Here is a 72089-nt window from a genome sequence, read left to right on the forward strand (position 1 = left end):
TTTTGTATTGACACCTAGACAGGTAATATTTTGTCAAAAAAAAAAGTATTTTGAATATATAGTTTTGTTAGCACAAAAAAAATATTTGAATCATTGTAAAAAAATTAATTAATAAAATTTTTATTTTATGACAATCGTACAATGTAGACAATCACTTGGAGTTGGGATATATAATTGTGTTATAGTACTAACTTGACATAACGTGTTAAAAGATAGAACTAGAAGTTAAAAATAGTCTACATAAAATATTTTATAAAAATTAAAAAGTACATATCACAAAATTCATATATCCAAGACAACAGTATCCGTGTAAAAAAAAAAACCGAATATTCACCTTCAGTAGTCAGTACCTCAGTCTAAGAAGTAACTTTTCATGAGAAAAAAATAGAATAAACAAAAACATTTTGTCAAAAAAGGATAATGTTAAAAAGACATAACAAAAAACAAAAAAAATACACAAGCAGCAGTAGAGCAATGTTAGGTAGAGTTGGCAGCCAACCCATCAAGCAGCATCTTCCTCATTGAGTGTACAAAAGCATGAAAAACAAACCCTCCAATGTCCTTCCAAACAACATAAAACCAACCAAACCTATAGTGAGTTTCCAATCATCTTTCTAAAATTAAATGCTTAGACAATTTTGTACCTCAAACTTAACTAAACTTCAACTTCAACATAATTGAGATAAATAATAATTTTCTATCACATTACTCTCCCTAAAAATTACTAGCGATTCGTTATTGACTCAAGAATTAGTCTCATAGTGGATTACAAAATTACCAGAACATTAAAATATCTTTGTACCATAAGCAGGGGCGGATCCACTTAGGAGATCTTTGTCCCACATGTGGAGCTAAAGCTACACATGTTTTTTCCTTATTATTATTTTTTTTGTTTGTCATAATTGATAAAACAAAAAAGAAGTGACTCGGTAAATAAATCTCCCTTTTCCCCTTCCCTCTTAGTCCCGCAAAGTCATTTGCAACTTTTGATGTGAACAAATTATTGAGGATGACTGAGTTTATCCAAATAATTTTATAGATGTGCCGAAATTGGCATTACACACTCAACTTAAGAATTATGTTTCAAATGTTCTATCTGACCCAAAATTTGTTAAGTTGAAAGGGCTTTCAGATCTTTGTGCATAACTTGTGGAAACAAATAAGTGCAACAATGAGGTATGTTAGCACACTATTGTATATTAGACTATTTGATCTGCGAGTTTTTGTGTTTCTTACACAATCTTGACGAGAATAATATTTGTCGATTAGAAAAAATACATTTAGTTTGCAGTATTATTTATTTGAAATTTTAGCTCCACATATACCTAAAGCCTGGATCCGCCCCTAACCATAAAACACACGATAACATATATTCGCAAATAAACACGCATACAATACACACAGAGATATTTAGATTGTCTACATGTAAAAATGACAACTTGACGTAGTCATTCAACATTATCTGTCTAATTAGGACCCCACAAGATCAAAACTTTAACATTCCGGTCATTGGAATCAATTCCAAGGTACGATCTCGGAAACGTAAGCTTTTAGATTACGCACAACTAATACATTGTGATTAACGTCAATCCATATACAAACATGGGCACAATACGCACAACGTATACAAACATGCGCACAATACGCACAACATATACAAATATGCGCACAATACACACACCATATACAAACAAGCGCACAATAGGAACAAAAAGAGATATTTGAATTGTTTGCATAAAAAAAATCCCCAAAATTAAAACAATCATACAATCTTAGCCGTCGGATTAAAATCAAACAACCCATTTCCATTTATCATAATCAATTTCATTGCTAGGTACTCCCTCCGTTTCAAAATGAGTGTCGCTTTAGCCAAAAAAATTTGTTTCAAAATGAGTGTCGCTTTCAGTTTCCAATGCAATAATAACTTTTTCTTTTCAATTGTACCCTCCAATTAATACTCTGCACACTACTTCCAAAGTATTACTTTTAAAACTAACCAATAATTAATAAGGATAATTTGGTAAAATAACCATTCTCTTTCTTTTAATCATTACATTTCTTAATATGTGTGTAAACACCTAAAACGACACTCATTTTGAAACGGAGGGAGTATAATTCAAGTTTACACGGTCATTCAATTTCAACTATCTAATCAAGATCAAACAACTCACACAAGCAGTACAACCTCGAAAATGTAAGTCGTTTAATTGAGACCACACAACTAATACATCGTGATTAACGTCAATCCACACCCAAACATGCGCAAAAGATAGACTTGATCTATCTGCATCCGATAACGGCCAAGATCAAAACACTTATACAATCATAACCATCAAATCAAAATCAAACAACTATACTTTAATTTACCATAATCAATTTCACAATTCTACCTCATAAAGTTTAACCGTTGGATTAAGATTGGACGATGATTAACAAAGTTATCCATTTTTTTTTTCCTTCACTTGTGAGTTGTGACAGTAGCAACTATGGTTAAAAACCCATATGCGTAAACCCTAGAAGTTTAAATAGCCTCCAACTATTACACCTTCATTCTCTCTCTCTCACTCTCTCTCACTCACTTCCTTCGAATTTCTCTCCTCAAAATCACAATAATTTCCCTGTTCGATTCATCTTTACGGTGTTCTAAACCCTAGAAGAATCTCTTCCTAGGGTTTAGATTCATCATCATCATCGGATTCATCAATTCACGTTTTCCGCGTTGATCGAAGTTTTCTGATCGAGTTGGTGCTATGGATCTTCCTAGTCTCGCTGTTGTACTCCAAGCTGCTCTCAGTCCCAATCCTGATGAAAGAAAAGCAGCTGAACAGAACTTGAATCAGGTGAAAATCGCTTGTTTTTACTGGAAATTCGATTATTCATTGATTATTCATTTGTGTTGACTTGGATTTAGGTTTGGATAAGTGATTATGAAGCTTGGATAATTGTTACACGTGTTGATTTTGGTTTGTTTGTGAAATTTTGTGTGTTATTAGTTTTAATTGAATGTATTAGTGGTTTAATTTGATTGTTTTGATTATTGAATTTCGAAATTTATTGGATTAGTGTTATTTATGATTTTACTGATTGTTAAATAAATCACTTTTAGCATAAGTGTTTGATTGAAGCTTGGAAATGTTGAAAAGTTTAAATTGATTTTTAATCCTTGTTCGTATTTCTGTCTGATCGAAGCCGTGTCCTACGTCTGTGCGATTAGACACCGATGCGTGATTACATTCAGTTGATTGAAGGGTGTCTGTCACGCCTGCGACACCCTGATTACATTCACTTATGTCAGTTTATTAAATTACTGCTGGTGTCAATGTGTCAATGTACTGTCCGGTGTGTTGTGTGGTGTCTAGGTTAGTCTGGGTGTCCATTATTTCTCAATATTAAGTGGATTTTGGTACTTGTGTGTTACTTGATTGTAGAAGCAATTTAATAGAATGAAATGAAATGTAACTGATGTATGAGTTAGATAGAGATATGGTAATGATAGAAAATTATGGGATTGTTTTGATTTTGGATTTTGTTGTCTGCAAATTAGTTTGATTTTGGATTTTTTTGTCTGCATATTTATGGTTTTATTGAAAGTTAAATAATCCATTTTAACATGAATGTGTGGCTGAGGCTTTGAAACTTACAAAAATAACATTTATTTTTATCGTCTGTTAGTATGGGTGTCCATTTTGTCTCTGGTACTTGTGTGTTAATTGAATGCAGTAATGAAATGAAATGAAATATAGATTTATGATTAGATAGAAATATGACGTGACAGAACATTATGGCGTTGTTTGATTCATGTAGATGACCCCACTTAGTGGGATAAGATTTGGTTGTTGTTGTTGCTGTTTTGAAATATAACTGATTTATATTTATACCAAGTATTTTTTTAAGTGAAGTGCTTTTATATATGTACAGTTCCAGTTTGCACCCCAGCATCTGGTGAGGTTGTTGCAAATCATTGTGGACAACAACTGTGACATGGGTGTAAGACAAGTGGCTAGTATTCATTTCAAGAACTTTGTTGCAAAGAATTGGTCTCCTGATTCTGGTATGCTTTTTAATATGGATGGAATTTAGATAATGAAATAATGAACACTCTCTTTTGCTGATCGTTTGCTTTCCTATTGGTTAATGTAGAAGCCCAACAACAGATATTGCAGAGTGACAAAGACTTGGTGAGGGATCACATTCTCATGTTTGTTACTCAAGTTCCTCCTTTGTTGAGGTACAGTTGTTTATCTGTGGCTGTATAGTGTTCGATAGCACCTTCCCGGGTGTTCCGACGTCTTGTTTTTATGACTCTATTTACCTTTTTTTTTTCTCAATGAAGTTGATGTTTATGACTCCGTTTACCTAGTGATTAATCAATGATAGTTTAAACATTGCAGCAGATTTATTTTTCCTTTGTATAAGGTTTGTTTCTATCAACTGTATTCTTCTTTTCTGACATGTTGTGTTTATAGGGTACAACTTGGTGAATGCCTGAAAACAATTATACATGCTGATTACCCCGAACAGTGGCCCCGTCTTCTTGATTGGGTGAAGCATAACCTACAGGATCAACAAGTCTATGGTGCCTTATTTGTGTTACGGATTCTGTCTAGAAAATATGAGTAAGTTTCCATCTATTTTGTTTTAACTGAAAAATCGTGCTGCTGCCCTTGCTCATGTCTTGTGGTTAGTAATTATTCTACATTAGGCCCACATGAACTATGACTTACCTTTTCCCCTCTTTTGGACAGATTTTCTACTAGATGTTAATGTTGTCTAATAATTATTGATAGTCTTTTCCTTTCTGTACCACATCAATCTTTGCAGTTGTTTGTGTGTTTGTTTATGGTTAAATATAACTACAATTTCCACGAATCTGTACCACATCAATCTTTGCAGTTGTTTGTGTGTTTGTTTATGGTTAAATATAACTACAATTTCCACGAATATGGTTGTACTATTTAAGTAACCGTTGAAGTATACTTTGTTATATATGTCCTCCTGCTTTTCCAGTAAAAAAGGAAGTACAATGGACAAATAATTAAACCGTGAAAATGTTCTGAATGATAAACTCAAGTGTATTATGAGAGAATAATTAAAGATTACGATATGACCAAAAAAGATGTTCCCAATCTAAAAGTATGTAAAGGAAAAAAGGAGGGACAAGAGGTGACATAGTTTCAGAAGGAAGGTCCAATCTCCATTCGAGACCCCTCTCAACTATTGATTATATTGTTATCTCAACCAAAATATTGGAACATTTCTACTCACACATTTTAATGTCTTGTTTGACAAGAGCCTGTACCCACTTGATTGATGAAGTATCCTGTAAATATTCCATACCTCTTGGTCATTGAATATATTGTTATCACCAACAATAAGATTCAAAATGGTGGACGGTTTCTATTCCCACATATTTTGATGCCTTGTTTGGCTAGGGCTTGTACATACTTGATTGTCAAAATATCCCGTGAATCTTCAATAGTAGTTATGTTAACAATCACATTTTATCTTTGCAGGTTCAAGTCAGATGAAGAGAGGACACCAGTTTATCGCATTGTCGATGAAACATTTCCTCATCTACTTAATATATTTAGCAGGCTTGTCCAGATTGTTAATCCATCACTGGAAATAGCAGATTTAATCAAGCTCATCTGTAAAATATTCTGGTCCTCCATCTATGTATGTTTTCTCTCCTCACGTGTATTTCTTAAATGAAGGAACTTATTCTCTCAGTGTTATGTTGTAGATCAAACCTTGTTGAAAATTTCATGTTGCTTTTATTGACAGTCATATTGTAGAACTTGTGATTATTATTATTTATTGTGTAGAATGTGTTCCTTTTTTGCTGAAGTTGAATTGTGATCCATTTCTCCCCTTATTAAATTTTAATAAACAAAGAATAGAGGGTCTTAGAGCATCCGCAATAGTAGTAAACTAAAGAGTACTTAAATGGGTCCCACGTGTACATATCACTTATGTACAATTTGTTAATGCAAGTACCTATTAAGGACTCAATGACTCCACCCCAGCACCTCTAAAAAACCCCACTAATAATTTAACATTACATTTCAAATAAACACCATGAATTTTAGATGGTGGGACCAACTTTTACCTATTTTATTTCTTATTATAATTGTGGAACCCGTTGTTATTGAAGAGAGTCCTGTAAAGGTAATGGTAACTAATAGGTACCCATTATTTTCTTCCTCCAACGGGGGTCTTTAATATGTTGGAGTTCTATTAGGTAAAGGACTCCCCATTGGAGATGCTCTTGAAATTTGGGTGGGCTTAACTCAAGCTCACAAAATCGGCTTGTGAGGTGAAAGATGTCTCTAATCGGTAACATGTTCTTCGGAGTGTGATTTGTATAGCAGTGAATGTTCCTTTCCATGTCAAATATAAAGCAAAGTTTATATAGTTAGAGACACCAAAAGTCATAGTTTATATAGTCTATGTATGTATATCCTTATCTTGATTAATGTGCTGTTTATTCAGATATTATTTTACAAGCAACATAAAATTGTGCTATTGTCTGTTGCCTCATTATTTTGATTCTTTACTTCCCTTAAGTTCACATGATTAACATGTGCTATTGTGGGTTTCTTTGTGAATTTATTCAGTTGGAGATTCCAAAACTGTTGTTTGATCAAAATATCTTCAATGCTTGGATGATACTTTTTCTGAATGTATTGGAGAGACCTGTACCCTCGGAAGGTGAGCCTGTTGATCCGGATCTTAGAAAATCATGGGGTTGGTGGAAGGTCAAGAAGTGGACAGTTCATATTTTAAATAGGCTCTACACTCGGTATGGTTGTGATGTGGTTGATTAATTTAATGGTAGTGTTTCTGTTGTATGATTGATTGATTCTGAATTTCTATGGCTGTTTAAATTACCGTGTTACAGTTTTGGAGACTTGAAGCTACAAAATCCTGAAACCAGAGCTTTTGCTCAAATGTTCCAGAAGCACTATGCAGGAAAGATTTTGGAGTGCCACTTGAACTTGTTAAATGTCATTCGTGTAGGGGGCTATTTACCTGACAGAGTTATCAACTTGATTCTTCAATATCTAAGTAACAGGTAGCTGATTAATTCACACTGTCATTCTATTTCATTAATTGCATCTCTGGTTTCCTTTCATTGACTACATACGTGCTGTTCCAATTAATGTAGGACTATACATATTTAAACAGAAAATTTTGAGCATGTTAGGGTGCTTTATAAATGCTTAATTGTAATGGAATGTCTTGGTGTTCTTAATTTTAGGTTCCACAACAGATATATAACATTGTCAATAGTTTTTTTAGGATAGGAATACTTGCTGGATAATTTTGAATTTCCCCTCCTGATATTGATGTCTCATTCACAATACTTATATATTTATATGTTGATCGATATATTGATGCACCATGGAAAAGCCATGTAAGGTACTACAAACAAAGCTATATTTGATTTACTTCACCTAATGGCAAAAATACTTCATTCCATTTTTAGTCACTCTGCAAAGTCTATGGAAATAACTTGTTGCTCAGTGCATCGATGATCTGGGCAATGAAAACTTGTTCTTGTCTGTTAAGGATTTAACAAAAAAATTCAAAATACCTAGAACACGAGCCTGGTAACTGACAAGTTCTGATATTCAAGCTGATGCTTTCAGCACCAAACTTGGTCTTGAGTATATAAATGAGGTTTTAATCTGGGGTACGGGTCACATAAGTCCACTGGTGTGCTTTGGTAGGTTCTCATGTAGAATAAGGTGATTGGCATTGTTCTTATGGTCATCTACACTGATACTAGGAAAATGAAAACCCCATGCTTGATGCTAATACACTTTTGCTGTAGTTGTTATCATCGCCGTATATATTTCATTTCTAAATTTCCAATCAGACACAGACAAGTTTTTGTATTCAGGAGAAAAAGGGTATTTTAATTTGAGAATATTAGTTGTTATGTTGAATGCTTTTATTTGCTACTGCTGAGTTGCAACACATTAATTCTTCCTCCCTGAAATTTTTAATATATGCAGTATTTCAAGGACTAGCATGTATGCTCTGCTGCAACCTCGCCTTGATGTCCTTCTATTTGAAATAGTATTCCCCCTTATGTGCTTTAGCGACAATGATCAAAAGCTTTGGGAAGAAGATCCACACGAATATGTAAGGAAAGGCTATGGTAAGTCCTGTTGGCGTATAAACGTGGAAACATTTTTACACAAATTGCATTGCGATTGCTTATTGTTTCTCATTTTTTATCACAGACATAATTGAAGATTTGTATAGTCCTAGGACGGCTTCCATGGATTTTGTGAGTGAGTTGGTTCGGAAACGTGGAAAAGAAAATCTTCATAAGTTTATTCAATTCATAGTTGAGGTTTTCAGAAGGTAATATCTTGCTTAATGTTAGAATAAATTATGTATACTTTGGACGAATATTTAGGTTTTTGCTGTTCTAGGTATGATGAAGCTTCTATAGAATACAAGCCCTACAGACAGAAAGACGGTGCACTTCTTGCTATTGGGGCACTTTGTGACAAATTGAAGCAGACCGAGCCATACAAATCTGAACTTGAGCGCATGTTAGTGCAACATGTCTTTCCTGAGTTCAACAGTCCTGTTGGCCACCTCAGAGCCAAGGTATATAAAAAAACAATAAAATCCTAAATGATGTTTTTCCAATTGCCAAAGCAGGAAAAAAAAAAGAAGGAAAAACCTTATACTTGATAACCTGAATTTGTACCGCAATTTTGATTGGTATATTTGATTAAATGTCCTTGATGGAAAAAACCTCCAAAACTTGAACTGTAGTATCTGAGACTGAAAGAATACTTGGCTGTAATTAATTGGGTACAAACTACAAAGTAATATTTATACTTAATTTTAGGAAGGCATTGCAGTGTGTAGTATTTGAGAATGTGATTGACACATCCTTTCTCTGTCATTCACTTTAAATAAGTTTTCCAATTGAATATTTTGATTTAATTTCATTGAAGTTAATTTGGATTTTATTCAAAGATTAGGAGAATTTCATTTTTTTATTCTTATATATTTATGACATTTTTTCATTTTCATTTGAAATATAGGCAGCATGGGTTGCAGGTCAGTATGCCCATATTAGCTTCTCGGATCAGAACAATTTCAGGAAGGCATTGCAGTGTGTTGTATCTAGAATGCAAGATCCTGAACTTCCTGTGCGTGTTGATTCTGTTTTTGCCCTGCGATCTTTCATTGAAGCATGCAAAGGTGGTTTTTTCTGGCTGTATTGAGTTGCTTTTTTTCTTTTCTTTTTTCTGTACAGTTTAATATTTATACTTAATTTTGTATTTCTCAATGATGCAGATTTGAATGAAATACGTCCTATTCTTCCTCAACTTCTTGATGGTATGTAGGCATGGAAATTTTATCATCACTCCTCTTCCAGTATTATTATTTATGACTTCCTGACTAAATTTAATCAAATGGAATTTTATCAGAGTTTTTTAAACTTATGAATGAGGTTGAGAATGAAGACCTTGTATTTACTTTGGAGACTATTGTGGACAAATTTGGAGAAGAGATGGCGCCTTATGCACTAGGACTGTGTCAAAATTTGGTAGTAATTTTTGCCCTTTCTATATGTCAAGAAAGTTTTACTTGAGTACTAGTACGGTTCTGTAGAGTAACATTTTGTTGTTCATTTTCCAACAACAGGCTGCTGCATTCTGGAGGTGTATGAACTCCGCTGAAGCTGATGATGAAGCTGATGATCCAGGTGCTCTTGCCGCAGTTGGTTGTTTACGTGCTATTAGCACAATCCTTGAATCAGTGAGCAGGCTTCCTCACCTTTTTGTGCAAGTTGAACCAACTTTGCTTCCTATAATGCAAAGAATGTTAACAACAGATGGTCAAGGTATTCTCCTAGCTACTTCTTGTTTTGCACGATCCATATCCCCCATTTTCCTTGTATATTTATTATCCATCTGAACAAAAAAATCTTTAATAAAATAGGGGCTTGACTTTTCTCATTGGTAAATGTTGATTTTGATTGTAAGAAATTACAACAGTTCTTATACTTTTAGCTTTAGTATGTCTATATTATGTAAAAAAGTGTGATGAATACTCAAGAGTTTTAAGTATGATGTATTTTTGTTACTAAGATTCTTGTATAAAAATTGTGATCCGTGAATTTTTATTTTGCTTGGATTTTTTGGCTTATTTTCATTACCTCTATGCATGCTTGCAGAGGTTTTCGAAGAAGTTTTGGAGATTGTATCATATATGACATTTTTCTCACCATCAATATCTCTGGATATGTGGAGTCTTTGGCCAGTGATGATGGAAGCATTGGCGGATTGGGCAATCGATTTTTTTCCAAGTATGGTTTTTAACTACATATTGACTCTTTTTTATTGCTTTGTTCATGATGAAGGGCCTAGTTAAGATGATTTATGGGTGACCTGTCGATTTATTGATATTGAATTGAAGTAGAGACGAGTTGGTGTCACACACTTGAAGAGTGATCCAGCTTTAAGCAATTTAGAAACAACTTTAAATAAAGATACAATCTAAAAATAACATGGAACGGTATATGGTAAACGAGATATTTTCTGTCCCATAGTTTCTAATCAGTAAACTGAAGTATGCCTAGCTTGGTTATTTCTACAGTTTTGCAGCGTCCTTTCCTTTTTAACGATTCCCTTTTCAAGCTCTAAAAACATATGCTGTCACCCTCTTGTTTGTGAGTGGTTGGTTCAGGTTTTATTCTCGAGCCAGTTGTTTCTGGGATTCTGTCATCCACATTATACCAAATTGCCAGGGTTATTAGAATTTGCCTCTGGGTTGTGTTACTCTTGTTAAATTTTATTTGCCCACCTGAACTTGGATCTCTACTGTAGTATTGACGGAGAACCAATCACTTACAGTTTCACCTACTTTTATTTGATTTATCCTATTTTTCTGGCATCGTAATACGAAAGTCCATACGTGCAAATATTGAAATTTTTATTTATGTTAACATAGTTAGAGATTTTCCATCCTATTTCACTTCAGTATATACTTAGTTGTTAAGTTCTGAACTTCTGCAGATATTTTAGTTCCTTTGGACAACTATATTTCAAGAGGAACTGCTCATTTCCTTACTTGCAAAGATCCTGACTATCAACAAAGTCTATGGAACATGGTTTCATCTGTGAGTTACTCTTACACTTTCACCTACCTCCACATGTTTGTTTGGACTTGGAGTTTAGCATTCATAATAATACTAAATACTACTCCCTCCGTTTCAAAATACATGTCCAATTTTTGCAATGTGCACTATTCACTTGACTTACTTTGACCATACTTTTTAACTAATGTATGAATACAAATATTAGCATGTAAGATGTTGTTTGATTTGTCTCGACAAATATTTTCAAAACATTAAATTTTTATAATTTTTTACTTTAGATAATTAAAGATATTAACGGTCAAAATTGTGCATTGGCATATGTTAAGTGGTTGACTTGGACATGTATTTTGAAATGGAGGGAGTAATAGTAATAATAATATCAATACAATTTTCTATTACTAATGTTCATTTGTATATCGTGTTGTAGATTCTGGCGGATAAGAATATGGAGGATAATGATATTGTGCCAGCTCCAAAGCTTATTGAAGTTGTCTTCCAGAATTGTAGAGGACAAGTGGATCACTGGGTTGAACCATATCTTAGAATTACCGTTGAACGCTTGAATCGGACTGAAAAGACATATTTGAAGTGTCTTTTCATGCAATTGGTAAGGGGCCCTTACTATAAAAAATCACATCAATGTATTATATTATCAGGAAGTCTTTTTTGTTGCTTGTCCATTTTCACTATTGTCTATTGAAAACTGAAACCCATCATGTTCTGGAGCTTTGTTAACCCGACGCTTCACTGATTAATTCTACGCAAATGTGACATTGTAACGCCGTTTGATCTATTTAGTCAGTTCTACCCAGTAGAAAAAAAGTATTTTTATTGTAGTTTTGATACAAAGACTTGATGTTATCCTTTATGACTCTATATATTGTACTTCCTTGACTGCTGATGTCTAGGTTCCTTGACTGTTTCAGTTTCTGTGAAAACTGTAGATTTTTTATTTATTTATTTTAAATAAATTTGACCCGTTTTATGCTTGACCCCAATGAGTTTTTGTTTTTGGGTTGCTAGTTTACGAAGGTTCTCAAATTTATTAGTCAGACAGAAAAGTGGCATCACAACATAATTTTTTTTTTTTTTTATAATAAGTGATATTGTTTTCAGATTGCGGATGCTCTTTACTACAATGCAGCATTGACTCTCAGCATATTGCAAAAGTTGGGTGTCGCATCAGAAATCTTCCATCTTTGGTTTCATTTGTTGCAACAAGTCAAAAAAAGTGGTTTGCGTGCTAATTTCAAAAGGTATGCTCTTTTCTCCATTAACCATTTCTGGGTGTTACTTGGTGTATTGTGATGATACTATATTAGTTCTTCTGTGTGACAATTTAAAGGTCATGGCAAACTATCATGCAGGGAACATGAGAAAAAAGTGTGCTGCCTTGGCTTAATTTCATTACTGTCACTCCCAGCTGATCTATTGCCTGGGGAGGCTTTGGGCCGGGTATTCAGAGCCACACTTGATCTTCTAGTTGCCTACAAGGATCAAGTTGCAGGTAACTTTGAGATATCACAATCTTGAAATAATGAAAAGCGTATTAGTTCCTTCATTTCTTGCTAGGGTACGGTTTTTGCTGGTGAGTACTCGGTTTTTGATGTGTTGATCTCACTGTGCAGAAGCTGCAAAAGAGGAAGAAGCTGAAGATGATGATGATATGGATGGCTTTCAAACTGATGACGATGATGAGGATGGCAGTGGTTTTGACAAGGAAATGGGTGTTGATGCTGATGATGGGGATGAATCTGATACTCTCACACTTAGAAAGTTGGCTGAACAGGTGTGTTGATATGAGAACCCACAACATTTTCATGCATATATGATTTGAATCTAGTATAGAGCAATGATTTTATCAAGCCTTCATGCAGTAAAAGAAGTTTTGAGCATGCAGCAACAGAATTTATGCATGCATGTCTGATCTGTAACATAGGAAATACTAATTGGTCATAAATTGCTTAGGTAATTATCCTTGTTCTGAAGTTGTTTTATTTGATACTGAAGGACCTGAACAATTGAATTAGATAACCGTCGTGCCTGATTCATTGTTTTGAATTGAAAACTTAACTGGTCGTTGAACTAGAAAATGCGTTCATTGCTAGTTGGTTTAATTATGCGTGAACCAGTGACTGGTATAATGCAATTTATTATGAACTTAAATATATTATCAAGTTAAATAATTCATAATAGTTCTAGAGAGTAAATGAAATTTTTAATGTTTAACCTATAGTTAAATAGTTTTACACACACCTCAACAGTATACCATAAAATAAAATATCTTGGACTACCTTAATCATGGCAATATATTGATCTAGTACAACTGATGATTATGCATTGTGTTAAGTTGTATCGTTTGGTGTGGTTCTTCAATTCCATCTCTTTTTCTTGAAGTGCTGTAAAAAAGAGGGTCATGTTCAAGACATGGTTAACCGACCAGTTTGGTGAAAGAGTAGGACAGTTTTCAGCTATTCGGCAATGATGAGCCGAATACTATCTTCAATTATTTTATATTCCCCTTGTCACAATACAATATCTGTACTTCATTTCATCTTATTCATTATTCACTCATTTTTACTACTACTTTGGTATTTGTTAATCTTTATTGTATGATCTTAGAATCTTTTCTCATTTTGCATCTGTTGCTCATAGGCAAAGTCATTCCGGCCCGCTGATGACGATGATGATGATTCAGACGACGATTATAGCGACGATGAAGAGTTGCAGTCCCCAATTGATGAGGTGGATCCTTTTATTTTCTTTGTGGATACAATGAAAGGTATGCAAAAAGAATCTCCAGTTCATCATTGCCATCATTGCTGCTGTTTGACATGCTGACCTTTTCAAAATAAAATTGTTTGTAGTTGTACAATCCTCAGACCCAGCGAGGTTTGAGAGTCTCACCCAGACACTTGAGTTCAATTATCAAGCTCTTGCTAATGGTGTTGCCCAGCATGCTGAGCAGAGAAGGGTAGAAATTGAAAAGGAAAGACTAGAGAAGGCAACAGCTGCTACCACAGCATCAGCTTCTTAAGTTTCTGGATATACATTAAAGCTGTTGCTTTTTTCTAAAGTTTTCAGTTGTTAGCCATTCTTTAGGAGAATCAAAGGGTTGCCAATTTATTTGAGGCGTTTTTCGGCTGTGCAGTCACGAGTCGGTCTTTGAAGAGTTTGCAGTTTTGAAGTTATAGGAGCTTTATGCACTGAAGTTCCTATTCCCATTGCCATTTGGTTAGATAGGATGATGCATTTAGGGAACTGTGGAGTTGGCACTTTCTCCAGGCCTTATAGTTCAGCTTATGATTCGTTTGCTTGGGACTGTCCTTCGGAAGAAAGTGTCTATTCATGCACTATGTTGTCCTCGCGTCTTTTCTTTTACCCTTTTGTGGGTCCCTTTTATAGCGCCAATGTACCAGCCATTTCTGTTTGGTGGATTTCTGTAATATTTATTTATTGCCTGTCACATAGATGGGTATGGAGGGTCGCCATTTGCTTTATTGGTAATTTTTGGTGAGGGATGGTATGAAAAGTTTTGTTTTTTAAATCCTTTTTGTGTCATAATTTTTGGGGTCAAAGATTGGTTCACGAGTATTGATGAAGGCATCAATTTCGGGTTATACAAATGTTTTCAAGGGTGGTTTATTAGTCACTGCTGGTTGTAAAAGTTATCTTCATTCTTTATACAACATTTTGTGGGGAAGAAAATCAACTTGGTTCTTGTTTAGTCTGATTTGTTTTGCAGGTCTCCGAAAGTTTGAGATTACCATTTGATCCTTATACCATTTGATCAACTTCCCCTCCCCCTTTATCTTGTCACTCATTTTGTGTCACTCATTTTGTTAATGTTTTTTGTTTAGAGTCATTTGTTTTTTTTATGATATTTCACACAGTTGGATAGAAGTAGTATTAAGTAGGACCAATAATGTCCACTTATTTTACAAAAAACTCTCACTATGGTAATTTAATTAAACAATAATGTGAGTAAATCATTTGCATTTCTTTGCTATCTAGGGTAGTAATCTGATAATGCCTCAACTTGTAGCAACTATGATTTGCTATCTAGGGTAGTAATCTGATAATGCCTCAACTTGTAGCAACTATGATTTGCTATCTAGGGTAGTAATCTGATAATGCCTCAACTTGTAGCAACTATGATTGTAATAAAATAGTAGTAGGACTTTGACACGATGATACTTTTCCCTTTGTGACCTATGACAGTTATTTACAATCTTTTAAGTTAAGATTGTGTTTGTTTCAAGTTTACCAAATTATATGTGAATAATATTTTTAGAAATAGTGTTCCTTGGAATATACGTGAATTTTATTTTAAGGTATTTAGAAAAAAAAGATGTTTGGTTAAAATATTCTCCGGAACTTTAAAAATAGAGATTATAATAGGTAGTTACGCAAATTTATTTCCATCTTCATGATATACTACCTCCGTCCCTAATTATAGGACCCTTTTGAAAAAATAACGGGAATTAAGATAGTGGATATTTGTATTAAATATGTTTGTAATTGCTATTGTTTTTACAATTTTATCCTTTAAGAGAGAGGGTTGGTTTATGTTTTCAACATGTTATTTATTGTTGATTGAAGAAAAAGATGTATAATAAACAGGGGCATGTATGTAAAGAAATAATTAATGTAGTTGGAAATAGCAAAGGGTTCTTATAAAAAGGGACAAAAAAATTCTCAAAAGGGTCTTATAATTAGGGACGGAGGTAGTATTTATTCCCCCCTTTTTATTTGGGAAATCTTTTCAATTTCCAAAAACATTTTATACTATAAATAGGTATTTTTATTTTCATTTTATTCTCATGAATCTACAAATTAAAATGAACACATTCATAAAAATGATGATTGATTATGACACTTCATCTCATGCATCCTTCCATAACAATGCATCCTTCCATAACAAGATGTAAACAACGAACAAAAGCAGTAAGATGTAAACACTCAAATCCATAAACTCGTGATGATTATGACACTATATTTCATGCATCTTTCCATTTTATTCCATTAGTCCTCCTTACCATTAGCCTGTTCCACCAACAAGTTCTTTCATGGCTCTATAAATGTATCACAATCAACACAAATTATATCATTTTCACATTATATCACTTATCACTCATCCGATGAATCGAAGCGTTCTATCAGACGTATTAGCACACACATGAAAGATTATGCACATAGGCATAGTTTTTAGCACACTAAAGGAATAAGTCATTCTCTAACTACAATGCATAATTTACTATATCCGAAGGATGATAATTCTTCGTAGAACAAATCTCATAATTTCAACATTTGGATCAAAGCTTCCTACTTTGATCTCATTTTCTCGAAAGGAAGGTAGCATGGTAAAGTAAAGGAATGGAGAAGAATTAGTGGTCTGATCACTAGCTGAGACAAATCTACAAATTTTAAAGTGTGCAAGCTTACCAATGTGAGGGAATAGGTAAGGTTGTGCCTCAATAGAGTTTGACTCTTTGTCATGTAAGATTATTTAGGGTTTCCAAGAGAAATATAACAAACTAACAAGATACTCCTAACAGTTCCATCGTAAAGGAAAGGAAAGTTTTTAAGTCATCCCCGTCCTTATAAAGATTATCGCTAACATATGATTCCTCATTATTGTCTCCTCTTGATCTAAACGACCAACACCACTCACATCATTGTCTCTTTCGCTCGAAGAAGATTGTGGCGAGAATAAATTGGGGTTGACAAAGAGCAAGAACAAATGCCATTTGAGAAAATGTAAATTTTTTTGATTTTGAATTAAAATTTATTATTTATTTTTAAACAAATCTTGAAGTAAGTATTTATAGTACGTGAATAATGCAATATTTATAATTAATTCAAATAAGCATCGCCACATAACTATATGTCTTTCCACCTCATTGATAAATTTAACATGTCATTAGAATTAAGTCCCAAAATCAACCATTATTAGAATTAAGTCCCAAAATAAACCATCGAAAAAAATATTGTCATTTTATAAATTGTAGGACTAAATATTTGCATTAAAAAATTGGGAGAAATTAAATCGTGAATAAATAAAAATAGTTGGACCAAACAAGTATTTAAACCAAACGAATAGTACCTTCATCCCAGCCCCCAGTCCCCACCCAAAATTATTTAAATCTGCAGATGACTATAAGGACAAAAACCCACCATTGCCTTCAATGGCTTTTGAGTGAAGGGAAGAATATGCTATATCTAGTCTAGATATTTTAACAAAGTTAAACAACCACATATGATTTCTTTAACAAGATCAAACAAAAATTTAAGAAGGTGAACAACGTGCATGTTAGAAGAGCACACCGAGAATCAAAGATACGAAGACTTATTCGATGTAATATATAAAAAACAAAGAGATTAATTTCTAAGCATTGATATTTTTTTTAAAAGAATATAATTATTTTTTTTACACGTGCATTCAAACAAATCACACTATAACATTATTATTACAAGTTAGTTTTTAAAATATCTCCGTAAATATCTATGTGGTATGATTTGACTAAAAGCTTGCGTAAAAAAAAAACTTTATTATTGAGGTTTGACACATAATCCACGTAGAGGTAAGTTCATTTCCCGCTATTGATGTGAAAATCTTTTTAGTAGATAAGTTACAAGTATCTTTATCAGCATTATTTAAATGTTAAGACGTTCGCTCATCCTAGTAAAGAAGACCCAATTTGTCTAGAAGTCTTAGCTCAACTGGTAAATGTCGAAATTGCAAAACCGGACGTCGTGACCCGAGTTCGAACCCGAGACCTCACAATTGTGTGTGAGTTTAATTTTAGTGGCTTACCACTTCATCTAAGACAAAAAAAAAAAGACCCAATTTACTTTCTTTTCTTTTTTTAACAAGAGACCAAAAATTATCTATAGCTAGAAAATATTCTAGGATAAGCTAACTAAGAATATAAAAAATGATTTTTCCTTTAATTAATTATGTGTGAAAATATGCAGTGGTGAAAAAAGTGAGTTGGACTAATGTTAGGAACCCAATTAGTAGACCCCACAGTCCAAACTTGACAACAACGCAGAAATTTCAATTTCAATTTCCACTACTCTCTCTTCTTCTTCTACTTAACTCAACTACTTTCGTGCGTTCCGTCTTTGTCACCAACAACGATGAGAATCTCATTCTTCATTACTCTTCTTCTTCTTCTTACGATTTCTACTGTTGGCGCCAACCACGGTGTTTTCAACGTCCAATACAAATTCTCCGACGATCAACAACGTTCTCTCTCCGTTCTCAAAGCTCATGACTACCGCCGTCAAATCTCCCTCCTCACCGGTGTCGACCTTCCTTTAGGCGGCACCGGTCGCCCTGATTCCGTCGGGTAACTGTTTTTGTTTTTCTCGCAATTTTCTCGCAGTCCAATTCAGTCTCTGGGGATGATTAGCTACTTTGTTCATTCTGTGTTAGAGATTAATTTGAGTATTATTTTGTGGCAGTGACGCAACAAATCGAGTTTTGATTATTTTTTTGAATTTTACTTAAATTTTTTGAGAATTTGTGTTTGTGATTGTAGGCTTTATTATGCGAAAATTGGAATTGGAACTCCGTCAAAGGATTATTATTTGCAAGTGGATACTGGAACTGATATGATGTGGGTTAATTGTATTCAATGCAAAGAATGTCCTACTAGAAGTAACCTTGGTGTATGTTTCTCAATTCCTCTTTCAATTCTCTGTTTTATTTATGTATTTTTTTTTTATTATAATTGTTTTTGACCTATGTAGTATAGACATGGACATCTGATACGACTACACTGACAAGTCAACATTGGTTACGATTTGAAAAATGACATAATTGAATGTAATCACATGTGTTGATGTCAGTATGTGTCAGACACCAGACACGCTGAAAAGTCATTTTGTTACTTTAATGTGTGATGTGTTTCCGCTATAATCTTTGCATGTATCAAAATTACAAAAACATACATGAATATGACTTTTTGTTATTTAGTTTGATCATTGAATTTGTCCTTTGTTAGTTAGTTTGGTCCATCAAATTACTAACAAAACAAACACTTCCAGATGTGTTCGTAATTTCAATACATTTACGAGTCATAGTAACCTAATGTAGGTGTCCAAAATCTAATTGAAATGATTGATTATGAATTTACTATCCTTGTCCCTAATGTAAGTTTCCTTTGGAAAACACATATTCCACCTATATATAAGTTGCATTTCGAATTACTAGATACATTTAACATTTTTTCTCCAAATATACTCTTAACTAATACTACTGATGGTTTAGAGGGATGAGAAATTAGAGTTGAACACATTCATAAACAAATTGGTATTTTTGGAATATCCATACATATTATTGATAAACAATTTAATTTGCACCTTATAGCATAAACACATGTATAAGCTATTTCTGTAACAAAAGATAGAACAAAGTTAAATTGTTTTCGTATAAGTTATAAGCTGTTTTCCCATGCTATCTTGGACAACTTATTAAAATAGGATGAAAGGAGCTTATGAACACGTCATAAGCTGGTTTAGTAAATATTGATAAATGCTTATGGCGGTAGATAAGCTCAAATAAATCAATTCAAACAGACCTGTAATGCTAACTACTTAAGCTAGCTTCTTGCCACCACCTACACTTTGTTCATTCTAGGTTACTGTTTCCTTGATGATTTGTTAAGTATTTATTGTTGGCCAATACACTTCTTAGAAACATTCTTAGGTACACCCCATGCAAGTCCATCCTCTTATTCTACTATACTTCCCGATGATTGAAAAAGAGACGGTATATAGAATTTCATCATATTGAATTGGTGGTGACACAGTAAAATAATACCTTCAATGATATGTTAGTCTGCATGTTGCCCACAACGTTGCACATGTCAAATATCGATTTGAGTGCCCATGGTTGTCTGGACCTAGCCAATAGTTTCTTGTATGGTTGAATCCTGTACAACCTCATATCAATACTAATGTTTTTATTCACATGATTGTGTTTGGATATCATAGATGGATCTTACGCTCTACAACATAAAGGAATCTTCTTCTGGTAAATTAGTTCCGTGTGATCAAGAGCTATGCAAAGAGATAAATGGGGGTCTTCTAACAGGATGCACTAGTAAAACTAATGATTCCTGTCCATATCTGGAGATATATGGTGATGGCAGCTCCACTGCAGGTTACTTTGTAAAGGATGTTGTACTATTTGATCAAGTGTCCGGGGACCTTAAAACTGCTTCAGCTAATGGAAGTGTTATATTTGGGTGAGCTTTTTCATGACACTAATGCATGTTAATATGTGTTTATGGATGTCTCTTTTGATCTGTTTCTGTTAGTAGACATTAATTTCACGTCCCTTCATACATTTACTGACATGAATCTACGCACATGTATGTTAAATTGTTAACTATGTTTATGACAATCTATCCTATTGCTTTAGTTTCTATTAAAGAGTCCCACATTGGTTGAGAGATGGCCTGAAAAAGTGTTTATAAGGGGGGGCAATCCTCATCTCACAAACCTGTTTTGTGGGCTTGTATTAGGAGTACATTTATGTTTTTGCTTTATGAATATGATATTTTTTGGACATTTCTAATAATATCGATCTTTATTCCTATTTTGGCATTTCTGATTTCTGGAATTTTAGCTCCAACTAGAAAAGGGCCAGAAAAACTTTCTAGTTATGAATCTGGGATAGAACCGATGGGCGATGCTTGGTTACAATTTCAAATCCGTTATTATATGTTTGCTCTAGTTTTTGTTGTTTTTGATGTTGAAACAGTCTTTCTTTACCCATGGGCAATGAGTTTTGATGTATTGGGGGTATCCGTATTTATAGAAGCTTTCATCTTCGTCCTTATCCTAATTGTTGGTTTGGTTTATGCATGGCGGAAGGGAGCATTAGAATGGTCTTAATTCTTGAATATTTAGACAATTAAACAAAACATTGAGACAGTTATGATTGTATTAGGCCCAACCACAAATTCTAGAAGTTTCCTTAACATAAGTTCTCTTTTCTGGATAGTGTCTTTAAAACAAAAGTGGTTTTATTTAAATATAGATGAGTGCAGGCATAACTTTTCAAAATTGTCGAATAAGGCTTTTGTTTTGTTTAGAATCATAAAATTAGGTCCAAGTTCTCACCAAAAGGAATATAGGTGACCGAGAAAAGACATAACTTCCATTAGAGATATGGGTCAAGTTCCAGTTGATTAAGATTGAGAATTAGAATGTTGACAATGACATTGTCATTGATATCTATATATCCCCATGCTTCTGTCATTCCTCCTTTTGTTGTTTTCCAAACTGGAATGTTCTTCCGATTTGATTAGCGAAGTGGTCAAATGCATGTCCTACACAAGCTGAATATAAACTCGAGTGAAAAAAAGAAAGAAAAAAAAAAGCTAAATAATTTAGCCCACGGGCAATCAAAGGATGTATTTGTTAACTACCTGGAAACTAATTTCCTTTGTTTTAGCGTTGTTAGGTATTCTAAATGCTAATAGCTTCTGTTAATACAATTTCGGTGCTCAATTTTAATCTTCCATTGCTAAACATTTCATTTTTATTAAGAATGCTTTATGTGAAACGTTTAGTGTGTATTGGTTGAGTTGTGAATAAAATATTTGAGGCACACTCCAAGAAATACATTTCCTAATGCTTAAATGGCTTATGTGATTGTGGAGGCACTCATGTTGTAATGTTTTCCTAGTGATTCTTGTTGTACATGTTAATTTTAACTCTATTACATTTTATGGTTCTTACCTGACCATTTTAAAATGAGCTCTGCTGTTTTGCAGGTGTGGTGCTAGACAATCTGGAGATCTAAGTTATTCAAACGAAGAAGCGCTTGATGGGATACTTGGATTTGGAAAAGCTAATTATTCAATGATTTCACAACTTTCTTCCTCTGGCAAAGTGAAAAAGATGTTTGCTCATTGCTTAAATGGAGTAAATGGAGGTGGTATATTTGCGATTGGTCATGTTGTACAACCTACAGTGAACACAACTCCGTTATTACCTGACCAGTATGTATTTGTTTACTACACTTCTGAATGAAATTATTTACTCTCATAGTGTCATTAATTGCTTTTTTGTGTATAGCATCTTTTAAGTTTTCATGTCATGTATTTCCTGGACCATTCTCACTGTATATACTGTGCAAATATTTTACTGATATGTAATATGCCAGAATAGTATGCAATTTATGTTATTCAGAGGCACACATGAATAGGTTCTAATTCTTATTTAGGCTAGTAGATTATCATCGTTGATGGTTTATAGATTTCCTAAAATTATTATGTTACTTACAGAAAGTCAATCCGAAATTATACTTTATAAAATTAATTCATCTGTCCAAGTGGGAGCTCTCGGAAAATAAGGGTTTCTTCCTATTGCAGACTCTCTGCTTCAGCGGTCTTTAATAGTTGTGTTCTTCAGCCATAAAAATAAAAAAATTACTTATTTTTTCACCTTTTGTTCTAAACTAAAAACAAGATATCTGTGAAATATTATTTCCTTTCTTATTTGCTGGATGTTGGTCAATTTGCTTAAACTCTTATAACTGTTTATATTGGTACTTTGAGTTTCTTTCTATTTTAGATGTTACTTTACAAAAATTCATATGTTGAGCTATCTGACATTTAAAAATGTCTTTTAGGCCACATTACAGTGTCAACATGACAGCGATTCAAGTTGGCCATACTTTCCTTAATCTCTCAACAGATGCATCTGAACAAAGAGACAGTAAAGGGACAATAATTGACAGTGGTACAACCTTGGCCTATCTACCAGACGGGATCTATCAGCCATTAGTATATAAGGTATACAAGTGAGCAATGATTTGTAAAATCATGTAACAATTGTATGTAAAGTTATTTGAGTTTCTTTTTCTTGTTAGATTCTTTCTCAGCAACCCAACCTAAAAGTTCAAACTCTCCATGACGAGTATACATGCTTTCAATATTCTGGAAGGTATGATGCATCTCATACATTCACTAAATCTTGTACTATACTAAATATGTATGCATGCATATTTTGCGTGTGTATGTATGCATGACACTAAATGTAAACTACTAAATATGTATGCATGCATATTTTGCGTGTGTGTATGTATAGTGTTTAATCACTGTTATTTGTTTCAAGCTTTATATGTTTTCACTGTTTTGGTAGTTTACATTTTACATTCCACTCTTCACTGTATGGCAAAGTATTCAATGCTCAGTATGAAATTTCTTGTTACTTCCTTATACTACCAAAGCTGATTTTACATTATTGGTTTAAAATATCTTCTATGAATTCTGTTCGAGAATGAGATTTGAATTTTGCGCTTGTGATGTCATTGACAAATTTTAAGTACATTGGTATGTTTATACAAAATGGGTAAAAGAATAGCTTCTCAAAAGCACTGATTCCAGAACTTTCCGTGATTGTTTAACTAACTATAATTCTGCTAAGTTCTAACAGATTCAGTTATGTTGAGCTGACCACACTAACTCCTAGTCTCGTTTGACTTAATGAGCCAGCTGAGTTTGCTTAACTAAATCATACAAATATACGATCTTACATCATAATCTGATACATCTCATGCTGTTATTATCCTTTATAACAACTCCGATTCAAGTATAAAAAATTGACACTGATATAGGGTGTGCATTTGGATAAGCTTTAGAAAACATGCTGTTATTATATCGCTTTCTTTCAGAGCTCCTTTTCAGAAACTGCTCTTAACAGCTTGTAAGAAAACTGAACATTTGATGTTTTGCTTTTTCTAATTTGAAAACCTTTCTGATTATCATAAATTATTTCCTTTATATTTTTGTAATAAAAAGCATAAGCAAAGGAACCATTAATTAATTAGGTAAAAAAAAACATTTATCTCTGGCACAGAGCTATTAACTGTGATTGTAAGAAAATGCATTATATGATCTATTATTTTCTAAAGATGTAAACAACATAATTATCAATCAAGAACTTGGGTCTCATGGTTCTCATAATTCTTGATGTTAATGACACCTTTCATGACGTTTCTTAAATTACATTATTAGGTGGTAGGTTTAGTTTACTAACTTTCATATGAGTATGTAGTGCTTCAATAACTGTACTGCCCCCTTTGCATAATCTATGTTTTGATGTCAGCATGAGCTCCATTCAGATGTGTGACGGCTATTTGATTTTATGCTGCAGTGTTGATGATGGATTTCCAAATGTCACCTTTTATTTTGAAAATGGACTCTCCTTGAAGGTTTATCCACACGATTATTTGTTTCTTTCTGTAAGTACTCGGAAAATCCCTTTACGTCTTTGTTGTTATGGTTATCAGAGGTTAATTAGGCTTGTTTTGGGACCTCACATCATCGTTTTCTGTCAGTATATATTGTTAATGTGTCATGGTTGTTATCACTTAAGTTTTTGCAGAAGCTTCTGTTTGAGATTCAACTCCAACTACAGTTTTCTATAAATATTGATTTTAGATTTATAAGAGAAATTTATGGTGTATGCTGAGATGTAGCACATCATGCACTCTTTCTGGAATCCCTCATTTTTTAAAGAAACTTCTGAGTGAATGGTTTTACTTTTACCTTTAACGGTGAAACTTCACCTAAAAATACATTTGTATGAATATGTTGTTTGGAACCTAGTTTATTTTAGTCACTTGAAAACTTTGAATCCTTTTCGTTATTGTTGATCTCCATTGTGCTATTTAAACTTGTAGTTCTGTTAGCCTTTCTAGTTTATTTGGATTCTATTGTATTTCAATTATGTAGCCATTTTGCTCCTCTATTTCTGTGGATATCTTACCTTCTTTTCATATTCTTTTTATTTCCCAAGGTCAGAGTAAATTCCTAATTTTCCTATCCATAAAGAAAAATCACAGATCTTGTCGTTCTTTTAAAATGAGCACATATTTGTGGCAATTTGAACATTCAGAAAATGATATGGTCACATCTCATTTGAATTTTTTCTTATTCTTGTGGTTGGTATTATTAGAGTGTCATACGTGAGTAATTCTTATGTGCTCTATATCTGAGAATTATAATTTGTTTTTGAAGTTTCATTTATGACAAGCTTGGAAACAAAATCAGTGAAATTTCTTGCTTCTTCCATGGTTCAAATTCCAGTGACATCAATCCTATATTCTGTTCTTACCATGTTCATTGCATGTGAAAGCATGCAGTCTCCATTTTATACTTACAAATCATTGTTTTTGTAATTAAAAAATTTATCGTTCACAATCCATATATTCAAGTTAACTAAACTACTGATGTGTCATCTCTGCAGGAAAATTTGTGGTGTATTGGTTGGCAAAATAGTGGGGCACAATCTAGAGATAGTAAGAATATGACTTTATTGGGAGGTATTCTCTTAAAATCTTTGTCTATGCCAATAATGCAGTAACACTTCTAACTTTTATTATCTAGTGAAGCTCTTGAATTCAATGAAAAATCCATCAACTAACCTTATATGTAACTGTAAGGATAGCTTGCATGAACCTCTTTATACATACTTCCATTCTGAGATCTGAACTGTATCCCTGCAATAATCTTTGCAGCTGATTCACCTATTCTTTTATTTGTTGCAGATTTGGTGCTTTCAAATAAACTTGTCTTTTATGACCTTGAAAATCAGGTTATTGGATGGACTGAGTACAACTGTGAGTATCATATGATATTTCTTTATTTTCTCTTGGCGTTTTAATTACATTTTTCTCAAACTTTACTGGTGATATACCATCAAGCTAGTCTTTTGTGGTTTCTTCAGTGTTCTATTTAATAGTTTTCTTAGTTTTATACTATGCCGAGTCTTGAATAGCGAATAGTACTTTTTTATTTTACTCCTATTTAATGTTAAGCTTTCAATGATTTGCAACATGTTCTATTTAATGTTAAGCTTTCAATGATTTGCAACATGAGAATCAAAACATCATCAGATTATAATGTTGACCACAGTCATAAATGGTTCATGATAGACCAACATTTCTAACCGCGTGAAAAATAAGAAAAAAAAAACTTAAATTACTTGCATTATTTCCTTTTATGTAAAACTCATTTACTAATCTTTTCTATATTGTACTCAGGTTCATCGAGTATCAAAGTGAGGGATGAAAAGACCGGAACAGTTCATTTAGTCGGTTCTCACACCATTTCTTCCTCTTTTGCTCTAAATACCAACTTGATGACAATCTTATTTCTAATTGTACTACTACTATTCATGTTGATTTATTGAAATGGATTAACTGATGCATATAACCAAAGTCAAAAGTATGGTTAAAATGATTGAAATTAGAAATAACATAAAATTGCTCTGGGAGAAATCAACACTGCGGTAACTCCATGATTTTGTAAACGTGCTTTCAAAGAAAGCCAGATTGGGACCCTTCGCCGTGGATACTATTTTTCTTCCAATGGTGAATCTGTATATTGCAATAGCCTAACACTAAATTGTATATGATATTAGACTTTGGTTTTTAGCATTGGTTTTTATGTCAAATGTATAAACTAATAACTTGTATGGAATGTTAGATATAGCTATTAGATACAACTCATCGAGATAGGATGACTCGCTAATTTTGTACTACATTATTTCAATGCTAGTAGCGTTGCCTTTGTTTAGCTTTGCTTTGTTTAGTGTTAAGAGCATCCGCAATGATTGTGAGACCTGTCAACCGTAAAAGAGTGTCCTTATATAATTGTTAGCTAATAGGTAGAGAAATTCTTGTTTGCAAACGCACATAACAGGTAAGTTTATCCAAACAACCAATAACAACATACCACCTTATTCTCTCAAAAAAATGCCACCTCATTTATTTTAAAAAAATGCTTAAAAAAATAAATAGGAAGAAAACCGTCTTCTCTTTATCTCCATTTCTGCCATTGATGGATCCATCATCGACGCTTCGACTGCAAACTCACCTGAATACCACGACCTCTGCCATCTACTGATTTTCTGCACACTGTATTTACTTGAATTCATTGTGAAAAGAAGCAGCACTGGCATCATAAACATCCAATTTGCAGTGTCACGTCCTCCGTGTTACGAATTGAGGCCGCATCCTCTGCAGTAGACTTAGATTGTTTATTTTTTAGGAAAGAGAGTACGCTTGTAGAAATACATGGATCTCTACGCACCGTGCTACGGCATCAGAGGATAAGGGTAAAAGAAAAAAGGCAAAGACTCTCTTCCCACGTCGTGGCACGACGACACAGAGATGCTCTTTGGGAAGACATGTTTGAAAAAGAGGAAGCACCAGCTCCTAAATTAACCTAAAACTCCAGGGAAGGCAATACAGGACAAGTTTGCTATTAAAGGCACCTTAAGGAAATCTAAACAGAATTTAAATTTTTTATATGCTACTTGATTAGCATCGCAAAGAAAACTTGAGCAAGTTGGAACTCTGGCTGCCCTCTATCATATCCTCCTTTGATCAAATCAATATCAATTACAGAAACTGATTCCACCTGGATTGGATTGGAAACAAGTTCAATGCCGTGCAAAATCCCCCAAATCTCAGCACGAACTTCTAAGCAAATATTTGCATAGAAGGTCTATAAAGTTTCCATTGTTTGCTCCAGTCCATCCTGCACTGTTTCACATTAGTACCAGCATGGTTTGGACAACGCTAGAATATATATTTGGTTACTTTATGCTAAAAAAACGAAAGTGATCCTAGCAAACCAAATTTTATCCAAAATCACTCCAGAAATGAGGCTACTATTAGTAATCAAAACGTAAATAACCTACTATCTACTTCAAAGACAAACTTCCTGCAGTAAATCAAAACGCAAATGATATCTACTTCAAAAAACACAATTACAAGAAAAAATAGTGATTCCCACGGTATTACAATAATCATGATACTTCACAATCATCATCTGAAAACTTGAGATCAGAATAACAGAGAAAGTCAAGAAACGACCTGACTGAAAAATCCATAACCAATAACTCCAATTTTTGCAAGTTCTATCTTAATGTCTAAATTGGAAAATTGTAACTAACAATGACGCAAATAAAAAACAATGACAGTTCAGAAAATCACCGGACAAACTATATAATGTGTATCTAGAGACTTGGATTTACAAAAACTCCAAATCAACCTATACAGAGAAGGAAAATGACCTCTAGCACTAAAAATAAGCCCGGTACCCCTTTTCCTCCGGATGCAAAACATATATTGAACTCCTCCAATACCCCACCCATCAAATGCTGTCCAAGGAAAAGAAAGATAAATAATGAAAAGAATATTGGCAGAAGAACTACCAAAAAAATGTGTCTCTTTGACTGCTATAGCACAACTTTCCCAAACTTCTAAATAAAAAAAGGCTTGGGAAGAGATATGGCACAAAAGCTATGCTATCACAGCAGTTTTTCGGCTTCCACTCCAATTCCATTCTCACTAGGTAGAGATGATTGATCAACAACTGGGTCTGTTGATGCATCTGGTGTCAGCTTGTCTGTGGTATGTTCAGCATTCAACTCTGTATTTGAATTAAGGAAGAGGCACACCGCAGCACAATCATCAATCTTACAGTAAGGGAATTTTGTCTTCCAAGAAAGAACAGCTGACTCAACCAGTAATCTAGCAGCAGTAGACCGCGGTGCAGATGCCACAATCTCCACAACTTCTTCGTTTGATAAAACATCCCAAATCTGCACGGAAGAATCATGAAGAGTTTGAAACAATTCAAATATTTAATAGCACGGAAGAATCATGAAGAGTTTGAAACAATTCAAATATTTTATAACAAATTAAATTGTTCTATGTTTGCAATTGGTTTCCCTCTATATCTAATTATTCACACCATCATCCATTTGATCTAGCATTGTTACCCCTAAGAGTTTTCTTTTTACACATTTCCCCCACAAAAAAAGACTTTACAATGGATGCTACCTAACTTTCTCTCCGATTGCAAGGAGCTACCATATACTAATACAGTATATTTGGTTAAGGCAAAATGCCAGAACTTTCAGGGGAAATGCTGTATTCAGAGCTAAATTCAATCAAAATCGTTTCAACCAACTTTTTCCAAGGTTCAGTAAATTGTAATAAAATTGTGCATTTTCCCTTCTAATAAAAATTTCTTTTAACTAAAAAGGTAGTGTAAATTGACCCACCCAATCAAGCATGTCTCAACAGCAGATAATATCTCATACCCAAGTTAGGTGTAGAAAGTGAAAGCAAAGTGTGTCAAAAATAATCAAATATTTCGAGGCATATAGCAAAGGGGAGAGTAAATATTTTTTTACAGTTTCTTTTAATTAAAAGGGTAGCGTAATTTTATCCACCTAATTGAGTATGTCTCAGCAGCAGATAATATTCCACAATCAAGTTAGGTGTAGAAAGTGCAAGCCAATTATGTGAGAAAATAATCAAATATGTCAATACCTATAACAAAACTGTAGAGTGCTATTCATAATGAATTTTATTAGTAAGTTTAAAATGATAAGTGTTTTGATTAAACAGCAAGGGGTCAGTTTAAATCCAATCAAGCTTGAACCATATTTGGTTATTTCTACATACTAGAAGGCAATACATGCAGAGTCAAGTACATTCTAAAATTAGCTACAAATATGATATCATGTGCCTTACCCCATCTGTTGCTAACACAACAAATTCATCCTTCTCTGTAAGGCGGTGATATGAGACATCTGGAACAGAAATCAATCCAACATCCTTTAGGCAAAAATCTCCAAAAGCCCGTGCCATAGCCAGACCTGGGAAATCAGAGTTAGGCAGCCAAACCCGAGCCACATCTGGTTCATTCTTAAGGGAAAACACCCTTCCTTTACGATGTCTGATCCTCTCTTCTTCCTCTGTGAAATAAAGTGCAAATCATACATCAACACACAAGCATATGTATGTGCCAATCTGATTGAAGTATGGAAACAAATTCCAAGTTACAGCATTTATTAAAATCATGTGTAGCAAAACTTTATATTTTCAAGTTTCCAATTAAGCGTTCTGCCAAAAGTAAATAAAGTTAAACAGAATAATTTTAACCCAATCCATTGCTCCAACACAACTATTTAATACATTGTAGAATCCTATGAATGATAAGTCATAAGTCCATTATTTTTAAACTCGTATATGGACCAACATAACTTATCAAATGTAAGTTAGTATCATTGAAAAATAAAGTTACACAGAATACTGCTTGGCTATCAAGAGTTATCTTATCTTGCAATATATAGATAGATGGAGTTCATCAATTTACTTCATAAAGTTTGTGAATAAAGACACACAGACTGAGAAGGGGGTTGGGATGTGTGTGTGTGTGTGTGGCGCGCGCATGTGTGCGCGTGTGTATGAGAGAGAGAGAGAGAGAGAGAGAGAGAGAGAGAGAGAGAGAGAGAGAGAGAGAGAGAGATGTATATACTTGGAAGATTAGGCTTAAGGTCAACAGTCAACTGAACAGCAATAAGAGAATCCTCGTGATCTCGGGTTCCCAATACAGCTCTAGAATCCCCCACATTTCCAATGACAAGGTCCAGCCCCTAAAAGAACATAAGGAGTAGAAACATAGTGTAAAACAAATAAGGAAATTATATACAGAACATTCTGAAATTATGTTGTAGTTTATGTTGCTTACCTGCTTGATCAAGGTAACTGCTGTAGTCCCACTGCAAAAGCAATCAATATCACGATGCATTTTCAGTTCTTTGTCCATAATCTTGCTAGCCTTCAAATAGGATTCTCTTAGTGCCAAGATAGTATTTGCTCCATCGAGCTCATGATCAATGTTCTCGTCAATCAGTTTAATTTGCTCTTCAGAATTATAACTTGTGGCAGCACCATTTTGATCATTGACTCCATCTTTATTCTTACGATGCAAATCCCATTGTGCACTAAGCTTTAAAGGGAAAGAATCCCTAACTTTCTTTGCAACCCTATGGCCATAAGGCCCATGACCATCAAAAACACCACAAAAAACGGTGCCCTCCTTTGAACAAAAGTTCTGTATACACAAAATGGCCTTAGTTTTGAGCAAATAATTAACAAGAGTTAAATTAAATGAGGGGTATCTTAGAGATAGTAGCAATAAAAAGGCCAAAAAGTTTTCACTTTCGCTTATATTTCATTCCAAGATAGATGGACAACTTTTGCTTATAAATCATTCTGGAGAGAGTATTTCATGAAATGAAAAGCCCTAAATTCAAAAGCCAAAAAGAATCGACATTTTTCATTTCAAAAAGAGAACATAAACTTTATCTTAAGCTGAAAAACAAAAAGAATAAAGTGATGCTAGAATATAAACCACAAATAGGCAAAATTTGGATTCCAGATAAAATAAAAGTGTACACATATTCATGGACAAGTTAAAAGAGAAAACTACAAAAATGGAAGATACAATACAAAAGTTTATTTCGACTTACATGGAAAGCTGTTTTTTCTTTTTTTAAAAAGCCAAACAAAATCATTTAAGCCCCAAAAGTACAACCAAAGCCAGTCACAAACCCATTTTAGGAAAAAACAAGGCACAAAGCTACTGCGTACCAACAAACCAGCGCAAAACCCATCTTGGGAAAAACACGGAAAACTGTTATAGTAATTGACGATTCTTTCAATATTTATTTTTCCATAATTGTTAGTTATCCAAACTTACTCATAGACATAGACCAACATGGTTAGTTGGAAAAATTGGTAACAAGCACATGATACAGCACAAGTCAACTTTCATAAACTTGAAAAGTACACAACTTTTTGACTTTAATTTTACAAAACATCGATTTAATATATGCTAAAAGATAATGGAACTAACCTCCCAAACAAGCATAGCATCTTGGTTGATTCCCTTTTTACCTTGCCTGCAATACATAGAAGCAATCTCACTTGACCCATTCAAGAACATTCTCCCAGGTACCTTATAATCCATGGTAGAAGAACCCTTTAACCTCCTTCTCTTCCCACCGTCAACGTTCAATTCCTGCGAATAAGTTAGCAGAGACTGCGAACCACCAGCACCACCACCAACCTCTGTTATACAAGATCCCATTCCCAAAGCCCTCACAATGTTCAGAAAACATTCAAAACCAGCTAAACACTCCGAATCTGATCCCCTCCCTTCTCCAACCAAATCCGTTCCATATCGATTCAAAACTTCCACAGCCTGATACAATCATCATCATCATAATCATAATCTATGAAACACTAACACAGACACAGGAGACAGACAAACAAAAATTTGGAAAAACATGAATTAATTGAATGTAATCACATGTGTCTGTTTTGTATCAGACACCGGACACGCCTTCGATCAGAATTGTCGGTGTTATAAAGATCATAATCAACAACAACACCATAATCATAATCATAATCATAATCAAAATCAAAATTTGAGAAAAACAGATAATCATAATCACCATCAACAGTAACATAATTATAATCACCATTTCAAAAAAAAAAAAAAAACACATAACAAAACTAGATAAATAGATTCAGAATCAAACAAAATAGAACATACAAAAAAAAAACAAAGAAATGAAATGAGAAAATCGAACCTGAGTCATGATGATTGTTGTTGAAATTGCAATTCAACGCAAATCAAGCTATGTAACAGTAACCTTGACTCAAAAAGCGCGTGAATTGAAGAGGAAAACGCGTGAATCCAAAATCAAATCGGAAAAAAAGGAAGCAGAGATTATCGATCCAGCGTTTTTTTTTTTTTTTTGTAGAATTAAATTGTGAAATCAAGGAATCGAAAATCTGGAATGAAGAATTGTTGTTGTGGTTGAGAGGAGAAGCGGTAGCGTCCGTCACGAGTGGTTGCGTCACCGGCAGGTGGTGGCGTTTGTTGAATGCTTTGCTTTGTATATTCGCCACGCAAAATAAATATAAATATAAATATAAAAATTAAATACTATAAGATTTCATTCATTTATATAGACACGGTTTTCTTACACACACTTTCGATTCAATTAAATTAAACACATAAATAATGTTCAATTTGGATGTACTAAACCACTTTTGTGGTTAGGGGTCGATTCAAAATTGGTCGAAAAAAGACAATATACTTTGTGGGTCGTACTTCAATGGAGATTATTGCTAACTAAACAACGGTCAAAGTTGTAATAAACTTTATAACAACAGTAACATGGTAAAAAAAACATAATGTTCAATAAAAAATTAAAATTAACTTCCATTGACTATAGTATTTACAAATAAATTGATAATGTAAACATAAAAAAACTGGGAATGCGTCAAACTTATTATATAAAATTGATAAAAAATATTTGTACAATTACTTTAAAAATAACTTTGTTATACTTTCAATTTGTTCTTATATTAACCCACCCTCTTGTTGTATAATACTTTAATCCTAAATGAATATGAAACAAGAAGGTTGTTCCAAAAGTTGTGTGTGTGTGTGTGTGTGTGTGTATATATACTACCTCCGTCCCTAATTATAGGACCCTTTTGAAAAAATAACGGGAATTAAGATAGTGGATATTTGTATTAAATATGTTTGTAACTGCTATTGTTTTTACAATTTTATCCTTTAAGAGAGAGGGTTGGTTTATGTTTTCAACATGTTATTTATTGTTGATTGAAGAAAAAGATGTATAATAAATAGGGGCATGTATGTAAAGAAATAATTAATGTAGTTGGAAATAGCAAAGAGGTCTTATAAAAAGGGACAAGAAAAATTCTCAAAAGGGTCTTATAATTAGGGACGGAGGTAGTATATATGTGTGTTAATATATGTTGACCCCTTCAATATTAGTGGTTTCTGGTTTATCTTGCGTAAATTTTTTATTCGATTTCAACCATATAATTTGAAGATGAGGAGTGCTAGCAACACTATCTTTTGAGCACTCTCTCTAGCACTCACTCTTTTATTGGGTGAAGTCAATGTAGTACCTACACTTTGGAAATGGAACCCACATAAAGTGGTGAGACATATATTGATTTCACCCAATAAAAGAGTGAGTGCTAGAGAGAGTGTTGCTAGCATTTCTCATTTGAAGATTCTTTGGTTTTAGACCCTCCGCAAACAATAGATGTTTGATTTGATTAAAATAAAAAATGATAAATAGTAAATATTTTTAAAATTGAAGAAAATATTAATTTAACAACTAATTATTAATATCGGTAAATTAAAAAAATAACGAAGAGAGTTATTGATGATGACGATGATAATGAACATCCTTAAAAAAAACATTTTGGGGTTGTCTTGCTATATTTTTTGAAGATACAAAATCTAGCTTTAACCACTAACTAATATTTCACGGACAAAATTAAAGAATATAGATAGAGAAAAAGGATAATACCAAAAAAAAAAAATGCATACTTCTACTCACTAAAATTCAAACTTTGATTTGGCGTGTGATCATGATGAGTTTGTTAGAATGAGGATGAGAGGCGTGATTTTGCAAAAGCTATAAAGTATAATTTATCCAAAATAAATTTGGATCATCCAAAATGACTAAAATGTAAAGTAAAAAAGAAAATCAAGAGTTGTTATTTCATCAAACTCGAGAGTAGTTATGTAACAAAAAAAAAAAAAACTCAAGAGTAGTTACGATGTCCTATTTAATTTCTCAATTAATGATTGATGTTGTTTACTTAGGACTCTAAAATAAATTACTCATTTTGAATTAATCGGATCATCTCTCCAAGTTGTTCCTATATAATCATAAGATCAAATCTATATTATTTAAACATACACACGATAATGTAGTATTTCTTTTAATAATTAAAAAAAATTATCTTAATATTTTGGAGAAAAGTATATCTTTATATGGGTGTTTAAGTACTATACTTTTTTTTGAAAACTCGATATCCAATATAAGAATCGACTACTTTAAAGGGACCAATCTCACTGTCCACTTGCGAAGGATCATTTAAAGTCAGAGCAAATCTCTGTATGGATCTACCCACGAAAATTTGCATAAGGAGTAATCAAACATGTGACTTGAGAAAAGCAAACTTCAAGATTCCAAGTCGACCTTTAAGCTCTCTCAAAAAAAAAAAAAAAGTCGACCTTTAAGCTCATTCCAAATGGATTCTTTTTTGTGGTGGTCGAGGTTCAAACCTCAGACTTTGCATATATTATGCATTGTTTATACCAACTGAGTTAAGCTTACAAGGAGCACTTCAAATGGATTCTAAGTACCGTAAAGTTGATACGTAGGCAGTGGCGGAGCCCTTCATGGGCTGGGGTGGGCCACGGCCCACCCCGAAAAATTAAAAAATCAACGATTATAGGTCTATTTTGCGAGATTTTATATAATTTTGTGTCGGTTTTAGATTTCGGTTGATCCAAATTTCCGCAAAGTGGTGTAGTGACCCACCCGAAAAATTTAAATAATTCAATTATAGGTCTATTTTGTGAGATTTTATACAATTTTATGTCGGTTTTAGGTTTCGGTTGATCCAAATTCCCGCAAAGTGGTGTAGTGGCCCATCCGAAAAATTTAAATAATTCAATTATAGGTCTATTTTGCGAGACTTTAAACAATTTTTCAACGGTTAATTTTAGTGGCCCACCCCAACTTTTTTTTCTGGCTCCGCCACTGTACGTAGGCAAACAAAAATATCTTCTATGTACTTAGAAAAAACACAATATGTTGTCTTGACAAAAAAAATCACAATATATCATCATAATTTTAGCAAATTCATCATGATATCAATGGAATATATTACTATTATAAATAGAATAAATAATTACATGTCGATTGCAAAATAGATGAATGGATCAGAACGATAACGTGTAATGGCCGACTTCTCGAATAAAAAATTGGTGAAATGAAAAGAAAACTGAAAAATAAAAAGTGATGTAACAAATACTGAACACGTGGCTTGGACGGTGTGGATGTTTGGATTATTATTCGGATGTGGATGGATAGGATTATGAAATTCCAATAATGGAATATAAGAAATAAACAATTAACATGTCATTTTTCAGGTCAAAAAAGAACTTGTTATTTTTTCTTTGAAAAATAAATTATGTGTCATCCTCGTAACTGTCCCAATGATTGTTACCAAATGGGCTTAATTACACCACAAGTCCTTTAAGTTTGACGTTTGTAACATATAGGTCCTTTAAGTTTGTTTTGTAACAGATAGGTCCTTTAAGTTTGACGTTTGTAACATATAGGTCCTTTAAGTTTGTTTTGTAACAGATAGGTCCTTTAACTTTGTAACAGTGTGCAACTAAGTCATTCTGTTAACTCACCGTAAAAAAAAAACGCTGACGTGGCTGTGAAGTCTGTCAATTTCGTCTCCTTTACCCTTACATTTCCCCAATTCTCAAACCCTGACTCCATTTTTATTCATACCAAAGCTTGAATTTGTCAAATCAATGGCTTCCAAGTGTAATACCAGCATTATTGCAGGGGAAGAACGCAGGATAGATGATAACAATTTCTTATATAGAGAGTTGAGTATATTTATCATCGGTTTCATCATCTCAGTTATTGCCTTTGCAATGTACTTGGTAATCTTGGACAAGAACTTATAAAGTCCAACAATTAGATTTCGTGTGGTAGAACTGTTGTCTTCTTTCCTTCGGTTATCTTCTCCTGATTCTTCAAAAAAAAAAAAAAACTGGGTGTAGTAAAGGAGATGAAATTGACAGACTTCACAGTCACGTCAGCGTTTTTTTTACGGCGAGTTAACAGAAGGACTTAGTTGCACACTGTTACAGAGTTAAAGGACCTATCTGTTACAAAACAAACTTAAAGGACCTATATGTTACAAACATCAAACTTAAAGGACCTATCTGTTACAAAACAAACTTAAAGGACCTATATGTTACAAACGTCAAACTTAAAGGACCTGTGGTGTAATTAAGCCTTACCAAATGCAAGCAAAGTCCGAGTTTTGGGTACGTTTGTCTAATTTGATCAATATACGGTTTTAATCGCTAGATCACTCAAAGAAAAATACTTGGTGGACAACCCCTCTAGTAGGGACTACACATATGTACCATTAAGACGGAAATATCATATGCCATTGATCAATTTAATTATGATATATATGCCTATTCATTTTTTTTCTTTTTCTCATTCACATTTTTTTATGTTTTTAAAAAATTATATTACCACATGTCGCAATTGAATTGGCCAATGTCATATGACATTATGTCACACAAATGCAATCCCTTTAATAGATATATGTATCATGAGAGAGATAAAGAGACCGATAAAAAATATATATTTTTTTTGAAGGAGATATAATAAATATTAAACTTTGGTAATATAATACAAATATAGACATGAAGATAGAATAAATCGTTGAATAGATATGTAAAAAAATACGGTGTACAACTAAGTGATTAAACTCAATAGTGTTATAATAAATTATATAAACATAATGATTACAGTTTTTACTATTTAGGTTGAAATATCTATCCAAATTGTCAACTTACAATAGTAAGTGATAATTACCTATTGCCTAGGTAAATGCCAAAGTAGAATAGTAAAACAAATAATTTCACACATGCAATAGTGGTAAATTTAGTAGTATAAATACCACACTTTGGTTCATGTAAAATACACACCAATTTGAGAAATTAAAATATATCATCCTACTTCCTTCTCTCTTGATTTCCTTAATTTGATAAATCTTATTGTTATATATATTATTTAAAGCATTATAAATTAAAGTAGTATTTTATATCATCTTATTAGTTCACTAATATCATAAAATAAGCATTTAAATATCTAAATCTTTAACACGTTATTAGCTCGATCGTTTCTATCAGAAGTTCATACTACTGCAAGGTATGTCATCTATACTCATCACTTTAATACCATTACTTAAGGGTGCCCCTAATATGGTCCCTATTTTTAAGGGTGCACCCATGGTCCCTTCAAAATGACCTTCAATAGCAGGTTATACAAACAAGATTGTTTTATGGTCCCACATAGCATAAAATTAATTTTTTAAAGTGAACTTGAATAATTACTTTTAAACCCTTCAGTATAAGCAAAAAATCCCCAAGTGAAGATGTTTTTTCCTCCTCTCTCTTCAAGTTGGTTCCTTTGGATTAAGTTTCTTTTGTTATCAGTGCTTCTGCAATTCGTGTTTCTTTACTTTAAAACAATTCAAGTTATATTGGAAAGGGGCATGCCCACTTAATATCAAAATTATTGAGTTTGTTGTCAACATTTTTCAATGTAGTACATGGTATGATGGTATCATATATCCAACAAACCGTAGACACTTTATCTTACTATTCATCATTTCCCAAAATCAAACTCAATAAGTAGTAGTATCAAAAACATAGAACAAAAAACAACAAAGGTACAACAAGAAATTCATATAATAATAATATATGGGTTATGGGTTAAATGGAGTAGTGTGGGTGGTGATTGGTGAAGGTGAATATTTGATAGAAGAAGTAGCCATGACTGATGAGTTTGGCAATTGACATAGAGAGAGTGGAAGGAAGAAAATGCTCTTGGGCGATGAAGATAGAGACGAGAGGAGGAAAATGGTTTTGTTCTACACTTGGAATTTTAAGGCTTACATCAAAAGGCGTAAAAGTAATTACTCAACTTACTTTAAAAAAATAATTTTTTATTATGTGGGACCAAAAACAATTTTTTTTTGTGCAATCTACTATTGAAGGTCATTTTGAGGGGACCATGGATGCACCCTTAAAAATAGGGACCATATTAGGGGAACCCCATTACTTAATATTGCTATGTATATAATTTATCTTTATCATCTTAAAATTATTATTATCTGTCCCGGTTATAGAAAACTGGCAATCCATCAAGTTATCTATAACTATACTAGCTATTATTGTTATTATTACTTTACACCTTATTATAGTAAACTGGCACACCGTCAAGTGATCTATAACTAGAGTGACTATTATTGTTATTACTTTACCCCTTATTATAGAAAACTGGCAACTCGTCAAGTAATTTTATAGTGATTTTTTTTCTTCATAAAAACTCAAATTTTATTAATCAAAAAATAATTTTACAATTTTTTGACTAGGCCAAAACCCATTCATAAGAAATTACAAATAATTTATTATAAGTATAGATAGACATGTATTATCACTATTGTTCTGCTCGCGATCGAGATTATCTTGAGAAAGATAGTGAACTTACATTGAGGACATATTGATGGAAGAAATTACTCTGTTGTTAAAGATCTTGTTGGAATCCATGGTGGAAGCTCGGTCGTCGGTGGAACACAGGGTGTTGTACCGACCAAAATGCTCTGACGCCGAAGTTAGAAGGAAATGAGGAGGTTGTGAGGTTTCTTGCGAAAGAATGAACTTACATTGTTTGGAAGAGGAACTTTCCTTATAGACATAAGGGAGAGTGTTAGGTTTGACGCTTTATTGGACCTTACCTAGTAATTGGGCATTTTCAAGTGGATATGACCAAATGTCCAGACCAGAACAGTTGCCCCTAAGCCCTTATGGCCTTTATGATATAATGAGCTTGTTCAAGTTAATAGTTGCGAGGTCAGTCCTCATCATGCTGACATGCTCAAGACACTAGAAGTCACGCATGAATGAGAAGTATTTGTGGTCGGCTTGACTTGCAAGGTTAGCTGGACGCAATATTATGGACGTATTAAAGGAAATGAAAGAAAAATAAGAAATATTCTATTTTCTACGCGCCACGTGTAACACCCCGTTTTCCCAACATAAAAATTTCATTTAAAATCAGAGTATTTAATTCATAACGGAATGTCACACACTACTTTAACATCTCTAAACAGATAATAATAATTATCCTTCAAATTCAACATCATGAAAATCTTAAACTGTTGCAGCGGAAAATAGTTCAACATTTAAAAGTCTTGGCACGCAGGCCTTATTGGAAAATCTCATAAATTAGTTCATAAAAGAGACACGTAAGGAATAGAAGTAAAAGCAAGCCCCCATCCCGTTACGTATCAGAGCACCTAGACACCAAGTGAGGAGTCCACTCATGAACGCCTCTAATCTTTATTACCTGCACATTACCCACGGTCGAGGCAACATATACGCAGAAGGGGTGAGATTTCATAATCAATACATTAAGCATATAATCCAATAAAATGCATTTAACAACTTAAACATTAATAACGTATCAACAATTAACAATTAGCATATTTTTCATTTCATAACAAATACAATCATCAAATACCATTACTAATTTTCATCACAAATCATAATCAACTTAACACTCAACTTGACGACACAACTCATCTTTGACCATGCAACTCTACCAACTCAACAACAACTTGACAACTTAAACATCATGAAACTTCTTGATATGCAAATGCATGTGGTACCAATCAACAACAAAATGAGCATAATAGGCTCTTCAACGTGTGAGCACAAAGGCTGCCGGGCCTAAAGCCCCCAACTTTAATGAGCACAAAGGCTGCCGGGCCTAAAGCCCCCAACTTTAATGAGTATGCAATGAACTCAACTTCCAACAACTTAGACAACAACATAAACAACTCATACGACTCATAATCATGGACCACTCCTTAAATTCCTCAACATAGACCGACTCATGCAACTTCAAGACACTAACAGTCAATAGCAGGGAACAACAGCAAGATACAGCATTTAATAACATTTGAATGCGTTAACATCATCTAAGGAATGAATTACATCAACATAAATATCATAAAGCATCATTATAACATTCATGCAACCACACTTCTAATCTCAGTCACCTGAACAGACTTCTGGGGCCTATGAAAGCATCCTAAACAGCTCTCTTACTTACTTCTAAGGTCAACTCAAGACTACACGTGCGAAAGGATCGCATCGGGACAATTTTGGGCAACTAACAGCCTAACTCGCAGTGGCGAGTAACTTTGCTCGCAATAGCGAGCAAAACGTGTTTTCTGGAACTCCTAAGACCTTGCTCGCAATGGCGAGATACTTTGCTCGCAAATGCGAGCGTTACGGGTTACTTGCAATGGCGAGTTGTTTTGCTCGCAATGGCGAGCGATGGCTCCTAGCTCGCAGTTGCGAGCGATGAATGTCAGTACGGCCAGAAACCTAAAAATCACAACTTTTCACCTATTTTCATGATTCCTTCATCCAACTAGCATCTAATTATCATCTTAGGCAATATCTAAGGTCTGTACACTAATTTTGCATCAATCTAACATCTTTTCATGGTTCTATCATCAAAATCGATCTTAAACCTAATTCCCAATTCTCACCGAAACTCAACCTAATCATGCTAAATTCATTCTACAGAATTATACCCTTAATAATATTGAAAATTAGTCTCACCCTTACCTGATAATAGCAGAAATCGATAGCCTCCCTTTGTTCTTCTCTCTTTCTGACTTTTCTCCCCTTTTTCTCCAAAAACGTACGTATTCTGTTTTCTAACTTTTGTTGTCTATTTATCTCTCCTAATTACTCTTCTCATTGCTAATTTACTCATCTCCCAACACAACCCCACTTTTAATATTTTTATTTTATTTCTCATATCTTATTTTATTTAATAATAAAATAAGTCATAACAACATAACAACTTCACAACATCATATACCCACATAATTAATTTATAAATCATATAAACCACTCAACTTTATGAATCATAAAATTCACACATATCAATCATGAAAATCACTTAAATCATATATATAAATATATTTCTTAAATAATCAAATAATTAAGACGGGCGTTACACCACGCCATATTTATATACCCCTGGGTGTTGATGTGTAGGACTTGATGGTTGTAGTTTGGTGTTTGCTTGCCTTTCTTTAACTCATCCTGTCAACGTATCTTTGTTTTTTCCTGCATAGGGTCTTGTGCCAGATCTTAGTTGGCTGTTGGAGGCGCTTTGGACTTTTCTGATAAGTCGTATGATATATTCATAAGTGGTGATGTTTATGTCCCCGTTGTGGGGATGAGTGGTCATGGCCGCACCGGTCTCTATCTTTGCTCATCTCACTCACAAATGAAAGGAATTTGGTTGGTCTGTTGCATGCCGAGTAGGGCAGCCCTCAATTCATCTTGTTATTTTTTATGATGTGTATAATCAAGTAGGTTCAATGCATGTTAGCTTTAAAATAAGTTTACCTTGAGGAATGATGGTTGTGGTCATTGGGTTGTGTTCTTTAGAGTTTAGCTCTTTGTAAGTGTAACCTACAAGCTCTAGCTTCTTCCTCTGGTTGTGCTCAGCCACGTGGGCGCTATTTGACATCATTAAAAAACATGACTAGTCAAGGTTCCCGCTTCCCTTCCTTTCCCCGGGTTAAGACCTGATTCAGGGTAGACGTTTTCTCAGCGCGACTCTCTCCCCGAGCTGTGACTAGTTGTATAAGGGGTATACTATGTTCAATTCCTTCCCTTTGTCGCCTAGCAATTACCTTTGTTTTCAAAGGGTGGGTTCAACTTAGGGAATTTGGGTGACTAAATGCACTTTTGGTCCCCAATTTTATCTTCACTGAAATTTTAGTCACCCAAATTCTAAAATTACCATTTCGGTCCCCGTATTATACATTTCTTGAATTTTTTTAGTCCCCCATCAGTTTTGGTAATGTGTCACTCTCATTAATATTATTTGGCACGTACGTGGCATATCTGGCTATATTAAGTGTCTGCCATGTCATTATTTTTGGATATAGTTTTTAGTAATGATTTAATTAATATTTAAAAAATATTTCAAACATGCGCAAATTTACACATGTTAAAAAGTTTAAAAAAGTAAGTTTGCATTGAAACTTGTGCATTTAATAATAAACATGTACTATCTTTTTAATAAATATTGTTGTTTTTCAATATAAAGTTTCCACTTTAAGTTACTTTAACATGTGCAATCTTGCACATGTAGACAAACCCTTTTTTAAAAGTCTAAAAAAACATACATGGATGCAAACCTTCTTCCTCCTCTCTCGACATCCATAATTGTAAAATCCTAAATCAATACCCCCAAATCCATCATCTTCATCACTTGATTCTTTCTCCTTCTTCTCAGGAGCAAAAAAAAAAAAAAAGAAATGATTTCTTCTTCATTTTCATCTCCTTTTACTTCAACATTATTTTATGATGAGAAATGAATAAATACAATGGCTTGTGTATGTGGATACAAACCAAACCAAATCGTATACTTACTTAACTAAGAGTATAAAATTATTAACTCAACCTAAACACATTTCACTTCAATGTATGTGATATATACAATAAAATGGCTTGTGTTGATAACTTTTTCAGTTTAATGTTCATGATACATTATTTGATGTTGGATCATGTAAAGAAATAGTTTGTTTTTCCCCAAATAATTAATTTTAAAATAAGTTATATTTGGAATCGTCAATAGTGATTTTTGTGTGAAAATATGCGCATGACATATTGATTCAAAATGGTAGTAATGTGTTTAACTAGTATTATCATAAAAAGTTTTTTTTTTTTTGGTAAAATCGTAAAAAGGTTTCTATTGTCGTTTCATTTGAATTTCTACAACATTTCAAATTGAATTTCCTTAAAGAAAATAAAACAAAAGATATTATTATTATTTTTTTCTTTTGATCAAAACTAATTACATATTTAATTTTTTTAATAATTTAATAGTAATATCAAAGAGTTAATTCTTAATCATTGTAAAATAGTTAACTACTTAAGCTAATGCAATTAAAATTGTCGTCATTTCAAAATCTTCTACGGGCATTCTTATAAAAAAAAAACAAAGGCCAAAGATCTATCCGAGCTTACTTCCTCGTCTGTTAATAGCAAGTCTTATGAGGGTGTTGTACTTTCGGTTATTACAAACACCCTCTCCCCTTTCTCGTTTCTTCAAGGTACACCATTTCTAAAAAGAGAGAGAGAGAGATGCTATAAACATGTGTGCTTTGATAGGGAGTAAGGAGGGTTGAATGTTATGAACGTTGATGAGTTTAATCTAGCGTTGTTGAGAAAATGATATTGGAGATTGTATGTGGATTAGGGAGGGGATACTATTTAAGGCGATGGTAGCTAACAATAAGGTTGATTGCAGTCGAGTCAGAAGGGGCGGGGGGGATCATGTTCTGTCTGGTGGAAGGATATTTGTGATATTTTTTAGGGGTGGGAGGTGATGGTGCTGGTTGATTTCAAGAGGGTGCGGGACATAGAGTTGGTAAATGTCGAAAATACATCTTATTGTAGTGATCTTTGGTTAGATGTTGTTAGGTTGCAATCGAGTTTTAGGTGTATGTTTGAGTTATGTGTTGTTTCTAGTGTTACTGTAGCCGATATGAGGAGGTTAGGTTGGTGGGTTGATGGGCAAGGGGTAGAGATGTAGAATGAGACTATTTGATTGAAAGGGGGATCAATTGGAGGAATGTACTATGTTGCTCGATAACATTTTTTTTGTGGGATAATGTCATTGACAAATGGATTTGAAAGAACAATCCTGTTGATAGTTATTCTGTCAAAGGGGTTTATTTGTTTCTCACTCAATCAGATTGCACTCGAAGTTTATCTTTTTCCACGAAATTTAATTAATAACAGGATCCTAACAAAGAACAATTTGGTTCGTTGAGTAGTTGTTCCAGCATGTTCTTTGTTGTGTTCAGGAGGGTGCGGACAAGCGGAAATGATCAAACATATATTCTTGAAGTGTGACTTTTATAGTAATGTGTGGCACCTAGGTCTTCACTGGCTGGGTATTCACACCTCCCACCATGAAGATATTGGTTCTCATGCGTTTCAGTTTAGCGGCACTTATGTCTTCAGGAAGGAAATTCGTGTTTGTTTTCAGGCGATACAATTGGCTTGCATTTGGGTCATTTGGAAAGAGCAAAATGTTAAATTTTTTTTAACAATAAACAAATTCTTTTGGAGAAATTACTTGAGCGAGTCAAACTTCATTCTTGGTGGTGGTTGAAAGCTCACAAACTAGCTCACTTTTTTTTATTTCCATTCTTGGTGGTCAAACCCTTCCGTGTGTATAGGTTTCACCACTATGTAATGGTGGTTCAATCTTTGGTTATGTTTTTGCTGTGTAACTTGCTACTTTGTATCCGTTTTCTTTTTCCCTTTTAGACACTTCTTGTGCTCGAAAGAGTTTTTTTTTTTTAATATATTTATCTTTTGCTTCCTTAAATAAATGTTGGTAGCCTTTTTAAATTATGTTTTGTCCTTAAAAAAACCGAATCAATCGAACCACCCAAACTATATTGGTTTGGTTCAATTTTTTTTAAAAACTAACCGAATCAGACTAAATCGCATGTTTTTGTTATTTTACAATTTAGATGCCTTTTAGTTTCAAAATCAAACCGTACCACCAAAACATCTATTCTAATAATATTAGGCTTAAAAACCTTTTTAATCCCTTACCTCTAGTGCGAGGTTCACATTGGTCCATAACAAAATAAAAAGTGCATATTGATCTCTTAATCCCTTATTTTAAACGCAGGTCCTGCCATGCTGGCATGTTGCCCTAATTTCTATCTGAAATTCCCTCCCAAAACCTGCATTAATTTCTCCCTATCATCCCAACTACCTAATTAACACGTGCTTTCAATTTACTATCTCCCCATGCATCAGGTGATTTTGCAGTCCCCGAAATGACTCTGTAACTCCCCAAATCCCTGTATAAATAGTGGTATGACTAATGCTTTTATCCCTGCATCAATCATCCATTCATTCAAAAATTGAACTGATGGCAGGACTTGATAATGTCACCATGTTGGCTTTGCATTGCTTGAGAGGTACATATAAGATTACTTCATCTTTAGTAAACTGAGTTTTTTCTAAGATTACTTCATCTTCAATTGAGTTTTTTCTAAACTTTTTTTTTGTGTGCTATGTGCAGTCCATCCCCAATCACTGAGATGGACAAAGCTGTTTTTTTTAATGTTTACTACCTGTTGGTAACGAAGCAAAACATCTTATATTTAACAGTTTATATGTAGCATTATTCATGTTAGTTTAATCTCTCTGTTTGATTCTGCAGATGTTACCATATGGATCATTTTGTCATTTGACTTTGGGCAAGAAGTATCCCTTTAGTCATGTTAGTTTAATCTCTCTGTTTGATTCTGCGTTGTTTCATTGAGTTTGCCCAATGTTTTCCTTTCATGACAGTTTTGTTTATTGTAAATTTAACAGTGAAGTATCCCTTTATTCAAGAAAAAATGTAAAACAGACTCAATTCAAATGCACATTAGACATGACAGGTGCAGAACCAAATTTACAATGACTGCAAGGGGGCATATCTCATTGAACAAACAAAAAAATTAAAAAGAGGTTTATTTAGAAAATGGTGGGAGATGTTAGTTTGCAGCATTTTTTTTTTTTTTAAATAAAGTCATATAGACTAATTAAAACTTCAGCCTCAATTACTCTTTTTTAGCCAATGTTACTAAAATTTCGTTGAAGTTCTGTTATCTCTACCAAGCAACTAAACACTTAAATAAAAGTGCAGAACCAAATTTACAATGACTGATACAATTGAGAAGCATAAAGTTGTCAAGAGATGATGAATTGAAGAAGATTCTGCAAAATTGACTCCTAACTTGCACCAAATTGTTAACTGGGTCTGTTTGAATCTGCAAAATTGACCCCTAACTTAATTTACGTCTGCCATAGTATTTAATTGATGTATAATCTATTTAAAGTCATTATTTAGTAGACTGCTCCTATCCAAATTATATTCTTATATGATCGCTACATATACACTATGTTATACTAATATTCTCATGAGTATAGTGGCCACGAATTATTGCATGTTATTGGATTCTATTAACTGTGCAAAGATGAGCAGTTTGCGATTAAGATGCTATACTATAAATCATGCTTTTACCTTAAAAATTCCTAAAAGTTTTTTTTTTTTAAACATAAATTTTTTTTCCTAATAGTTATTATGGTGAATTTGTGTGAATAATATTAATTCACACTTTTTATACAGTCGACGCCATATCCTTAGCATTAATTTATATATCCAATTATTCTAGAATCCTTATAATCTCATATATTCCACCATCAAGTTTGATTCAGGCATGGCCATCACAAGATATTTTAAATTCGTCTACATCATGTTGATCATGTCAGGCATTTTGTGAGAATACAATCGAACAAAGAATTCTAATTAGCAGTTGCAATTCTGATGTGCTATGGAACCATTAGTAAATGCTTACATCAGTGGGTTTATCAATATTTATGGTAGCTCTGTGTATTTTTTGGCTAAGAGTGCATTGAGCAGTACAAATGTGCTTTGTGTCTGATAATGAAATTAATTACATGTATCATTGTAACAACCGCCAGGTTTTACATCATACAACTACATGCATTAAAACCGTGCACTTCTCCATGCGCTACTCTATTTAATTTTACCGCCATATTGTCTGTTTGTCCAAACTGAATCTGTATGCCCTCTTCAACATTCACACTTCCCCTATCTTGAGAAACCAAAACTAGATAAAAATGGCAAACATGATTTATAGGATATTGAGAAAAATGGAAGAAAGACAAAGGTCATTGATTTCACATTAGAGGATATTGAGTAAGATGTTAACCGATATTTTTCTTTTTTATTGTCGGCTTATGACAGTCAAGAATTTTAATATGAGATCAGTTATACATAGAAACATAACTAATTGTCTAATTATATGTCACAGGGGAATAAGAATCCACTGTTCTTTATGGGGTGAATTTGCAGAAACAATGGACAATTATTTTGTTGCGAATGACAGCAAGACTAGGAAATATATGGGTAGATATTGTCAACTCCACCTGACATTTTTTTCCTATATGGTTATGGTGGCACAAGAAAGACATTTATATGGAGGACCCTTGCTGCTGCAATAAGACCGAAAGGTTAAATCGTTTTAATTGTTGCATCCAGTGGAATAGTTGCATTGCTTATACAAGGGGAGAACTGCACATTCAAGATTTGGCATTCCGATAATCATTGATGAGTCTTCAACATGTGGTATAGATCCTGGAACACCTTTGGCATTGTTGGTAATCAAAGCGAAGCTTATTATATGGGACGAAGCTCCAATGATGCACATACATTGCTTTGAGGCATTTGATCGGACATTTTGAGATGTTATAATAGAAGTTGATAAGAAAAATAAGTACATCCCGAATGTTGATGTTGTTAGTGATGTCTGTAACACCCCGTTCTCCCAACAACGTAATATTAATTAATATAATCAGAGTAACCACACAACGGAGTGAGTAACCACACAACGGAGTGTCACACTGCTAATCAAAATTTCATAAATAGGAAATATCTATTTATTTAAAATCAACGTTTAGAATATCTTAATAAACTGCAGCGGAATAATTCTTTAAAAATATAGTTTCAACCAAATTCAACATCAATGAAAATCTTGGCACAAAGGCCTCAACATAATTCAACTTTATTTTCAACAACGGTAAACTCCAATAACAAGTCTTTTCCAAAATATGTGATACATAAAAGAAATGAAGAAGACATTCGCGACGATCCCCATCCTAATATGTATCAGAGCCCTAGACACTTGAGCCAATCAACCTATAAGCCATCATTACCTGCACATTACCCACGGTCGAGGCAACATATACGCAGAAGGGGTGAGAAACTTATCCAATAATAATAATATATAATTCATCGAATTAATGAAAACAACAACATATCACAACATGCATCATTAATAAAGTATATAAATAAATACATAAGCAACAACATAATTATTTTCAGCAACAAAAGTACAGCAACAACGACAACAACGTTATCCACAACAACACCGACAACTCGAAAATGCGACAACGACAACAACTCGACAATGGCACAACGACAACAACAACTCAACAATGCTACGACAACAACAACTAATGCAACATGCAGGTGGTACCAATCTACGCGCGTTGAATGCTAAGCATTCCAGGGCATAAGCCCCCAACAAATTGGATGGTTAAAGCATCCCAGGGCATAAGCCCCCAACAGATGAATGATAAACATTCCAGGGCATAAGCCCACAACGGTTGAATGATAAACATTCCAGGGCATGAGCCTCCAACAGATGTGAGTATGCAAATGGACTCAACTTGTGTATATCAACATACAACTTCAACAACGACAACAACAACAACAACGTATGTGCCTAAAACAATTATGACACACTCCCCAACTTCGACAATGGAACAACAACTTTTATTATACAAAAGTGTTTACACATACATTGCATATAGTACAACCTTCAATAATAATATATTCACTTCATAAACATGGCTTAATAAATCAAGGGAACCTATTAAAATAATTAGAATAGACCCCTAGTGCTCTAAACAAAATTCAGAAAATGGCCGTACAGGACCAGGGACGCTTTCGCGACAGAAGGACGCTTTCGCGTCCTCTACAAAAAGGGGTAGGACGCTTTCGCGAGCGAAGCACGCTTTCGCGTCCAAAATGTCGTAACTCAGGATGTGGACGCTTTCTGCACGCTAATAGGACGCTTTCGCGTCCTCAACAATTTGGGTAGGACGCTTTCGCGTCAAAAGGACGCTTTCGCGTCCTCCACAAAAATTTATGGGCAGCTACAAGGTGTGGACACTTTCTGGATGCTAATGCGACGCTTTCGCGTCCTGCTTCAGATTTCAGAAAAATGCTGCGATTTCAACATGGTTTCACTCAAAAGTCCCATCTTTGATCCCCTAATCACCCAAATTGTTTTACAAACATGTTTACAGGTTTAGTATACAACATAGGGAACAAAACAACATATAATCATGTAATTCAACAACAAGTTTCATCATAATTCATCATCTAACATAACTTTTCAAACCCTAATTTCAAGAACAACAAATTCATCAATTTTCAAATTATATATCATGATTATTGAAAGGAATCCCACCCTTAACTTAATTCAGCAAAAATGAACGAATAGCTACAGCAATCGATTCCTTCCTAGCTCTCTCTTGGTTCTTCTCCTCTTTCTCTCCAAAACCAGTTGTTTCTCAATTGTACGTGAAAATGTTTCTGTTCTCACTTTTCTTTCTTTTACTCCCAAAAATACAACTCTTTTCTTTTCTCACTTAACTCCCTTAATTTCTATTAATTTCTACTTAATTCCCCTTAAACCAAAATAAATACTATTTCTACCTATTTCTATTTCTCCTATTATTTCCACCAATAATAAAATAGCATAACACCAAATATCACATAAAATCACACAAAACACATATTTCACATAAAATCATATATTTAACAATTAAAGTCATATAAAAATATTCACACATCTATTAAAAATAATAGAATTAAAATGGGGCGTTACAACTCTCCCCAACTTATAGAATTTCGTCCTCGAAATATTACCTCAAGCAAACAACTCAGGATATGACTCCTGCATCTTACTCTCCAACTCCCAAGTAAGACTTTCACCAGCTGCTCCTCCCCAAACAACTCTCACTAGAGGTATCTCTTTGCCGAACAACATAGTCTTATATATATGTTTGGTTGATGCATTGGTTTATCATTTATGTGATTCATACTTTTGTTCGTGATATTATGTTTTTCTATGTGGCAGGTGAAAGTTAGTTTATTTTGTTTAGACATGTAATTTGCTTTAGAGATGTGATGTGTTTAGACTAGGTTAGAGCGTGTTTCCGTTCAATTTTCTTATTTATTTTTGAACCAGACAGCCGCAAAGAAAAAGAAAAAAAAATATCTATTAATTTTGTTGGTGTGCATCTTGTGTGTTGCATGCTTACATCTTGCTGTTAAATTGTTGATTCTTTTGAGGTTAGTGGTTTTGTGGTTTAGACTTTGAGAAGAAATTGTCACTTGTAAGTTAGATGTTACTTTTGGAAGCTCCTAGAGCTAAGATTAAATCGCAAATATCTTTTCTAGTGCAAATAAATTGTAGGACTTAGATGACTCATCTCCCATCTTCAAGAGATGGTGTGTGCTTGTTCCGCCACCATTCGAACCTTGTCTTAATGTCATCCCTTGTCGAAAGGTGTCTGTTTTAGGTATCAGTTCGTACAAATCTTCCTTAGTGGTGATAAGTCGTGTTATTTTGGTGGAGGGTAAACCAAGAGTGTTGAAGACTAGCGGAAATTCGACGAACTTTGAGTGCAAGTAGTAGTGAGTAGTGTGGTTGTTGGGGGTAGGATAGTATGTAACACTATTATGTTAGATAACCAACTAGTTGATATCAGAGTGCGCAACGAAAGCTTGGTGTTTTATTTTAATCGACTTTGTTTGTTTTAATCAATTCTTCAATTTTCTTATTTGTCGTTATCTCTGTGAAAGACTACTTTTACGCTAGATTTTTCATCTTTTGAAAATTATTTAAAAATATTTTGGATGAAATTATTATTATTACTATTTTTAATTGTCGAATAGTTTTACAATAGATTTTTTGGTATATATATCATAATCTTTGTTATTATCTAGTTTTGAGGACGAAACAATTTTTAGGTGGGTGGAATGTAAGACCCTGTAATTTTCTTTTAATATATACATATATATTTTGTTCTATTTATGTTCAAGAAAATTTTATTTTCATGACTTTATCTTGGGAAACTCTAATTTTGGCATTTTTCTGACTTTCTAGTTTCGAGGACGAAACTATTTTAAGGGGGTAATAATGTAACATCCCGAAATTTTCATACAAGATTTATGTTCTTCATAGTATTTTTCTAGATTTATTTTATTAATGTTTTGCGTAAGGAGCATGGGAAAATTCTTACGACTTCAAAGCATATTTATTTTATGGGGGGAATATAACCTATGATCCTTAATTAAGTAGAAACCTTAGTATAATTTATTTTAAAGAAGTATTAGTAGTTATTTATTTTAATTGCCTACTTGCCGTGGCTTTAATAACTATTAGAGATTTTAGTTGCCAAAAGATGTATAAGCACTAGCAGCCATTTGTTTTATGTTTTGGGCTGTCCTTGCTATATGCTATTACGTGGGTAGATATTTTCTCAAACTGCCAACGTGGGTGTAGTTTCTCAAACTACCTATATAGGGATTTCCGTAAATTCAATTTTAGAAGCAATTGGAAACCAACTCTTGAATCCCTAAGTCAGTCGTTCTCCCACTACCACTATAATCTCTATCACGTCTCTATCAAGTCTTAGGGATTGCAATTCAATTCATTTATGCTCCAGCTTTCGATACAATCCCATTCTGTTAAATGCACGTTTCTTCCTCATTCTGTTAACCTTACTTGTCACAAAAATTAAGTTACAGAGGTCTCCTGCTAACACAGATATGCCTCAGCCTCACATACACGTATAAACTCACACTTGTCTAACTCTGCCAACAACATAAACCTAACATTCCATTGTTACTTTTCATATTCAAATTCAGTTCTCCTAATATATGATCATCCTTTCTATCTTTGGTTTCATTACATAGGGTTTCACCACATCACAAAGTTCCTTAACCGTACTTATTTTCAAGTTACACAATTATCACCCTCTTCCCATCTTACACAATTATTAGTTTAACCCTTCTTTCCATACAGAGATAATTGATAACCACAGATCCATCCTAGTCACTTGTTCATCTCAAATAATTCTTAGGGTGCATCAAGCAATATCTATAGTATCTCTTTTCGTCACATTTGCGTAAGTACCTGACCGAATGTTATTCCAATTCCATTCTTTTCTTTGCTCTATTTCTCTAATACTAATCCTAAATTATTCATGTTGAAGCTTTTGACCTAGCCTCCCGTGAGATTTTAATTTTCGTGGCCTTAGTGTGTGATAGGAAGGAAAGCTCTCGAGGTAAGGGCTTTTTCCCCATACGTCCATACTAAGTGCTAGGGCTGTGTTATTAAATAGTGGTAGCAATTCTTGTCTTTTAAAAAGAAAAATAATTAAAACGTATTTTCATGGTAAAATTAATCTTTTCTAAAAGTGATTATTCGTAATTATGTTTTATATGAAAGTTGTGTATGATAATGTGGTGTGAATTGATATATTTTATATTATTATGCTTTATATGTTTTGTGATGTTGGAAAAGAAATGTTACATTTTTTTTATGAATTAAAGAAGAAAAAGATGAAAATGTGAGTTTGTGAAATGATTGACTTTTGGTTTGTGTACTTGATGATGCATTAATACTTGTAATTGCCTAAGTGGCGGGTTAATATCATATTTCTTAGTGGTGCCTAAATGGCGGGGTTTGGTTTGCATTTGTTAGTGGTGCCTAAGTGGCGGGATTTAGTTTTCATTATCATTATCATGCATGTCATATGCATCTGTGTGGTGCCTGTGTGGCGGGAATTGCAATTATATTCTGTGTGGATGCCTGTGTGGCGGGAATTGCAATTATATTTCTGCGTGGATGCCTTAGTGGCGGAAATTATATCCGGATCATGTAGTATATAAGAGCATGCATTTTACACATCATTGCATTGCATTGGGTCTATTATACATCTGTGTGTTGATAAGTGATTAAACTCTTATATATAAAAGAAATGTGTATGAACTTTACCTTAAAGACTTAAATGTATTTTTCTTATTTCTTTTTGATTGATAAGTTTTGATATTATCTATTTCATTACATTGTTTCTGGTGCTTTGAGTATGAACCAATTTGGATAAGGAAATTGACCCTTACACCAACATTTTAGGTACCCATGAACATGAAGAGATGTGTTTGCTTTGGTGTTTTGCTTGAAGCGCGTACGTGGGCGAAATTGGATTTTTGATTAAATTGTAATTTTAGAAGTGATTTTGAAGGACATTTAGTTTAAACTTTTTATTAAATTATGTTAAGAATTTGTATAGGTTTTGTTAAGGATTTATTATTGATGATAAATAATTAGTAGTGTTTTTCAGAAAAAGAAAATGATTTAGACGTAATGTCTTGGATCAAAATATGGGGCGTTACAATGTCCACACTCCCAAATTTCTAAACACAATCAATGCTTTGGGGCTTCCAAACCATATGCTTAGATTAAAGGTTGGTGTTCCAGTCATGTAATTGGGGAATATTGATCAGAAATTAGGATTATGTAACGGTACAAGATTGATCGTAACTAGGATGGGATGATTTGTTCTCGAAGGGAAGGTGATCTCTGGAAGTAATATTGGCGAGAAAGTTTTTATACTCAGATTATCTCTCACACCCTCCGACGTTAAAATTCTGTTTAAGTTTCAACGCAGACAGTTTCCTTTAGTTGTTTCCTTTGCAATGACTATTAATAAGAGTCAAGGGCAGTCACTTAAAAATGTTGGGATTTATTTGCCATCACCTGTATTTTCTCATGGTCAGCTATATGTGACAATTTCAAGAGTTGCGTCAAGAGATGGATTGAAGATATTGATAACCGATGAAGATTGTTAAGACACTAATGTGACTTCTAACGTAGTCTATCATGAAGTATTTCGCAATGTATGATTTCATATCATTTTGTTAGCGTATCCATTGGACAATTTTAATTTGGATATCAACCCTATTAGTATTTATCAATGCTTTTTTTTTTCGTGTGTGATATATCTTTCCAAATTTCGTTAATATACTCCCTCCGTTTCAAAATATAAGCAAAATTCACTTTTCATGTTCAAAATATAAGCAAAATTCACGTTTCAAAATATAAGGACGATTTTTCTTTACTCACGAGGTGAACTGATTTTCATAACGGTTTTTAGCCTTTGTTGAGATGATGCAATGATGCAATAATATTATGCTTTCAGATTGATTACACTAAAGATTTTCATGCTCTGTTCATATGATATTTGTGTAAGAATGAATTGTAGGTAACCTTAAAAAAGATGCCTTTGTTTCTAAGTATCCAGTGTAATTAATTACTTATGCTATGTTTTGCTCTTAGAATAAATAAGAAACCAAAAATTACTCCTTTAATTATTTTCTTAGGTTTAATTTCCAGTTATAGGGGAAAGGTACTAATATAAGCGTATCTAGAGTTTTGTTATTGACAAGTCAATGACAAGCACACTAGCGGAACATTGACCGTAATCAGAAGATCTCAGATAAGAATCTTTGTGAAATACTCTTTGTCAAAGAGTATGATGTTAGAGTGAACTTACTTTTGATTGGTTTCCATATCCCTGATAAAATTAACATAAAATGTGAAAGTTAAAACTTAAGACTTACACAGATCAGATACATTTACCTAAAAATTTCTCTGGACTCTGGAGTTATGCTGCATAACTTATGCACTCCAATTTTTTTTTCTTTCTTTCTATTGTTGATTCACTCATTTTTTTCGTATTCCTATTGTTTTGACTGATTGGTATTGTTTGACTGATTATTTGTATTTACTTTTTAAAATAATAGTGAAGATTTTAAGTCTACATCTAGTATCTGAAATTTACACCGAGGTTAAATGAGAATAAACTTAGCAAACTTGATAGTCTATCTGTTTAGGATGCCAAACTTTACATTGTAAGAATTGCACTCACTCATTATGCTTTTGTATAAACACGATTTAAATTCTGGGGGCACTGTCAGATGTAATTGAGTGATGTTTATAACTCAAGTTTTCATGAAACTCAAATGTTACTTCGACATTTTTGCTGTAATATATGTTGATTTTCCTCAAAGTCTTCAAGATTGGTTGGAAACTATGTGATTCAATCTACTATAATATCTTTTCATGCATTCTAGGAAAATATGGCAACCTCCTTGCTGAGAAGTGATAACATATAATATGTTGATTATTATTATTGATTGTAAAGGAAAATGCTATGGAAATAAATTAGATATCTTCTATATTTTCATATCTTCGAGGAGGCAAAAAATGAGTGTGTATATAATCACAAATTATTCAATAATAACATCCTTGTAATTGTAATTATATAAGTGAAATGACTGCGAATTTCCAACCAATTACCACTACCATTGAGATGCACAACATCAGGAACCAATTGATGATGAACCACATGGAGATTTTGAATTATAGCTCCAAGTATTAGGAACCAAGTGAATACTCTTACATTTGTTTCCTTAAGAGGGAATGCCACCGGCGTGTAAGGTTCGGTTGAATTATCATAACCAAACACTATTTTAAAATTGGGAAACTAACAGAGAAACTTATTTTTTTTTTGTATTGTCCTTGTGGCCGGGTTCCAAAAACTAAGGCACGTCTCTCCATTCTTAGTGTTTAAAAATCCACCGAGCAAGCAAAGCAATCCATTGCAAGAACCAACCCCTGTCCTTCAGTTGATGGTAATGATCTTTGGAAGATTGGAGGGTTCTCGAGCAAATGAAGAATGGTGAAGGACAAAACTTTGTTATATCCCACATCGCGGAAGATACAAGTGTGAGGTCCGCATTTCGTTCAAATTGATTAAGGTGCAATTTGAAGAAGTTGTGATTGGAGATGACGGACTTCCATGACTTAAACACACACACACACTCTAGTCACATAAGTAGTTTTACGGCAAGTCATCATAGCACTAATAAATTGCGATGGAGGGATATTCATGTTGTGAAAGTAGTGCCACTCCCTAATAATATAACATACACAGTGAAACCAACATAATTCTTGTACTAAAAAAAAAACAACATAATTCAAAATTTGAAATGACAAATGCATATCAGAAAATTCTAGACACTAATATTCCAAATAATGAAGTAAAAGGCACGAGGCTTATTTGCAATTTGGGGGGTCTTTTATGTTTTCTCACTAAACTTGGAAACTCTCTGTTATTATATTTTCAAGCAAACTTTCAGTGTAGGAATGATTGTAGATTTCACCTTTTCAAGTAATTTTATGACTTTATGGTTTTGAAGCAAAAACTTGAAAAAATGGAAGAGAAAAACTTAAAGTGAGAATAACAACGATGAATGTTGAAACGAGATGAGTGTTTTGAAGCGAGTGTCGAGGTGAACGAGATGCGTGTTTGGAAGCATTTCAGTATATCAGTGTAGAGAGAACTGAGAGAGGGAGAAAGTATTTGAAAATACAGCCGATATCATTGAAGTTTCTCCTCAACAGTTTATATTCCTTGACCTTCAAACCGCTCTCCAAAAGCTGCATTGCCTTGTCGCCTCTAACAGTGACGTATCAAGCAATCTTTTCATTCCTTCTATTACCGAAGAGCGGACGGTGTGCTTAGCTGTTAATAAGCACCAAACGTGAAAGAACAAACAATTATAACACAAACCCTAATTGTCCAATACACATGTAAACTATGCTATGGACTTGTGACTGTCATAAGTTTACTAGTCCTAAATGATGAAAATTTTGGTCAAAGCTTTGGAAGAAGTATTTTGTAGATCAAACTAGTTACTACATCATGTATCTTGAGGCTAAGGCCCATGTACTCGAAAACCATAAAAAGGCAGCCCAGTTCACCAAAGCTCCCGCATACGCAGGGTCACAGAAAGGCCCCACCATTTTAGTGTATTGTACGCAATCTTACCTTATTTCTTACACAAGAAGTTGTTACCAGGACTTGAACTCGTGACCTTTCAGTCACAGGACAACAAATTTAGCTAAGCACACTATTTAAACAAACACACAAAAATACATTTTATGTAATTATTTGAAAATAAATATTATTCTATTATGAGACTTAGTAATAGAGACCAGAACCTTCAACATGAGACTTCTTGGTCCAAGCCGCCACCTACCCATCTGAAATGCAATGTTGACTGCACACTCTTCCAAAATAATGCTATCACAGGTTATGGGTTTTGCTTCCGCGACTCTCTTGGTCACTTATTATCGGGAGTGTCAAATTTCATCCACCAGTCATCACTCCCTACAGAAGCTGAAGCTATTGGCTTGTATGAAAGCCATCAAAATTTAATGTCCAAATATAGGTGCCCAAGTAAGTATTTCCCCTAAAACAAGATAAACTACAAAAACAAAAGATTACGTTAAAAGAAAAGTAACATCAAAATATTCAATTCAAAGCCCTTTTCCAGTACTTGTACAATTGTAGGAGCAGAGAAGTACGAGAGATTCAATAGTAACGGTAAATAGCTTCCTACCCTTTTCTTGTTTGCTTCATTCAAACAACTCTTCAATTATAGGGTTTTCTTTGTTAACATGTTCCTTGATGTTTAATTTTTCATAAAATAACACTGTTTTGTTTTTTTAACCTAGTTAGTGGTGAACTGAAGATGATTTTTGTTGGATTTTTTGTTTGTTTTTGTTTTGTTGTGAAATTACTTATTTTTGCTATCACATTCTAGGAAGATCAAGAGATTCAATTCAAAACCCTAGAGGTATCTCCGATTCAGAAGGCGATTGTGTGATCAAACCATAGGAGGTATGTATTTTCCCTTTCCCTTCGCAATCAAAACCTAACTTCACTTTTAATTATCGCTGAATAGCTTCTAACTGACTCACAGGTTCTGAAACAATGAAGCGAGGAAGAAGAAAATACAAACGATGTAAAAGAAGATCGCCTCAGTGATTTATCCGACTGTTTTATTCTCCACATACTCTCTTTTCTTAACGCCAAATGCGCTGTTCAAACTAGAATTCTCTCCAAAAGATGGAACAATCTCTGGAAACATCTTTCTACCCTTATATTAAATTCTTCACACTTTATGAGTATCAAAAGTTTCAATAAATTTGTGTCTCGTATTTCGTCTCTTCGTAATGCAAAAACCCCACTGCACGCTCTTGATGTTGAGCACCATGATATTGTGGAGCCCGGTCAACTGCAACGGATTGTCAAATATGCTGTTTCACATCATGTCCAAGAATTGAGTATCGGTATCATACTTGATATTCATCATTTTCCAACTTGCTTCTTTTCATGCCGCACTTTAACTTCTCTTACACTTGTTCTTGTTCACCCTACAACTATTGAAAAAAATATTATTTCCTAGTTCTCTTAATTTGCCAGCATTAGCCACCTTGTCTCTAGAGGGATTCATCTTTTGTGCTGGAGATGATGGTTATGCTGAGCCTTTTTCGGCATTTAGCAGTTTGAACAGTTTGGCCATTTGGTATTGTAGAGTTCTCGATGCACAAAACCTCTGCATATCAAGTGCTACACTTGCCAATTTAACTTTAAAAACGTATCACCACCAATATGGCAAAATCGAGTTATCTACTCCAAGTCTTTGCACCTTTGTCTTTGGTTGTACGGGGGATATTCCTGATCTGAAACTATGTGGGAGAGAGAGCAATCTCTCTTCCGTTAAACATGTAAATATTGATCTATGTATGGGATCTCTTGATAAGGACACTCCTTTGGTTCTTCTCAAATGGCTGGTTGAACTTACTAATATCAAATCATTGACAATCAATGAAACTGCTCTGGAGGTACTTTCGGCCAAGTTTGATTTTAGGAAATATTAGTTAATTCATTTTTTTTTTGAAGGATTTAGTTAATTCATTTTTAATTTTCACTTTGTATTATTTTCTTAGTATGCTTCCTTTTCTATTTTTTGTCAAAAAAATACGACTTGCATTAAATTGATTCTGATTCACAATCACCCTTCATTGTTTAGGTTCTCTCCTTAGTTCCTGATTTATTGAAGGTTGAGTTCCATTCCTTGTGTAACTTGAAGTTACTTAAAGTAAAAATGTGCATACCTTCATCCATACCTAAATGGACTTTTTACTTTTTGCTTCAAAACTCACCCTCAGCAAAGGTTGAAATCATAGATTTGTTAAGGTAAATGTGCATTTAACTTGCTTAGCATAATTTTTCTGGTTTGGTTTCTGCAACGCAGTTAGTTTAGTTGCTGAAAGTTGAATGTGAAAAAAATTCAAAGATGTGAAGGAATTATATGGTTTTGCTTTAAAGGTTCTACTGATATATCCCTGTAATGCAGTTCAATGGTTCTTTTTCTGCATGTTATAGTACTAAGCTTATTTGATGATGGACATTGACACTCATATTTTAAGTAAGTAATGCTAGTTTCATTGAAACAAAGTTTCATTGCCTGGTGATCTTTTTGATCTCATAGTTTTAGATGAAGGTCATTCTTCCTTCTATTCGATGCATAATGTTTGTTGGAACTTTATTTTGATTTGTAAGCAAATTCACCTCATGATTAACCAAGCGAGTTTCAAAGAGGATAAGTAGAAGTTAACAATCACTTAAGTTAAAAAGCGAAATTTCGTTTATCAAACCACATTTTGGAACATAAGAATCTTAGGTTAGTTGGTTAGACATTCAAAAACTGGTTTATGTTCTGCACACCTGTCCAAATAAAGTTTCAAATTAACGGTATATAGAGTTTTGTTATTGGTAAGCCAATGACTAGCACACTAGTGGAATACTCTTTTTTAAAAAGTATGTTGTTAGAGTGCACTTACTTTTGATTGGTTTGCATATATCCCTAATAAAATTAAAATAAAATATGAAAGTTAAAACTTAAGACTTAGACAGATCCAATCCATTTACATAACAAATGCTCTGGAGTTATGTCTGTTTTTCTATTGTTGATTCACTCATTTTTTTTTGCTATTCCTATTTGTTTTGATAGATTGGTATTGTTTGGCTGATTATTTGTATTTACTTTTTGCAATAATAGTGAAGATTTTAAATCTACATCTAATATCAATTAGGCCGAGGTTAAATGAGAATAAACTTAGCAAACTTGAAAATCTATCTCTTCTGCTACAATAATGACGGAGGATTTTGTGAACTGTTTGTATGCTTAGTTAGGTTTTTGGTTTGTTCTTGAACTTGAATAATGTGTTCTATTTGAGTACTATTATTCTGGGAGAAAGCTAAAATGACTACAATTTTATTTAATTTTTTTTAGACTATTAGGTTATATTCATATACATTTCTTCTACAAATTTTGATTGAACAAATTCCTTAAAAAAAAAAATTTGTATAACAATGCAGAAATTGATTTCTTTTGTCCATGTTGTCATGGTGGCGACAAAGTTCCCGCTTTTCACGTTCTTAAGAAACAGAATTTGAAAGTAAGAAGGTTTTGAATCAAACTTTACATCGTCAGAATTGCACTCACTCATTATGCTTTAGTATTAATGTATAAACCCAGTTGGGATAAAATTATAGAGGCACTGGCAGATGTATTTGAGTGATGTTTGTAACTTAGGTTTTCATGAAACTCAAATGTTACTACGGCATTTATGCCGTAGAATGTGTTGATTTTCCTCTAAGTCTTGAAGATTAGTTAGAAACTCTGTGATTTTCCTATAATCTTTTTTCATGCATTCTCCGAAAATATAGCAACCTTGCTGAAAAGTGAATAGCAATGCACTTATTTTAATTGTACGAAAAAACATTTCTTTCTGAGCAGTGCTATTCTTTACGAATGAAACACCAAAAGAAATGCAAGAATAAAGCATACGGCGTAATAAAAAAGAGACAACCATTAACTATTAAAGAGACAACAAGAAAGCGACCAAGTTGAAGTATGTTATAAGACATGGCATTCATCAAAGGAATACGAGAAAAGTAAACGAACTCTAATTTCTATTGGTGGAAATAAAATATTACAAATGAGTGAAAGTTACATGGTTACAAACTATTTATACTACTATTTATTTACTATTAGGATTAGTATGCTATTAATCTATATCTCCAATAAAGTAACTATTCATCTCCCAAGTTGATTCTCATTGTCGATCCGGTCATTGCAATTGTGAAAATGATTTATTTTTGGCCAAACAATGGTGGAAATGATAATTGGATAAAAAAAAAAGAGAAATAATGAAGAGTGCCAGCATCCACAATGGTGAGGTCTTCACCATTTAAGACCTGGTACCTAATAGGTACCCCCATTGTGGAATTTTTTTTTGAAGGTCTTAAAAGATCAAAGGTCTAAGTTAAGACCTCCATTCTTAAGTGGACCCACAACACTTTTTATTAAAATAATAATTTTCATGGCTTTTTAATCAATTTAATATTATAAAATTGATACAATGTTTTAAACAAATAATATTGGTGGGACCGAATTAGACATTTTGTTAGAGGGTCTCTATTGGAGTGGTTGAGTACCTATTAAGTACTATTATTAAAAAGTTTTAAAAAAAATGATGTGTCCATGTGAGACCCATTTAAGACCTCAAAGTTGAGGGTCTCCACACATTATAATAGTAAGTTTTTATGAAAATTTGTGCATTCAATGCATCAGAAATTAAAGTATAAGACTTTTTCAATAAATAGTTTCATAATTGAGAATCCTTTAAGAGTGCCTTTAGGACACTCGTTTACGAGACTAAAAAAATAGCCTTTTTCTGGTCCAATATGTCAACATTTGATCTAAAACAAATTTGGGAAATGTTAACCAGTGCCCCCGGGGCACTGGTTAAGGGTCAAATATAGTAGGATTTGCATTGAGAGATGTGTAATCATTGCATTAAAAGCTGAAAAAGTATGTTTTTTTTTATTTAAAATTTCCTCTTTTGGCTTCCTTAACCAGTGCCCCGGGGGCACTGGTTAACATGACCCAACAAATTTTAATAAAGATGCGACTATTTCTGCAATCAGATATTTGAAAGGGTTTTTTCTAAAAAAATATATCATCTAAGGAGGACTACATACCAAGTGACAATTTCAGAAACAAAAGTGGTTGTTTGCTCGTTAATTTGTTGAGCTGAGACCTATAACAAGTCCTTTATTAAAAATAGAAAAATGCTTTTTCTCACGACAAAACACTGCCCGAGAGTTTCCCGAATACACTTTTATGCTGTTTTTTTTTTTTTACAAAAATTTCATGTTGAATTATTATAAAACGGTTCCCTGTATTGTGGAAAGGTTCTGTGTATTGTGGAAATTGAGATGGACATTCCCACTACACACACTACTGGTTTCCTTGAATTGTGGAAGGCATGAGTTTTAATTGGTTAAACTCTCTCGGGATGATTTCTGGAAATTATTTCTCGGGACAAATAGCAAAGCTATTAAAAATATAATATGTCGTGCTTTGCCCCTCACAAACAACCAAATTCTCCATAGAGAATAATAGTTCTTAATTTAATGCATCCGTTTTTTTTATTGTAAGAGTTATATAATTAGACATTAAATTGATAGAGTGAAGAGTTGAAAGGTTAAAGAAGAGATAGAAAGAACTCTTTGTAGAGTGCTGCATCATCACAATACTTACAAAGAAACAATGCAACCTTATATTACAAACTGAAGATATAGAAGATAAATAGATAGTCAAGTTGATAATTGAATGGCAGTTGAGTGTTAATTAAGTCGGTCCTATATATCATAAACTTGAAAGTGACGTCGAAAAGAAATACAAGACAAATATCATATCTCAAACAATATATCATACAAACTTTACATAAGTATAAGAGCAAATTGCACTCACCTCCCTTAAGTTTTGACGAAATAACAAACACACCCCCTTTAGTTTTAAAACAACCACTAACCATCCTTATTCTAGAAAACAAACATTCGCTACCTCTCTAAGTTAACGTCTGTCTATTTTGACAGAATATTTTAAGGAGAGATTTTTCTTCTTCTTTTATATAAGGTACTTGCTCATGTTTTAGATATGAACAATTTACCCAAAATAATACATTCTTTGAAAAAATTGAAGTGTAGAAAAGTAGAGTTTCCATTCTACATTTGTGACAGATGTTTAACACAATGCCAATTGAGTATAAACAAAACAAAGAAGGGGGTTTCAAGCTCTAAGATATGCTTGTGTTGATAAGAATGAAATCTTGTTCAAAAGCGAGCAATGGAATGTAAAGCAAGAATTGCAAACACCTAAAATTTCTTGGGATAAAAAACTTCAAATTCCCATTCTAGATTACCTACTTTCAAGATTCACTGTAGTGGTCACTCCATTAAAAAATAGCGAATGACCATTGAATAAACCTTTTTTGAGAATGAGATTTACATGTGCAATTGATTTAGAAATAGAACGAACTTACACAAATTCTGAATACAGATTCATGAAATAGAATGAACGTACAAAAATTCTGAATACAGATTCATGAAATAGAATGAACCTACACAATCACAATAAATAGAAGAGAAGAGAAAACTTAACAGTGGAAGAAGAAATGTTCAACAATGAAGTGAAGTAAAAGAGCTCATAACAATGTGAGGGAAGGTGAGAGAGTTGACAGAGATTTAATGGTGTTAAGATGGAAGGGAGGTGTTTGTTCATTTGATAATAAAATAAGGGAGGTTAGTGTCTAGTTTGAAACTAGATGGGGTGTTTATGTTATTTAAGACAACCTTAGGGGAGGTTAGTGTAATTTGCCTTAAATATAATCCTTTCAAAAAAAGAGTCTACATAATTATATTACATAATATGCCGTTCACATTTCTGCTTAATATTTTTTCCCGCTATATTAGGGTCTCAATTTGGGCTTAATTTATCGTGGATTTGAAGTTCATATGTCCTTACTACATTTTGAAAATTTCTCTTCTCCCATCACATTTTGCTCACTCCCAACTGAACTTCCGAAAATGCCTCCAACATGACTTAAGTCACTCAGATGTTAAACGCAATGTGACTTAAGTCACACTGAAATACAACCTACGTGACTTAAGTCACGCTGAAGGCCAGCATGAGTTAAGTCACATTGCGTGTCCTTTTAAAGATCAGACAACAACTTATTTCCTCATTTCCTCTTTCACATCTAGGGTCCGTTTGTTATAGCTTTTTTTAAAATAGATTTTGGTAGTGTAATGTATTTTTGTTATAATTTTTTTAACAAAGAAATTTTCAAGGAAAGCTTCAAATGAAAAATCCGTTTGAATAGTTTATCTTAAAATGTCATGCTAAGTATTTCATCATTTGGTTATAAATTTTTTTGGATACTAAAATTTTGAAAAATCTCTAAAAAGAAAAAGCTATTTCAACTAGCTTTTCATAAAAATCATTTTTGAAAGATGTCATTTTGAAAAAATATGTGATTTTTACCATGTAAAAACTCGAACAATGAATATTTAAGTTAGTGAATGTCAAAATCTCTTTTTTTAACTTATATCAAATGTGTTTGAAAAAACTTTAACTATTTGAGTAAATTTCAAAAAAATCTATTTTCAAAAATACAAAGGAAAATCCAGTTTTTTTTAAAATCTAAAACAATTGGACCCTAAAATCTCCAAAAACTCTCTCAAATAATCCAAATTTCTAATCTCGTCAAGTTCAAATCAAACAACACTCTAATAACAAGTAAATTTTCATAATCAAACACCATTAACATTGTATGTTTATATGTTATATTTTTCCTCTTAAATTAGAAATTGTTTAGTTTAAGAGTTTGTTTAAATTTTGAGTTTTTTGGCAAGAAATGATACAATGTTTACATGTAAATGACTTATATTGCTTAATTGTTTAGATGTTTGCATGTTTACGTTGTAGTTTTGAGTTTTAACGTTCATGTATAATTTGCACCCCAAGTGTTTGATGAAATGTTTGAATGAATTTTTCATTGATTGTTTAATTTCTTATAGTGTTGATCTGAAACACTGGACAGTTTGTTCAATGCTCAAGTACGCTTCAATGGTGGAAACCCTCATTTGTTCAAGGTTCGGGTCGACGTCACACTAAAGAATCTGAAGGATCAACTGAATGAAATCAATCAAGGACTCAACCCCATAGACATAAGGAGGGTGGAGGACCTTCAGTATGCACATCCTGGTTATTTGCAGTCTGAAAAGATAATGCAAACAGAAGATGACTGCGAGAGGAACATGTTCTTCATATATCGTCAACACCGCATGTTCCCGAGGATTGAGATGGAAGCTACGTTGCTGAGATCGCCTGAAGATTTTTGCAAGAAGATTATGTTTAGGTAGCATCATTGTTATGTAGTGTCTTTATCTTGTTGGAATTCAAGTTTAATTCATGAAAGTTTGCTAAAGATGTTGGTAATAAGGTGTCTTATACTTAGCGTAAGATTTGTAGCATCCTTTAAAAAGTCAAAAGAATGAAGAGAACACAACTTGTATTTTACCAAATCAACTATACATGGTTTCACATCGAATTCCCTTGTATAAGATGAGTGTGACGAAAGGGAATGTACCTCTAAGATGTTGTTTGTGCTTGATCATGCTCCTTTGTCACTTGAAACTTGTAAGTTGGCAGTGTAGTATAATTAATTTCAAAATATTATATTGGAATGCATTCTTTTTTGTTACTACTCATCTTATATGAGGGGATTCGATGTGATAACCTTTATAGTTGATTTGGTAGAATACAAGTGTTGTGTCCTCTTCATTCTTTTGAGTTTTCAAAGGATGCTGCTAATCTCTATGCTAAGTATAAGACACTTTAATCCCAACATTTTGAGCAAACTTTCATGAATATAATTTAAACCCAACATCATGATGATACCACATATTTAGGGAGAATGTAATGTAACATAGATGAAATTAAAACTAAGTAAAATTGTGTATTTTTTGAATTGATTTCGTGTACTTGTGCAACTTTATTCGAATTTATTCAACATATGCACCGGTCTCTATCTTTGCTCATCTCACTCACAAATGAAAGGAATTTGGTTGGTCTGTTGCATGCCGAGTAGGGCAGCCCTCAATTCATCTTGTTATTTTTTATGATGTGTATAATCAAGTAGGTTCAATGCATGTTAGCTTTAAAATAAGTTTACCTTGAGGAATGATGGTTGTGGTCATTGGGTTGTGTTCTTTAGAGTTTAGCTCTTTGTAAGTGTAACCTACAAGCTCTAGCTTCTTCCTCTGGTTGTGCTCAGCCACGTGGGCGCTATTTGACATCATTAAAAAACATGACTAGTCAAGGTTCCCGCTTCCCTTCCTTTCCCCGGGTTAAGACCTGATTCAGGGTAGACGTTTTCTCAGCGCGACTCTCTCCCCGAGCTGTGACTAGTTGTATAAGGGGTATACTATGTTCAATTCCTTCCCTTTGTCGCCTAGCAATTACCTTTGTTTTCAAAGGGTGGGTTCAACTTAGGGAATTTGGGTGACTAAATGCACTTTTGGTCCCCAATTTTATCTTCACTGAAATTTTAGTCACCCAAATTCTAAAATTACCATTTCGGTCCCCGTATTATACATTTCTTGAATTTTTTTAGTCCCCCATCAGTTTTGGTAATGTGTCACTCTCATTAATATTATTTGGCACGTACGTGGCATATCTGGCTATATTAAGTGTCTGCCATGTCATTATTTTTGGATATAGTTTTTAGTAATGATTTAATTAATATTTAAAAAATATTTCAAACATGCGCAAATTTACACATGTTAAAAAGTTTAAAAAAGTAAGTTTGCATTGAAACTTGTGCATTTAATAATAAACATGTACTATCTTTTTAATAAATATTGTTGTTTTTCAATATAAAGTTTCCACTTTAAGTTACTTTAACATGTGCAATCTTGCACATGTAGACAAACCCTTTTTTAAAAGTCTAAAAAAACATACATGGATGCAAACCTTCTTCCTCCTCTCTCGACATCCATAATTGTAAAATCCTAAATCAATACCCCCAAATCCATCATCTTCATCACTTGATTCTTTCTCCTTCTTCTCAGGAGCAAAAAAAAAAAAAAAGAAATGATTTCTTCTTCATTTTCATCTCCTTTTACTTCAACATTATTTTATGATGAGAAATGAATAAATACAATGGCTTGTGTATGTGGATACAAACCAAACCAAATCGTATACTTACTTAACTAAGAGTATAAAATTATTAACTCAACCTAAACACATTTCACTTCAATGTATGTGATATATACAATAAAATGGCTTGTGTTGATAACTTTTTCAGTTTAATGTTCATGATACATTATTTGATGTTGGATCATGTAAAGAAATAGTTTGTTTTTCCCCAAATAATTAATTTTAAAATAAGTTATATTTGGAATCGTCAATAGTGATTTTTGTGTGAAAATATGCGCATGACATATTGATTCAAAATGGTAGTAATGTGTTTAACTAGTATTATCATAAAAAGTTTTTTTTTTTTTGGTAAAATCGTAAAAAGGTTTCTATTGTCGTTTCATTTGAATTTCTACAACATTTCAAATTGAATTTCCTTAAAGAAAATAAAACAAAAGATATTATTATTATTTTTTTCTTTTGATCAAAACTAATTACATATTTAATTTTTTTAATAATTTAATAGTAATATCAAAGAGTTAATTCTTAATCATTGTAAAATAGTTAACTACTTAAGCTAATGCAATTAAAATTGTCGTCATTTCAAAATCTTCTACGGGCATTCTTATAAAAAAAAAACAAAGGCCAAAGATCTATCCGAGCTTACTTCCTCGTCTGTTAATAGCAAGTCTTATGAGGGTGTTGTACTTTCGGTTATTACAAACACCCTCTCCCCTTTCTCGTTTCTTCAAGGTACACCATTTCTAAAAAGAGAGAGAGAGAGATGCTATAAACATGTGTGCTTTGATAGGGAGTAAGGAGGGTTGAATGTTATGAACGTTGATGAGTTTAATCTAGCGTTGTTGAGAAAATGATATTGGAGATTGTATGTGGATTAGGGAGGGGATACTATTTAAGGCGATGGTAGCTAACAATAAGGTTGATTGCAGTCGAGTCAGAAGGGGCGGGGGGGATCATGTTCTGTCTGGTGGAAGGATATTTGTGATATTTTTTAGGGGTGGGAGGTGATGGTGCTGGTTGATTTCAAGAGGGTGCGGGACATAGAGTTGGTAAATGTCGAAAATACATCTTATTGTAGTGATCTTTGGTTAGATGTTGTTAGGTTGCAATCGAGTTTTAGGTGTATGTTTGAGTTATGTGTTGTTTCTAGTGTTACTGTAGCCGATATGAGGAGGTTAGGTTGGTGGGTTGATGGGCAAGGGGTAGAGATGTAGAATGAGACTATTTGATTGAAAGGGGGATCAATTGGAGGAATGTACTATGTTGCTCGATAACATTTTTTTTGTGGGATAATGTCATTGACAAATGGATTTGAAAGAACAATCCTGTTGATAGTTATTCTGTCAAAGGGGTTTATTTGTTTCTCACTCAATCAGATTGCACTCGAAGTTTATCTTTTTCCACGAAATTTAATTAATAACAGGATCCTAACAAAGAACAATTTGGTTCGTTGAGTAGTTGTTCCAGCATGTTCTTTGTTGTGTTCAGGAGGGTGCGGACAAGCGGAAATGATCAAACATATATTCTTGAAGTGTGACTTTTATAGTAATGTGTGGCACCTAGGTCTTCACTGGCTGGGTATTCACACCTCCCACCATGAAGATATTGGTTCTCATGCGTTTCAGTTTAGCGGCACTTATGTCTTCAGGAAGGAAATTCGTGTTTGTTTTCAGGCGATACAATTGGCTTGCATTTGGGTCATTTGGAAAGAGCAAAATGTTAATTTTTTTTAACAATAAACAAATTCTTTTGGAGAAATTACTTGAGCGAGTCAAACTTCATTCTTGGTGGTGGTTGAAAGCTCACAAACTAGCTCACTTTTTTTTATTTCCATTCTTGGTGGTCAAACCCTTCCGTGTGTATAGGTTTCACCACTATGTAATGGTGGTTCAATCTTTGGTTATGTTTTTGCTGTGTAACTTGCTACTTTGTATCCGTTTTCTTTTTCCCTTTTAGACACTTCTTGTGCTCGAAAGAGTTTTTTTTTTTTAATATATTTATCTTTTGCTTCCTTAAATAAATGTTGGTAGCCTTTTTAAATTATGTTTTGTCCTTAAAAAAACCGAATCAATCGAACCACCCAAACTATATTGGTTTGGTTCAATTTTTTTTAAAAACTAACCGAATCAGACTAAATCGCATGTTTTTGTTATTTTACAATTTAGATGCCTTTTAGTTTCAAAATCAAACCGTACCACCAAAACATCTATTCTAATAATATTAGGCTTAAAAACCTTTTTAATCCCTTACCTCTAGTGCGAGGTTCACATTGGTCCATAACAAAATAAAAAGTGCATATTGATCTCTTAATCCCTTATTTTAAACGCAGGTCCTGCCATGCTGGCATGTTGCCCTAATTTCTATCTGAAATTCCCTCCCAAAACCTGCATTAATTTCTCCCTATCATCCCAACTACCTAATTAACACGTGCTTTCAATTTACTATCTCCCCATGCATCAGGTGATTTTGCAGTCCCCGAAATGACTCTGTAACTCCCCAAATCCCTGTATAAATAGTGGTATGACTAATGCTTTTATCCCTGCATCAATCATCCATTCATTCAAAAATTGAACTGATGGCAGGACTTGATAATGTCACCATGTTGGCTTTGCATTGCTTGAGAGGTACATATAAGATTACTTCATCTTTAGTAAACTGAGTTTTTTCTAAGATTACTTCATCTTCAATTGAGTTTTTTCTAAACTTTTTTTTTGTGTGCTATGTGCAGTCCATCCCCAATCACTGAGATGGACAAAGCTGTTTTTTTTAATGTTTACTACCTGTTGGTAACGAAGCAAAACATCTTATATTTAACAGTTTATATGTAGCATTATTCATGTTAGTTTAATCTCTCTGTTTGATTCTGCAGATGTTACCATATGGATCATTTTGTCATTTGACTTTGGGCAAGAAGTATCCCTTTAGTCATGTTAGTTTAATCTCTCTGTTTGATTCTGCGTTGTTTCATTGAGTTTGCCCAATGTTTTCCTTTCATGACAGTTTTGTTTATTGTAAATTTAACAGTGAAGTATCCCTTTATTCAAGAAAAAATGTAAAACAGACTCAATTCAAATGCACATTAGACATGACAGGTGCAGAACCAAATTTACAATGACTGCAAGGGGGCATATCTCATTGAACAAACAAAAAAATTAAAAAGAGGTTTATTTAGAAAATGGTGGGAGATGTTAGTTTGCAGCATTTTTTTTTTTTTTAAATAAAGTCATATAGACTAATTAAAACTTCAGCCTCAATTACTCTTTTTTAGCCAATGTTACTAAAATTTCGTTGAAGTTCTGTTATCTCTACCAAGCAACTAAACACTTAAATAAAAGTGCAGAACCAAATTTACAATGACTGATACAATTGAGAAGCATAAAGTTGTCAAGAGATGATGAATTGAAGAAGATTCTGCAAAATTGACTCCTAACTTGCACCAAATTGTTAACTGGGTCTGTTTGAATCTGCAAAATTGACCCCTAACTTAATTTACGTCTGCCATAGTATTTAATTGATGTATAATCTATTTAAAGTCATTATTTAGTAGACTGCTCCTATCCAAATTATATTCTTATATGATCGCTACATATACACTATGTTATACTAATATTCTCATGAGTATAGTGGCCACGAATTATTGCATGTTATTGGATTCTATTAACTGTGCAAAGATGAGCAGTTTGCGATTAAGATGCTATACTATAAATCATGCTTTTACCTTAAAAATTCCTAAAAGTTTTTTTTTTTTAAACATAAATTTTTTTTCCTAATAGTTATTATGGTGAATTTGTGTGAATAATATTAATTCACACTTTTTATACAGTCGACGCCATATCCTTAGCATTAATTTATATATCCAATTATTCTAGAATCCTTATAATCTCATATATTCCATCATCAAGTTTGATTCAGGCATGGCCATCACAAGATATTTTAAATTCGTCTACATCATGTTGATCATGTCAGGCATTTTGTGAGAATACAATCGAACAAAGAATTCTAATTAGCAGTTGCAATTCTGATGTGCTATGGAACCATTAGTAAATGCTTACATCAGTGGGTTTATCAATATTTATGGTAGCTCTGTGTATTTTTTGGCTAAGAGTGCATTGAGCAGTACAAATGTGCTTTGTGTCTGATAATGAAATTAATTACATGTATCATTGTAACAACCGCCAGGTTTTACATCATACAACTACATGCATTAAAACCGTGCACTTCTCCATGCGCTACTCTATTTAATTTTACCGCCATATTGTCTGTTTGTCCAAACTGAATCTGTATGCCCTCTTCAACATTCACACTTCCCCTATCTTGAGAAACCAAAACTAGATAAAAATGGCAAACATGATTTATAGGATATTGAGAAAAATGGAAGAAAGACAAAGGTCATTGATTTCACATTAGAGGATATTGAGTAAGATGTTAACCGATATTTTTCTTTTTTATTGTCGGCTTATGACAGTCAAGAATTTTAATATGAGATCAGTTATACATAGAAACATAACTAATTGTCTAATTATATGTCACAGGGGAATAAGAATCCACTGTTCTTTATGGGGTGAATTTGCAGAAACAATGGACAATTATTTTGTTGCGAATGACAGCAAGA

The 72089-nt window shown here is 33.4% G+C and overlaps 3 protein-coding genes, 1 long non-coding RNA gene and 1 pseudogene across 4 annotated transcripts; 3 read left to right on the forward strand and 2 right to left on the reverse strand.

The window, feature by feature from the left end:
• The first annotated feature begins 2523 nt into the window (after positions 1-2523).
• LOC146904830 (importin beta-like SAD2) lies at positions 2524-14864 on the forward strand. Its single transcript, XM_085724283.1, has 22 exons — positions 2524-2840; positions 3919-4051; positions 4141-4228; positions 4467-4616; positions 5514-5676; positions 6618-6802; positions 6902-7075; positions 8022-8167; positions 8253-8376; positions 8448-8628; positions 9075-9234; positions 9331-9372; positions 9465-9583; positions 9682-9880; positions 10214-10345; positions 11055-11158; positions 11565-11744; positions 12254-12393; positions 12505-12644; positions 12766-12926; positions 13793-13919; positions 14005-14864. The coding sequence occupies exons 1-22, from the start codon at positions 2751-2753 to the stop codon at positions 14172-14174; spliced, it is 3108 nt and encodes a 1035-aa protein (XP_085580409.1). The 5' UTR covers positions 2524-2750; the 3' UTR covers positions 14175-14864.
• Positions 14865-18237: 3373 nt separating this feature from the next.
• Positions 18238-26742, forward strand: LOC146904831 (aspartic proteinase 36-like). The gene is made up of 10 exons (XM_085724284.1): positions 18238-18492; positions 18685-18814; positions 20141-20394; positions 21931-22158; positions 22791-22953; positions 23031-23104; positions 24317-24404; positions 25412-25487; positions 25713-25784; positions 26208-26742. The coding sequence occupies exons 1-10, from the start codon at positions 18281-18283 to the stop codon at positions 26354-26356; spliced, it is 1446 nt and encodes a 481-aa protein (XP_085580410.1). The 5' UTR covers positions 18238-18280; the 3' UTR covers positions 26357-26742.
• Positions 26743-26845: 103 nt separating this feature from the next.
• On the reverse strand, positions 26846-27708 carry LOC146904832 (uncharacterized). Its single transcript, XR_015018017.1, has 2 exons — positions 27259-27708; positions 26846-27185 (listed from the first exon to the last, which is right to left on the reverse strand). It is a non-coding gene; the product is annotated as an uncharacterized LOC146904832 (long non-coding RNA).
• A 232-nt stretch (positions 27709-27940) lies between these two features.
• LOC146904833 (putative protein phosphatase 2C 33) lies at positions 27941-32980 on the reverse strand. The gene is made up of 6 exons (XM_085724285.1): positions 32627-32980; positions 31888-32235; positions 30718-31083; positions 30505-30622; positions 29718-29941; positions 27941-28777 (listed from the first exon to the last, which is right to left on the reverse strand). The coding sequence occupies exons 1-6, from the start codon at positions 32633-32635 to the stop codon at positions 28484-28486; spliced, it is 1359 nt and encodes a 452-aa protein (XP_085580411.1). The 5' UTR covers positions 32636-32980; the 3' UTR covers positions 27941-28483.
• A 25346-nt stretch (positions 32981-58326) lies between these two features.
• Positions 58327-59602, forward strand: LOC146904834 (F-box/LRR-repeat protein At3g26922-like; annotated as a pseudogene).
• The last annotated feature ends 12487 nt before the right edge of the window (positions 59603-72089 follow it).

The sequence above is a fragment of the Medicago sativa genome, chromosome 7, assembly GCF_051527215.1.
Source record: "Medicago sativa cultivar Bolivia chromosome 7, Bolivia_mono, whole genome shotgun sequence".
NCBI classification, from domain to species: Eukaryota; Viridiplantae; Streptophyta; class Magnoliopsida; order Fabales; family Fabaceae; genus Medicago; species Medicago sativa.

Bases quoted from the DNA above. Each gene is read 5' to 3' on its own strand.
- LOC146904830 (XM_085724283.1), top strand. From the start codon at position 2,751: ATGGATCTTCCTAGTCTCGCTGTTGTACTCCAAGCTGCTCTCAGTCCC. The intron at 9,235-9,330 runs GTGGTTTTTTCT...TCAATGATGCAG, and splicing joins TTTCATTGAAGCATGCAAAG to ATTTGAATGAAATACGTCCT. The intron at 10,346-11,054 runs GTATGGTTTTTA...GAACTTCTGCAG, and splicing joins GGCAATCGATTTTTTTCCAA to ATATTTTAGTTCCTTTGGAC.
- LOC146904831 (XM_085724284.1), top strand. From the start codon at position 18,281: ATGAGAATCTCATTCTTCATTACTCTTCTTCTTCTTCTTACGATTTCT. The intron at 23,105-24,316 runs GTATGATGCATC...TTTATGCTGCAG, and splicing joins TGCTTTCAATATTCTGGAAG to TGTTGATGATGGATTTCCAA. The intron at 25,785-26,207 runs GTGAGTATCATA...TATTGTACTCAG, and splicing joins TGGATGGACTGAGTACAACT to GTTCATCGAGTATCAAAGTG.
- LOC146904833 (XM_085724285.1), bottom strand. The intron at 31,084-31,887 runs GTTAGTTCCATT...TTGTGTATACAG, and splicing joins ATGCTATGCTTGTTTGGGAG to AACTTTTGTTCAAAGGAGGG. The intron at 28,778-29,717 runs GTAAGGCACATG...TCTTCCGTGCAG, and splicing joins TTGTGTTAGCAACAGATGGG to ATTTGGGATGTTTTATCAAA.